At 40.7% G+C, this 72,089-nt stretch overlaps 3 protein-coding genes and 1 pseudogene across 4 annotated transcripts; all 4 read left to right on the forward strand.

The window, feature by feature from the left end:
- The first annotated feature begins 5,924 nt into the window (after positions 1–5,924).
- On the forward strand, positions 5,925–8,388 carry LOC143551340 (putative pentatricopeptide repeat-containing protein At5g08310, mitochondrial; annotated as a pseudogene).
- Positions 8,389–10,682: 2,294 nt separating this feature from the next.
- Positions 10,683–14,452, forward strand: LOC143551341 (6,7-dimethyl-8-ribityllumazine synthase, chloroplastic-like). The gene is made up of 8 exons (XM_077041799.1): positions 10,683–10,842; positions 10,935–11,053; positions 13,323–13,418; positions 13,545–13,640; positions 13,752–13,830; positions 13,901–13,947; positions 14,017–14,076; positions 14,193–14,452. The coding sequence occupies exons 1-8, from the start codon at positions 10,683–10,685 to the stop codon at positions 14,232–14,234; spliced, it is 699 nt and encodes a 232-aa protein (XP_076897914.1). The 3' UTR covers positions 14,235–14,452.
- A 2,875-nt stretch (positions 14,453–17,327) lies between these two features.
- Positions 17,328–29,826, forward strand: LOC143551351 (helicase-like transcription factor CHR28). Its single transcript, XM_077041808.1, has 9 exons — positions 17,328–17,772; positions 17,999–18,234; positions 18,277–18,448; positions 19,220–19,347; positions 19,458–19,669; positions 25,837–25,843; positions 28,420–28,848; positions 29,366–29,566; positions 29,638–29,826. The coding sequence occupies exons 1-9, from the start codon at positions 17,328–17,330 to the stop codon at positions 29,746–29,748; spliced, it is 1,941 nt and encodes a 646-aa protein (XP_076897923.1). The 3' UTR covers positions 29,749–29,826.
- A 5,601-nt stretch (positions 29,827–35,427) lies between these two features.
- Positions 35,428–45,713, forward strand: LOC143551364 (helicase-like transcription factor CHR28). 2 transcript variants are annotated; one of them, XM_077041820.1, is made up of 12 exons: positions 35,428–35,546; positions 40,423–40,644; positions 40,737–40,847; positions 40,925–41,292; positions 41,456–41,527; positions 41,637–41,711; positions 41,795–42,608; positions 42,695–42,825; positions 43,462–43,680; positions 43,800–44,279; positions 45,165–45,374; positions 45,448–45,713. In XM_077041820.1, exons 2-12 carry the CDS (start codon positions 40,479–40,481, stop codon positions 45,556–45,558), a joined length of 2,757 nt encoding a protein of 918 aa, XP_076897935.1. In that variant the 5' UTR covers positions 35,428–35,546; positions 40,423–40,478; the 3' UTR covers positions 45,559–45,713. The 2 variants fall into 2 exon arrangements, with proteins under 2 accessions (XP_076897935.1, XP_076897934.1); XM_077041819.1 differs by lacking the exon at positions 35,428–35,546 and having other exon boundaries at positions 40,248–40,644.
- The last annotated feature ends 26,376 nt before the right edge of the window (positions 45,714–72,089 follow it).

The following is a 72,089-nucleotide window of genomic DNA, read 5'->3' on the forward strand; positions in this document are numbered from 1 at the left end:
TATATGAAATTATGAATTTCAATAATATATATTTATTTAATAATTATCTATATCATACTATATTATAATACATATAAGGAGGACAAAACCGTAATTTTACAAATTTTTAATAGTTTAAGCAATAACAGCATAAAAAACATATGGTATGATCCTTTAAAACATATTGTTGCCTTTTAAACCAACTATCCCACGATTTTTAAACGGCCATAACCTTTTTATACGCTAATATTTTAAAAATTTACATCATAAAAACGAGCATTTTTATTCTTTGTAATGGTATTGCAATAGTTTTTTTTTTTAAATAAATATGTTTCGTGATTACTAGTATTTGTGTTCCCCGTCGGCCGTCGCATTGTACGGGTATCCCTCTAGTTATTATATATTATGTTATAGAAAAATTAATAATTAAAATACATATGTATAGATAAATATAAATATATAAAATTTAGTTAAATATAATAAACGAGCCCAGCCCAATCCAAGCTTGAGCTTTAGAAATAAAGCTCGAAACGAGACGAGCTCAGGGCCTTAGTGGAACTCGGTATCCACTCGTTCACAACCCTTTAGTTCCAATACAGAAAAACCACTAGAGTTGAAAATTAGGGCATCAATTTGAACTAAAAACAGTTTTAGATAGTTGAATCCCCCAAAAGCAATTCACATTTTATGGAGCGATAAATGGAGGGCTGTTCACGAGCCGTGCCGAACCGAGCGAAGGCTTGCTCATTTACAACCGAACGGCTGAAATTCGAACCGAGCAAAAACCAAAACGAGCGAAAATCGAATCGAACATCGAGCGATTTCGAGCATTATTTATTTCCTTTTTCACTTAATAAATTTCAATAAGAAACAAGTTTGAATGTTGTAAATTACATATTTTATAAATAAATTAGTAGTTTTTAGACAAACTGTAATAGATTGTAAATTTTTATTAAAAATAAGTTTGAAGTGAGATATAATGATCATGTAAACAAACTTCTAGTATTCTATAAACTTGAAGCGAACAAATAAAATTATAAAATTGACGGAAAAGGAAATTTTAAAGAATTAAAGGGGTTAAAAAAATTTAAGCTTATATTTATGTGTTTTGTCTATATATTTATATTTGTTCATACATAATTATATATAAAATAAATCAAAAATATTCGAGCCAAACTGAACCGAGCAGACCTTTGCTCGTTGCTTGGCTCGTTTACAAACTGAACCGAGCATATAATAATAATAATATATTTGTTTATTAAACCTCCAGTTGATGGATTGAAGCTGAATGTGTTCCGATTGAGCAGCTATTTTGCGAGCTAGCTGTTCAGCTTCAACGCAGTAGAACAGAAGCACCTGCTTCTTCTGCGGCTTCTCCATTTTGAATGTGTTAGGGTTTTGGTAATTGAAGAAGAAGACTGTTGGTAGTGGTGGATTCTGAAGAAATGAGAGTCACTTCTTTTTAAATATTATTATTATTATTATTAGGGCTTTGTTTTCAAAAGGCATGATTCGAACTAAAATGCCTTGCCACCTCAGCTTAATAATAATATAATAATAATAATAATATCTTTGAAAAAAATTTATAGAAAATGTTTTTAAAAGTTGAATATTGTCGTGTAAAATAAGTTTAAATAAAGAGTTAATTGTAACTGTGGTTTTTGTGGTGAAACTTAAAATTCAGGTTTCAACCACATGGTGATATTTTAGGTAGTTTTAGGGGTTAATGTATTTTCACCTCTAATCAAAACCTCGTTCCACACCCCCCCTGGAACTTACAACCCTAAATTAGTATTTCTGTCGTCGTCTCCCACCTTCCCGATCATAAATGTGGTTTGGATTTTTTATGCAATCCTTAATACCATGTTTTTCACAGGTATCAAAATTCACATTTTCCTCCGTTAATTCTTTTATTCGATTAAATTTAGTTTTAGGGCGATGCTTTGTAATTGAGACGATTATGTTATTGGTTTTATAGCCGCAATTTGGCTGGATGTTAGCTTTGACCACCTGAAACTTGAGTTGGTGGTTTTGATGAAATTCTTACCATACATGATCTACAATTTCCAGTTTCAAGCGGGTGCTCAGAATCAAATTGAGTACGGTTAAGTAGTTGGTGGTTTAGGTGTTTTATATATTATTAACTTAACTAGTAATGACCTAGACTAGTAACCATGTATTTTGTATTATATCAACAACTAATCAGGGGCGTTTTGTATCAACAACTATAGTGGTAATCTTTTTATGCAGGGGCAATGTTGTATTAACTTATGTATAATTAACGTGGGGTGTGATTGTGTCTAAGGCCCCGTTACCAGTAGCCCTACTTTCGTGTTGGATTTACTCATAAACGTAGTTCTAAATATCAGAGTTAATTAAAACATTCGCGGAATATAAAAGCTTTCGTAAAACATTTCATAGCAAAACGCATCTTGTCTTAAAACAACATCTTGTCTTTCAAAATAAACAAAACATTAAACTTAAACGTCTTGAGTCTTCCGATGCCAGCCTCTTATTCAGTGCCACGTGTCTCCTCAAGCGAGCTGCCTCATCCTACTCACATGCGTGCATACTAAAAGTCAGCTACGCTGAGTGAGTTCTAGTTAATCATACATTATACAATACACATAAACTTATATCCTTTCAATCATACTTTCATACTTTCTTTTGTAATAACTTACTTTCATATCTTATGTTATAAAGAGCATTACGCCCTACATTCCTCGAGTATTATTAGGCTCGGTACCCTCCTTCCTCGAGTATTATTAGGGCTCGGTACCCTCCTTCCTCGAGTATTATTAGGGATCGGTACCCTCTTTCCTCGAATATTAGTAGGGTTCGGTTCCCTAGTTCTCGAATATTAGTAGGGTTCGATTCCCTCTTCGTTACCATACAACCATATATCATACCTCGAGTATTATTAGGGCTCGGTACCCTTTTCATAACCATACAACCATACAACCATCATTTCCTTCTTTTATTAACTTTATCACGTTCATACACATAAGCATACATATCATACTTACCTTATATATAGCGTTACAACCTGACAGTACGTGCAATATCCGAAGATCGTTCACGTACCATCAAGCAATCATTCATACATTTCACATTATTCACATAAGGCATACACTTATCTCTTAGGATAAGCGTATTAACAAACATATTGAGTATGCATACAACCTCGAAAACATAACACATAAATGGGGCTAGAAACTCACCTGAATCCTGTTACGCTCTCCGTTAATCGTTATTCCCTTCTTGAGCTGTGCACGGCTAACTGTATAATATTTATATGTATCAATTAACTACTACTACTCATGTTGTATTTCTATCTTTATATAACCCACAACGAACGGGGGTCGGGGGGCAGCGCCCCTGGCAGCGGGGTCCGGGGGGCAGCGCCCCTGGCAGCGGGGTCTAGGGGCGGCAGCCCCTAGCAGGGTCCAAGGGGCAGAGCCCCTGGCTGGGGTCGAGCTGCCAGGTCAGCTTGGAAAAATTTTATTTCCATTAATTGTCTTAACACATTTTCCATTAGCATTTTGAATCATTGAATAATATGTTACTTAAAAGTTCAAGGGCTTATTTGTAATTAAATCATTCTTTTCTAAGTCCAGAGACCATTCTGTCATTATGTTAAACTTCTAATTCGTTATTCAGTCTTTAACGAATTGACTTATCTTAGCGAACTGGTCATTTGTAACGAACTGAACCCTCTAACGAACTAGACCTCTGACGAATCCGTCCTTGTACGAACCAGTCCACATAGCGAATCAGTTCAAGTAACGAATTGGACCTTCTAATTCGTTATCTCCTTTAACGAATGGCTATAACGAAATGGGGGGGGGGTTAATTCGTTATCTTTTCCTTAACGAATCAGGACACGAACTAAGGCTAGTTCGTTATCTTTCCTCAGCGAATCTACTTAACGAATCACCCTTAATTCGCTAAATTTCCGTTAGCGAACTAGGGTTAGGTCAGGGAATGTCAGAACATTCCCTGACATACCCTTAACCTCGTATTACTTTTCCGGCGCCGTCATTGCCGGAAAGCCGCCGGAAAAACGCGAACTCACCGGAAAAACGATTTTTAACTCGTTTTTCACCGTTTTTCGCCCCGTTCGATCCAGATCTGAGCTAGGGTGATCCCTAAGCTCATCATAGGTTCGGTTTATACCCGATTCCATCCGGATCTCGTGACTTAAACGGTTTAACGGTGTCGGCTCGTCGTTTCGTGACTATATCTAACGGGTTTAAGCTAATAAAATATCATACTAGTATTACCTCGGGTCGGTGCTCGGTTTCCTTCTTGGTTTCGGTGTAGATAGGGAAGAATTAGAGAGAAATCTTAAGTGTGTGTTTTGGGTGGTGTATGGAATATGTGTGAATGAGGATTAAATGGATATTAAGGGTTTATATATTTATGGATCATGAGCTTAAGCCCATGGTCTTTCCTTCTTTCTTTCCTAACCCAAGTCCATAACCCATATTCATTTACCCAGCACTGGCCCAACTCGTATTCTATTTATCTAAACCGATAACGACCCACTATAAAATAGACGATATTTATTCTATTAATAAAACCGAAATTAGGATGTTACATTGTGTCTGTATCTATGTATGTGTTGTTTTTGTGTATATGAATTTGTAAAACTGTGTGCATATGTATGGTTTTATGTTGTATGCATAACTAGATGTATGTGTGATTGTATTAAGGAGTCTAACTGTCTAAGTGTTTTGTTTGATTTTATTAGGTGTGTGTATGTATAATTAGATGCATGTATGTATAATTAATTTTACTAACTAGTATGTATAATTAGATGCATATGTTGACTTCGTTTGACTTCACAGAACAACAATAACAAACTAATTAGTTAAGGAATCAAGTGCTTGCAATGTATGTATGTGTATTTATGCATGGGCATAACAGTCTTTTTATATATGTATGTATGGTTGTGTGTGTCCTTATAACTGTATGCATCTGCGTATGCATATCTGTATATATGTATGTGTGTATATGTGTGTATCTGTATGTATGTATGTATGTATCCGTGTCTATATATGTGTTTGTGTGTATTTTTATGTATGTATATGTGTATATACATGTATGTGTGTATATATATGTATGTATGTATTGTATGGATCTGAATGTATGTAAAGTCATAGTTGACCTCAGAAAGTCAAACTCTGTGTAGTGTGTATTGTATGGATTTGAATGTATATACATGTATGTATGCACCTTGTGTTCCGGTTGGTTAATGTTGTGTAAAGTCATAGTTTGACTTAGGAAAGTCAAACTATCTATAATTTTTATTTCATATCAATCTGGTTAATTTATACAAATAATCAGTTTAAATAGTCATATTTATGATTATTTATGTTTAGTAGATTGTAATAAGCAGCTTACAATAAAAGTCAACGGGTCAAAGATAGTCAACCATAAAAGTCAACATTTGGTTGGTTAAAACTGTTAGAGGGAATATATGTTAACAGACCGAGGCTCCATATTGCAAGGGTACTTTTCGCATAAAAACAAATTTTGGGTACACGACGAGGTCTCGATTGCAAAAAATAACCACCACAGGGCCCATATCTGCGAAAATGTCACCACGGGGTTGAAACCTGCGTTTTGGGTTCCACCACATGGACCATAATTGCAATTAACTCTTAAACAAATTACATGAAACAACAATGAGTTCATCATCTAAATTGATAAAACTAATAACTTAATAACATGTGTTAACACTCCTTTTGTGAGGAAGCAAGTCGAATAATTAGGGACTTAGGGTTGTTTAACGACCAAGTTGAGCCATCTTTAATCCAGGCTCGAGAACGAGGTTAAATGAGTCAGCTGTATCATACCCGTTTATTCTTAACAAGCCAAAACATTAAAAAAAAAAAAAAACTACAAACACCAACACTGAATTCAAATTCCTAAACCCAAGCATGACTCTTGGTCGTATGATCTTCAAACCCTTAACTCAAACCCATCAAATTCTCATCAATCTTCACTTTCACTCCAAACCCACTTCACAAACAACTCACACTACTCATCTGACTCATCACACACCCTCCAAACAGTCACCAACCTCATCTCCATCTTCACCCACCAAAACCCATCAAAACTAACTCAATTTGACATCAAACTCACCACAAACTTAGTCGAAACAGCCCTCAAAGGCTTCAAGAACTGGAAACCAGCCTTCAAGTTCTTCAATTGGGCATCAACCCAACCCGGGTATCGCCACAATTGCTATACTTACAATGCCATGGCTTCCATCCTATCAGGTGTTCGACAAAATGCCCCAATGAAAAGTTTGTATCTTGATTTCATTAATTCAAATTGTTATGTTACCCCGGGTGGGTTAGGGTTCTTTATTAGGTGTTTGGGTGGGTTAGGGATGATTAATGAGGCGAATGAGCTTTTCGATCATGTTAAGAGAATGGGGTGTGTGGTGAATGATTATAGTTATAACGCGTTGTTGGAGGCGGTTTCGAAGTCGGGGTCAGTTGAGTTGATGGCGGTGCGGATGAGTGAGATGAGGGATGATGGGTGGAACCCGGATAAGTTTACGTTGACTTCGGTTTTGCAGTGTTATTGTCGGGCGAAGTTGTTTGAAAAGGCGTTGGATGTGTTTGGACAGCTGGAGGGGTGCGGGTGGGTTGACTCGTATGTTTTCACGATATTGATTGTGTCGTTGACGAAAGCGGGTGAGGTGGAGGAAGCGATTCGGTTGATTGATAAGATGGGTGAGTTTAAGATTAGTTTGAATGAGAAGACTTTTTATGTTTTGATTCATGGTTTTGTGAAGGGTGGGAAAGTCGATTATGCGTTTAACTTGTTACAAAAGATGCAAGCTTTAGGTTTTGCTCCTGGGATTTCGCTGTATTCGGTAATAATCGAAGGGTTTTGCAAACAAAAAGAGTTTAAAAAAGGTTTAGAATTGTACTCACAGATGAATGAAATTGGTATACAACCTGATGTTAGTATATTTAAGAGTTTAATATCGTCTTTATCCGATGAGAAAGATCTGATCTTGTTACTTAAAGAGGCAAAAGACCGCGTGAATAACAAATCCATGACTGCATTGTTCAACACTGCTTTGACTAGTCTGGTCAAAGGCGGGTCAACCGATAAAGCGCATCACCTCCTTCGAGCAGTCATCAAAGATGATGTTGATGACGACACTTTCAAGATTCAAAATCTTGTTTCTTTAGACGCCTCGTCTTTTGAAATTGTCATTAGCAGTTTATGCGAAAAAGGTGAGTTAGACATTGCGTTAGACCTCTTCAACGATATGGATCAAATCGGTTGTAAAAAAAGCTTGCTTATTTACAATAATCTGATTAACGCTTTAAGCAATGCAAACAAAGTGGAAAATTGTCACGAGCTTCTTAAAGATATGAAAACGAACGGTTTTTCACCTTTGCAATTCACTTACAATTCTATATTTGGATATTATTGCAAGATTTGTGATGTAAGTGGTGCTATAGACGTGCTTCGTGAAATGCATACTCACGGGCATCAACCGTGGATCAAACATTACACTTTGCTTGTGAAAAACTTATCAATAAACCGAAAAGCGGCCGACGCGTGTAGCTTTTTGACAATAATGAAGGAAATCGGATATTTTCCAGATATGATTGCTTATTCTACAGTTATTGACGGTTGGTTAAAGATTGGAGAAATCGATTATGCGTTAAAAATGTTAAGGATATATCGGCTAACGGGTATTGTCCCGATGTAGTTGCATATAATACTATCATAAACGGTCTTTGCAAAGATAAACGAGTGTCAGAAGCACGTGACATTTATGATGAAATGTTACAAAAATCGTTTGTACCGTCTGTTGTGACGTATAATTTGTTAATCGATGCGTATTGTAAATCCGGTGAGGTTGATCAAGCGGTTTGTTTCTTTTCAATGATGAGTGAGAAGAAACGAAACCCGAATGTTATTACTTATTCTACTTTGATTGATGGATTTTGTAACGTTGGAAAGTTGGATGAAGCTGTGTTGACTTGGAATGAAATGGTCAAAGTTTGTGACCCGAATAAGATAGCTTATATGGGTTTTATTAATGGGCTTTGTAAATGTGGGAAACCGGATTTGGGGTTAGTTTATTTCGAAGAAATGGAAGCGAAGAGTATGAAGGCGGATGGTTATGTTTACGTGATGTTAATAGATGCGTTTGTTTTTGTATCGAATGCACCGAAGGCGGTTTATGTTTTGAGAAAGATGATTAAAGATGAACGGGTTCCGGATTCTGTTGATAAGTATTGTGTAGTGTTAAAGGAAGCTTTGGTTAAACTGTTGGATGATGAGTTGACTTGTTTGGAAGTCAAGAGTCTTATTGAAGATGGTAGTGTTCCGGGTTATGTGTTAGAAACTGGTGGGACGTAGTTGTATTTGTAAGATGATGTTTGGTCGCTCGGATAGTCGGATTGCTAGCTCTGAAGCTACACTGCTACAGTTCTATGATCTCTTTATTCCTCGCGTATAGGTGTTGCATCTAGGTTGGCTCTTCCAGTTGTTTTCGTAACTGTCTGCTCCAGTTGGCGGACACTTGAATGAGCTTGTTCGACAATGTGTGCTCCTCATTTCTGAAGGGTGGCTTCTACTTAAGGTTTGGGGAGCTCGGCAGGGGAACTTGAGGTATGTCGAGTGGTCGAGCCTGTCGGTCAGTTTAATGGAGTTTTGACTCAAAGTTGGTATTTAATTGGGTTGAATGGAATCTTGGATTCCGGTTATGTGTTCTCTGGATGACTGAACACAGGCTTAGTTTATCGGGTCAATGTATCATGAAGTGTAGAACTGTATATAAACAATATCCCATTTTTGGAGCTCATTAGAAGGAATACATAACCTTGTGTTGACTTGGAACAATAACCTAGAGGTCGTGGGTTCGAAGATCCTAAGCGCCAATCGCCTTGCCGCTGAGTGAGGCTGATTTACCTCACGTGATGGGCCTGGGACGGTCTGACGTGGGCTGGTTTGCGTGTCCGGAACAACACGTTTTGGAACAATAACCTTGTGTTGAGTATTAATATATGTTTAATTTTAAAATCTGAACTTGACTTCCGGTTGAAATGTCAAATTGTCAATAATTCCAACTATAGATGCATATTGTGGTACAATGTTTTTTTTTCTTTTTTCTTTTTAAGTTTAGCACATGCTTGTGACTTCATGTTTTAGTTCTGTTGTTACATTTGTGATAGTACATTGGTTGTTTTGCCATTCATGGATTTTAACTCACTTTCCAATAAGTTAAAACTCGAACATATTTTCGACTTTCAATGTATTTTTGAACAGATTAGACCAAAGGGTAACCAGTCCCTAAGTGTTTTTTTTTTTTTTTTTTTTGGTTGTGGTGACTAGTGAGTATGTTGATACTACTTGATAGTGAGGAACATTTGGGCTAGGATTGACTTTTCAGAAAGTGTGATGAAGTATATATGCCTTCAGGATAAGGGCAACATGATTGCCTTTAGTACCAAACCCAATAAATGGGTGCTCAAATAGTCCTCCATATAAATGGACTATATGTTTTAATTTGATTTTGAAAGGTCTGACCCTAATAACAATAGGTTTAATCGGTTTTCGGGTAATGTGTTTGTTCTGGCCAAGTTAATCTGGTAGATGTGGAATTGGGTCAGGTCGGGTTGGATTAATCAGGTGCAGGTAAAATTGACGGGCTAAAGGGGGGACAAGCATTTGCCAGATAGGGTTTATGGTTGAAAGGGTTGGGCGGGAACATTGCCGCAACTGCCTCTATCATGCTAGACGGGATCATTTTGAGATCATTTATGGGTTCACGAACCCGTATTGGATGAGAGGAAAATAACGAAAAAAGGGGGGGGGGGTTAATTTTCTTGGAAAACGTGGGGTTTCAAATGATGGAGCTAAAACATCGCCACAGACGGCATGAGATTAGGTGACTACATCATGTGGGTAGTTTCATGGGTTTGTATTTGAGCAGCCCAACCTGGAGTGTCAAGTGATGTTGTATAGCATAACGAAGAATCAAACTTAATTAAAAATAACTTCATTCGTGAAAAACTAATCATCTTCAGTTTTTACTATAAACGTGAAGTATGTCTAAAAAATCATGAACATATCCTCATAACTTTTGTTAATGCACAAAATAATAAGTGTATCATACATTCTAAATTAAAGAAAAATGTGACACGTAAAGCAGCTCTCAAGCTTTTGTTATCCACGCATCCTTTGACATATTCAAACACCCACCATATGAGTCGTATGAAACCTAAGTCACTCGTATGATGGGTGTATGACAACATGGAAAGAGTAAGTCACACATACAATATCCGTGTTCGTGTTTGTTTATGTTCGTTCATTTAAAATCTAAACGACCAATTTATGAACTTAATGAATATAACTGAACAAAGATAAACAAACATAAATGAATATGAACAAACATAAATGAACACAAACGAACAAGTATAAAACATTAAGTAGACGATTATCCAAAGTTTAAATCAAAAATGAACATAAATAGATGATCATAAACGAACGAATGAAACATTATTCGTTTACTTAGACGAACACAAGTTTTTTTTTTCACGGTCGTAACTTTTCGTCAAACGGTTCACAAACGGGACAAAAGGATCACGGGTCAAAATCAAACGGGTAGTTGACCCTGACAAACTGAACACTAGACTCTCCACCCAAACTCCACAACAATGGCGGCTGCTTCATCAACCGTTCTTCTTTATCGTCTTCACGACACCAATTCATCATTATTATCATCAACTGGACTGCACAATCGTTCATCTTCACTATCTCTTCTTTATCACCGTCAAATCTCATCCACGTCACCACTCATTCAATTTTCCCCAAAAGGTAACATAACATAACATCTAGGGTTTCTAATTCCGCATTCAATTTATTCAATTTGTTTAATTTCCACTTATTACTCTCTGTGTTGCTGTTAGGTTTAGCGAATCCGTTAATTGTAGCGCCTGTGGAGAAGAAGAAACTGTCAGTTCAAACCGAAGCTGTTCGGAAATTTACCGGGTTCTTGACGAAAGCCGAGGGTTTTCGTTTCGCCATTGTTAGTTTCTAATTATCTGCTTTTATGTGTGTTTGGGAATTCAGCTGCATTTCGTGTTTAGAATATGAAAAAAATATATAGGTGTGGTTTGAGTGTTTAATATAGTTATGTGTCTAGCAAATGCTATAGAAATTAGGGGTGCAAACTTGCCGAGATTGAATTGACACGAGCCCAACCCTCAAATAAAGCTCATTTAGTTATTGAGCCCGAGCCTTGTGTATTTTTAATTTTTACCTCTTTTGGACTTCTATGTATTAATTTTACACTGCACCACCAACTGAGCTTAGGCTCGTTTAACGTTTTTTTCTCATAATATATAATAATAGTTAAAAACATATATAAGCTAATTAATCATAATAAACGAGCCAATCCCAAGCTTGAAAAAACAACTCACTAGCCAAGCTCGAGCTTTAGAATAAGAGCTCGAAATGAACCGAGCTCGAGCCTAGTCAAGCTCAGGCTAGGCTCGTTTATACCTCTACTAGAAATCAATGTTACTCAGTGTTATAGAACTCTCTAGACACTAGTCGGGCGGTGGGGTAATGACTAGCGATTAATCGGATTGGCATTTTATATGTAATTTTTCAAAATATATACATACAAAATTTTATATATGATTTAAAACTCCCTAGGTGCTAGTCGGTAGTCCTTTTATTTCCGATTAATCAGCACCTAATTGCGATTGTTACAACACGGATTTACTAATACATGAAAACAAAATTTTGTTCCTTTTGCTCACATTAGTTTGAATTGATGCGGTCTTTTAGCTTCATCATCATCATCATCATCATCATCATCATCATCATCATTGTACTCAGTATATCCCACCAAATAGCAAAACTATGGTAGGGTCTGAGGAGGGTAAGATGTAGATAGCCTTACCTCTACCCTTTAGGTATAGAGAGGCTGCTTCCGGTGAGACCGCCAGCTCGATAGTAGTTTTGCATCAAGCCTTGGACATAAGGCACATAACACTCAACCATCGAGACACCGCCGATTGGTGCATGTACCCTTGTCTTTCGGCTATCAATGCCACCACATGATGCCTAATGAACCTTCCGCCACTTTTAACGTTATTTTCACGAGATTAGTAAAATAACGTCAAAATTAGTGCAATTTCGGCTAATCTTTAGTCTTTCGTCAAAATAACGTCAAGATTAGTATATAACCTTCCGCCACTCTTTCGGCTATCAATGCGGTCTTTTGGCTTGAAGAGTGTAATTCACATTGTTGATTCTAGCTTTCATTTATAACACAGAACTCTAGCTTGTTTTGTATTTTAACAATTCAAGTTTCAATCAATCAATCAATCAATCATGCCCAGTAAAATCCCACCGACAGCAAAGCTATAAGTAGGGTCTGGGGAGGGTGGGATGTAGGCACACCGTACCTCTATCCAAAGGAATAAAGAGGTGGCTTCCAGAGAGACCCTCGGCTCTAAGAACATGCGTATGAAGCAAAAAGGAAAATAAAGCAAAATAAAGGAAATCAAATTTTAACAGTTATATAAAAACTACTACTAATTATAATAATATTAATATTAATATTAATATTATTATATAATATTAATAATAAGATCACAGTTTAACAGCTATATAAAAGCTAATAATAATAATAATAATAATAATAATAATAATAATAATAATATATGCAAGGGAAATACCATTATGGTATGTGGACTAAATAAGTTAAGTCTAAGCCCTAAGGTATTCAATTCTCTCTAAAAATCCTTAACTTTAATTCTACTTCTCCACGAATTCCTATCCTCAACCATGTCCTCGGAGAGGTTTAGGTCTATCAAATCATGCCTAATCCTCTCATCCCAAGTCAATTTCGGTCGTCCTCTACCCCTCCTCCCCTCTATAGTAATGTTTTCTACGGATCTAACAGGATTCGTCGTCTGTCTTCTCTTTACATGTCCAAACCATCTCAATCTCCACTCTCTTATCTTGTCTGCTATGTTCGCCACCCCTAATCTCTCGCGAAACACAACGTTTCTTATTCGGTCTAGCCTTGTGTGCCCACACATCCAACGTAGCATTCTCATTTCTGCTACCTCCATCTTCCGCACTTGTGCTTTTTTGATGGCCCAACAATCTGTTCCATATAGCATTGCAGGTCTAACTGCCACCCTATAGAATTTTCCCTCACTGAATCTTCCGCACTTCCGCACTTGTGCTTTTAACAATTCAAGTTTAATTTTAGTTAACCAAAAAGTTCGGTATTTTATAACATTTATACTTATATGTTGCTACTTATCATGACATAGGTTGTTGCAAGGTTCAATGAAATTGTCACAAGGCCATTGTTGGAGGGTGCTTTGGACACATTCAAGAAATATTCAGTGAGGGAAGAAGACATTGATGTATGCAATACGTCTTGTTTTTCTTTCTTGAATTCTTTACTTTTTGTGGGCTATAACCAAAATGCAATTTGGTTGAACCATTTAAGAGTATATTGTGACTAACAATATTGTGTTAAAACTTATTAGGTCGTGTGGGTTCCTGGAAGTTTTGAGATCGGGTTGGTTGCTCAAAAGCTTGGAAAATCCGGGAAATACAATGCAATCTTATGTATTGGAGCTGTGGTAATATTATTGTTATTCACAAGTTATACATGATATTGCCATAGTAACACTACTAAACTAAATTGACATCAATGTCTGAATGTATATAACTAACTATTTATGTTATTTTAGGTAAGAGGTGATACTACTCACTATGATGCTGTTGCTAATACAGCTGCATCTGGAGTTCTGTCAGCTGGAATTAATTCAGGTTTGATTACATTTTTATTTAAAAGTTTTTGGTTGAACTGATTTCATACTATTCAATAACAACGTTTTAGGTGTTCCTTGCATATTTGGAGTCTTGACATGTGAAGACATGGATCAGGTATATTTATAATCGTCTTTGTGTTTTGTTTTGTTTTTAATTGTCTAAATATATGTATGGATGTATTAGGCCTTGAATCGTGCTGGTGGTAAAGCTGGGAACAAGGGCTCTGAGGCAGCTTTGACCGCTGTAAGTTGACTTTATTTTATCAAGATGTTACTGTGTGTTTGTTCTACTTCATTTACATAAGTCAACTTGTAATTTTGTGCTTATTTTGTTCACTGAAATCTTTATATGTATTGCAGATTGAAATGGCATCATTGTTTGAGCATCATTTGAAGGATTAATTATTGTGACAGTTTACTCATGCAAGAAGAACAAGAGAATCCTGTCATTTAAACTACTTATAGAGTTGACTAATCGTTTTTTCGTTCTTTTTTGTTTGTAATTTGCTTGAAAAGTCACACAATAAAGTCTTGTGGTTTTGTTGAGTACATGACATTTCAGCTTAATAATGGTGAGAATCAAGTGGAAAACCTGTGATGGATATGTTGATTTTTAAGCAATTAGGTATATTTTTGCAAACACAAGTTGAAGTTTTAAGTAATCCTGCATTGGGTTTCTTGATATCTAGATTATGAGACTGAAAAATGACTTACAATTAGCATAGTCAATGCTAAAGAAAACATCACTAACACACTATCTATACACCGTTAACAAGTGACAGGTCATACGGTATGTATGACTTTTTTTGCCAAACCATACGGGTTGTATAACCCGTATGATATGATGAAATTTGGGTCATAATTTTACGGAAACTAATTGATGTGACGGTGTTGTGTTACATGGCTTGTATAAAACCCAACAACTTGTTGCGCTTAAAGATTATGAGATGGTGTTATTTCTACATGCTCTCAAACATGATGTCTTGTGAGATTTGGGTGACGGTTAATGACAACGTTTTTATTATGCATTTCTTACTTTTACTAACATATTTTCAACTCGCAAGTGCCAATAGCCACATTACGCTCATTGTCCTCGTCCCGTGTCTGGGTGTGAAACACTTTTCCGACTGTCACTAGGGGGCTGTTTGGTTACCTCTTATTGGCCATTTAAGAGGCAAAACTAGTGTGATATTACTTTTCCTATAAAAACCAAAAAAAAAACAAAAAAAAAAAAACTTTACGTAACGTTTGATACGCATTAATTATAGATGGAATGAAATAGATCATCCTGAAAGAATGAGAATGAGATGGGGGTGGGGTGGGGGGGGGGGGGGGTTGATCAATAAAATAAAATCAATGATTACATTATTTTTGTTTCACCATATTTTTGTGAGACAACCGTCGCCTTTGCCGCCACCACCAACGCCACCAATTGATCCATCTCAATTGTTATATATTTATCTATATTTTTTATCTCCGGTACCGTAACAAACATAACTAAAACCGATCAAATTCGTGTCAAGTTACCGCTTTAATGTCTGGGACCGACAACACTTGGGGTTTTACCATCGACGGGGTTTACCAAACAAACAAAGGTCAAATATTTTATTGATTATATGTTAACTTTACGAATTTATTTTTCTAGGTTTTAACGTAACTGAATTCACTTAAAAGTCGTAGGGGGTGTTTGAGATTTCTTATTTTACCTCCTTATAACTTTTAATTAAATTAATAAGATATAGTGTAATAACTTTACCTCTCCCAAACATCACCTTAAACTCACCACTGCTTAATGCGATCCACAATTAACTGGTAACTGTGAATGTAAGGGATATGTATGTATAGATTGCAAAATGAAACTCATTTCTGGTTGTTAATTAATTGTTTACTCTTCATGCAATCTCACAATGCGTATGTATTTGTTGCTTTGATGACCTAATTTGCCGTTACATTTCCGAAAGAATTATGTTTTTGTTACTTTATAATAATTAGGTCATTCTTCATAATTTGGTACACAATTTGGGGCTTAGGAGGTGCACTGCTCATCCAAGTTATTATCGACTGACTTGTACATTAGTAGAATTCGCTAGGTGCTAGTCGGGCTAACAAGGATTAATTGGATTGGAATTTTTATATGTAAAAATTATATATAGGGGGGCGGTTATTGTACAATGCCTCCTTGTCGTACAAAGCGTACGAAGGATCCTACCTCTCGATTTCATTTTAAAACTAATGCGGTGGCATAAAATTTGGGCTTTCTTCAATTAAGGGTATTATTATAGTCTCAAGTTACTTCTTATTTGTAATCGTTCCACTAAAATCCGCACTCGTCTCTTGAGTATCTAAGCCCTATTCAAAGTCACTACAAAATCTTAAAAATTTATTGTGGTTGATCATGGAAAATTCATTGTTAAAATCAAAATCAAAATCAAAATTAGTTGCATCTATGTGTGTAAAAGAAAACAAAACAAAACAAGTATTAGAGCATGTTTGGGATAGAGTTTGAAAACAACTTATTGATTGCGCCTTTTAGAAAAACTGCTTTTTAACCTTATCAAAAAGCTCAATAAGGACTTTTGTGATTGGCAGACATTTTTTAAACTTATTGGCTTTTTGAAAAAAACAAAAAGTCAATAAGTTGTTTTCAAACTCAATCCCAAACATGCCCTTAGTCTATCTTAGAGGGTTTAGAATGTAAATACTTACTCTTTTATAGTCTCCTTGTATTCTCTTCTAGGGATGAGATCGGTACCGTACCCGTACTTGTACCCCTATCTGTATCCGAAAGTACACGTACCTAAAATCAGTAAATCTGGGTACCCATACTCGTATCGAATTTTATGGTACGGGTAATATAGGTACGACGCCTGCTTTGGTATCACTTTTTACTTTTTTTTAAAAATCTCCACTAAACTTGGTATCGATACCAGTACGGTACCGACAATCAATTATCTATAATACCAAAACCAAAACCGTAATACCATAACCATAATACTAAAACTAATTAACTAAAAATGAAAAAAATCAACCATAATATAAAATCCATGCATGGTGGCTGTTACGAGTTATTGAATGGAAGAAGAAGAAGAAGAGAAAAGAACTATGGTTTGATTAAAACTGTTAGCACTTAATATTTTGATTATCAATGGTTTTGAAAAGCCCACTTGAAACCTTGAGAATATCCCAAATAAAACACGGTTAGAGTTATTAGTTTTGGAAATCTCAATAAAAACCCCTACATATTTCTAACGGATACTGAGTACCCGTAATACCCACACCTGTACCCAAAAGTACCCGTACCTAAAATCAATAAATCTAGGTACCCATACCTGTACCAAATAGACGGACGGATACAGGTATTCGGGAAAAAAATCTCATCCGTGTTCTCTTATTTAAACATACAATCAATTACAGTACAATATCACTATCAATCGATCACCAAGTTTATCTCATGCATATTATATTCATGCAGATAAGCAAACAACACACAAGAGGATGAAAACTTTTGCCGAAAAGGTAGTAAGGAAAGCACGAAAAGAAAACGTTGTTAAACGTAAACATGTTGTTTCTGACTCTGATATCGACTTCAAAAACTTAAAGAAGAAAGGGAAAGCATCAGTGACTAAAGAATTAAAAAACGAGCAACCTTTTGAAGAGTTCCTGGATATTAAACTACGGATGAGATGTTCGCCTGTTAATTTATGGGAAACAATCCAGTCATTGACCGAAGAACAACAAGCTTGTGTTAGGGAGATGGGATTCGGTTCAATTTTGCAAATGAATATAAAGAGCATTCCAACAGCCTTAGGATATTGGTTGCTTGTGAACTACAATCACCATCTTAATGAATTAAACGTGGGAGATCATGTTATCAAGATAACACCTTCACTAGTTCACGAGATCCTGGGAATACCGATGGGTAACATAAAGGTGCTTCAAGGTACAAATCCAACGACAGATCTATTTAAAGATCAGTTCACAACAGCAAGGATTAGTATTGGAAATGTTGTGGATAAAATCAAGGAAAGCCGGGACACCGGGGCGAAGTTCAAACTATATTTTCTTGTTGTGTTCAATACAATCATGGGACATATGACAAAATCCACAACAGTGAATTGGAGATTCATTTAATGCCATTAAAGACTATTCTCATATATCAAAAATAGATTGGTGTAGCTATGTAATTGATAATTTAAAAAGCACAAAGGAGGGATGGGGTGGTGAAAATGCTCAATACGGCGGACCTATAACGTTCCTTGTGGTACTTTACACACACGAGTACCAGAAAAGGCATGGAGCACTTGGTGATCCAATTCAAACGCCTGCAATCAACTACATAACAACAGATTCTCTTTGGACAATGCAGGCAGATTTGTATGATAATGGTCCTCTAACACAAATGGTACGATTTTTAAATTAAGCATGACAATTCTTTTGTATTAAGCATTGTTGTAATCTAATTAAAAAAATGAAATTGTTTTGTACAGAAAATATAGAAAGAAATGAAAATGAAGAATTGAATGTCGACAATTTAAATGAAAAGCAAGGAGAACCGTCTTTTGAAAACGAGGAAAGAGACAATAATCAAAGTGGTGACAATGAAAATGATGAATCAGGTAAATAACTTATCATGCATGTTTATTTGTATTATTATGCATGTTTGTAATAAACTGTGCCTTATAATTAATTACGCATGGTGTGTACTGTATAGTATCATACGGCAGTTGCACCAACCTGAAATTTGACTAAAATTTGAACGTTTTGGCTCGATTTAACAAGCTTTGACAGCCTACCAATTATTGGGTCCGACAAGCTAAAATGACATTGGTCTCTCACCGATTACTTATTAATCAGCGACTAATACCGATTAGTCTACTTTGCTTTTAGTTAAATGGAAAGGTTGTACTTTCTGCACTTCTATATTTATGAAGATTAAAAAGAATCATGAAATAGTGTACTTGTATCTTTTCACTTCTGCCAATAAAGTTCATGGATATGTTTTAGATAAAAAGAATTTGTTTTAAACCGTCACAGGATAAGATGCTTAAGAGTAGAACCCTCTATGACTGTTTAATTCTAAATGGTCAGTGCTAAAGAAAACACCACTGACATACTATCCATACACCACTAACAAGGCAGTTCGTATTGCATTTTTCTCCGAATAATATGGGCCGCATGACCCTATGTGACCCGTATGATATGGGAAAATTTGTTCCCATGGGTCATATAACTTTACTGAAACTGTGTGATCATGATGTGACAGTGGTGTATTGTGGCAGAAGGCATACAGGTTGTATGATGTAAAAGTTTGGTTTATAGTTTATACAGCCCGTGTGATGTAAAAGTCGAATAGGCTAGTTTAATCAGAGTTTAGTTTTTCTGGACAGATTGGATTGATGATGAGCCTATTGCTAACTTGCTTCCGAAATCAATAAAGTTGACCCATGTTGACTTCTCACCTGAAGAGCGATCTTTCTATCAGAAGCTTGACGTTGAATCACGCTCACAATTCAAGGTGCTTTTGCTAACATATGTGTTCATATTCCTAAAAGTGAATACTGAATTGTACCTATTTAAAACCAAATCAAGAAGAATAAATATTAAGCTAATAATACTCTTTTAAAGACATATGCGGATGCAAGTACTGTGAGTGAAAACTACGAAAACATCCTTTTGATGCTTTTGCGGCTTCGACAAGCTTGTGGCCATCCATTGCTGGTTAAGGGATTTACCAAAGAATCTATTAGTGGATCTTCAAGAATGGCAAAGAACCTTCCTAAATATATGCAATCTTATTTGTTAAAATATTTTGGAAACTCTCAACATATGTTGCTTGTGTAATGCGAGTTTCATTGGCCTTCACTATTATTATTATTATAATTATGAAGAAACACTAGATAACCCCGGCAGATTAAAGGTAATCTGGGGGTTAAGTAGATGTTTCCCACGAGGGTTAGGTCGGGCAAAGATGGTTATTCTTCTCGACCTGCAAAACAGACACCGTAAGCTCGTCACTGAGAAGGGGGGGGGGGGGTTCCTCCTTGTGACCACCCTCCGGCGTGAGAATCAGACTAGATTGCTCTGAATATAAGTGTATATTGAGAGAAATAGCTAGAGAAGATAAGATGATATGAGATCATAATACCGTTCAAAGGTGTTGGAGTATTTATAGCCGAAGGTAGGTTTCCAAGCAGGTACGGCCAGCTGTATATAATATTCCTTTTCCACCAACTACGGGCTATGTTCGTGCCACGATGGGAGTTGGTGGGTAGGCAGCGGCTGATAGTGACATTTTGTACTGGAGCGTGCTCCTTCTGGTACTATTGTCAGTGAGCTGTCATCCTGTGATTGGTTCATGGGTCGCTTTTGTCAGATCTTGTCTATTTGTCCATACCTTGGTAGGTATAGTACAAAAGATCTTCTAGAAGCGTACGGACTGGCTCTTTTGGGCAGGAATATTCCCGCCCTGCTCATTCCTTCTTCAGGTGACATTACTGAAGTATAAGAGTTAATGCCTTATGCGTGTAGCCTTACTGTTAGTGCGGGTAGCCTTCCTTCTTGGCTTGTATCTGCAGCTGCGGGAACAGGCAGGGTACTTTACCAAGGGAGGCTTTCCTGCGGGAACAGCTGGCTTACTGCGTGTAAGGTCTTCATCTCTGAGCATGGTGGGTCCTGCGGATCCAGTTGGTCTTTGCGCAGACGTCCCTCTTCAAGGTGAGTCTTGCGGGGACCAACATGGCTTTGCTGGGACCTACCTCTTCAAGTCCCCCAGTCCATTGTTCTTCTCATGAATTGTTAATAAGTGAGGGGAACTTTTGGACTTTAAGCAAGGGGTTTTGAGAAGGGTTTTTCGTTTTTTAAGGTTTTCCGTGGGGATTGTTCCCGCAGTTTTCCTAATGTCACTTGCAGAAATTCCCGACTTTTCTGCCTGATCTTTGGGTATGATGCGGGTAGGTGTGTAACCTCCTCGCAAGTCGGGAGCGTTGAGTTTCACTTGTGTAGATTCTCCACGAGGTTTTGGTAGTTTTAGACATAGTGATCAATTATGTTAAACAACCAATTCCACCTTGAAGCTTCAAACAATCTAGTTCTCAACGTTCCCGCCATGCGGGGGTGCTATTTCTCTTTCCGCAAGCATGGCCCATAAGATCCTTCTTGGTTTCAATTCCCTGCAGGTGCTAAGTATGTGAAGGGTTTCGCCTTGACACTGTACCTGCACTTGGCTTATGGTTCCTTGCTTTCCAAGGTATTCTTGGCTTCAATTTCCTGCAAGTGCTAAGTATGTGAAGGGTTTCGCCTTGACACTGTACCCGCACTTGTCTTATGGTTTCTTGTTTTCCAAGGTAAGGGGGTATATTCCCTCTTATTTTTGAATCTTTTTGAATCTTTTTGGAATTCGGAGAGTTGGTGAAAGGATGAGGACAGTCCAAACGGTTGAAGGGACGTTGGCGTCTTCTGACGGTTTCAGGACGTGCAGGAAGTTATGACGACGTGACAGCATGTGGTCAATCAGGACGCTTTTTCAGGCGCGTGGGCGCGAGTTTCATGACACGCGCCATTCCGACACCTGTTGCCAGCTTGCTGTATCCACACGTGTCGCCGTGTCATTGCGCCTGCGCTTTCTCTCTCATCCGCATTAAATTCATCGCATTCATTGCGATGAGTATATAAGGGGGGAGAGGGTGTATTTCATCCATCATCTTCACTTCACTATCCTTTTCCTTTTAAGCGATTTCCGGCGAATACTCATCTTTTCCGGCGAGCATTCTACTGAAACCGCTTTCTTAACACTGAAAAATGTCTTCTTCTACTCAAGATCCAGAGGTTAACGTCGAGGAGTCCGACGTTTACCTTGAGAACCCGATGTCTACGTCCGATAAGGACGATAAGAGTACTGCTGGCGAGTGTCAGTGTACTCTTTCTGTCGATGTATACCATTACATCGTCAAGAAGTTCATGCTCGAGCCTTATGAGCCTGAGTTTCCGGAGGCCCATCAGACGGTGTACGATGCCCCTAATGGCAAGATAGGGGTTTACGCCTCGTTCTTCTTATATGGGAATCTAAGGTTCCCATTAATGAAGTTCGTGTACCGTGTTCTGGAGAAACATGGTGTTCACTTGACGGAGGTGCACCCAATGGCAATTGCCAAAGTTCGCCATTTCGAATGGGTGTGCCGTATTTTGGGCATCGAGCCCCGCGTCGACCGTCTGATGACCTTCTACACCTGGAGGTGCATCCAGGGTTGGTATACCCTTGTTACTCGGATCAAGGGGTTGAAGATCTGCGCTACCGAGCGTAGTCTTCGTTCTTGGAAGCGGGAGTTTTTCTACATCTCCTCTCGCGTCATCCCTATCGCGATGACGTTCAAGAATGGGAGGGCACTCCCTAACCTTCACGCCTCCAATTACCAGGAGACGGAATGGTTCGCCAAGATCTCCCAGATCCAGACTCTGGTTTATCGCTTCGCGGAGTCTGGGATGGTGATGCTTGGGATGAGCTGCGTGTGGAAGGATGCCGGGTCTGGGACGCCGCAAATACCCATCGTCCTTGAATACGGTTTGAACTATATTCCTTACGGTATGCTCCGTCTTTTGTGTTGGTTTAGGATTTTCTTCTAACATTATGTTTTTTATTTCAGAGGGGAACGACTTACAGTCACTCTTGCATCCGCGGGAGACTGGTGGTCCCGCACGGTTGGGTACTCGTGATCTCGATGAGAACGAGTTGCCCATTTTGGGGCAGACGGCGGATAGATTCGCAGAGGTCTACCCGCCGGGCCACGAAATTTTAAGCGCCACTCGGCCAGGTAAGGAGTTCTTTAATCCTCGTCCTCTCCATGCTCAAACTTCTGCTGGAATTCCTCTGATTTTGTCATCTTCTGATGAGGGATCCGCAGATGGGTCTTTCTTTGTGAGGAAGAAGAAGGCTGCTGGCGTGAAGGGCAAGGCGAAGGTTGCTTCCGTCGTCGACCTGGGAATCAGTCTGATTCCGAGACTGAAAGTGAGGAGGCGGCGGGGAACCTTGGTGGTGGTGACGAGACCATTGTCTCAGAGGTTGAGACAACGGCTGTCACTTCCGAGCCACCAAGCGCTGCGAAGGTGACTGGCGCGAAGAGGCCAGTTTCATCGGGTCTATCTCCGCCTGTCAGGTCTTTCAGGATCAAGAAAGCCAGTAAGTATATTTTTTGTTCACCTTTTCCACATTTCCTTCCGCCTTTGTTTTTAATATCTTGTTTTTCTTCATGCAGGAGTGGACTTATCCGCTTTCGAGAGCAGTGCGGGAGGAAGCGGTTCGGGACCCACGACGATAGGTTTGGTCAACCTATCTTAGGCGATGACCCAGGCGGCTGCGCCTGTTTTTGGTGCTGGTTCAGTTGCTCATGCTGTTGAAGCAACTGTTCCAGTTATGACGTCATCTCCGCCGGCCGTCAGTGCCATCTTTACTACATCCTTCACCGGACCGGCAGTGACATTTTCCGTGAGCTCATCTGCGGCTGCTACCACGGTTATGAGTTCATCTCAAATGAGTTCATCTCCGATGGTGTCTACCTCAATGGCTTCTGCATTGTCGCATTCGGCGTCAGCGACTACCTCTGTTGGGGCCAGTTCTCCAGGTATGTTTAGAGTTGGAACCTCTAGACTTACCTCTGTTGATGAGGGAGTCCAACCTTTGCCTCCTTCCCATCTCCTTGACCTCTTGGATGGATATCCTTTAGGTTCAAGTGATGGGTTTAGCGGCTATCGGCCTGTTATCGACCCTACAGGTGCGTGGGGTTATTTTGGCCTATTATCCATTCTTATCATTTTTTCCTAACTGTTTTTTTGTTTTTGCAGTTTCGGATTCCAATGAGGTGTATGCTCCAAGGTGGAATATCCGCCGGGGAACAACTCTAAGGACGGCTGCGGACTGCGTCGACTGGGCGCGCCATGCCGCTCCAAGCGGTGCATTGGGGGAGGCAATGGCTAGCTACCAGGAGGGTAGGTTGTCCAATGAGCTTCGAATCCTTCTCGCCCGGATGCAGCCGCGTGTCGAGTTACTTTGTCGTGAAAACGACAAGTTAAAGACTGTGCGTAGCCTGGAGGTGGCTCAGGCGCGATCGCTGCGGGAGGAAAACAAGAGGCTTGCCGCCATCGCTACGGAGAAAGAGAAGGCCTTCAAGGACCTTGAGGCCGAGATCCAAGCCAGGCATGAAGCCCGTTCCAAGGCTACCCAAGCTGTTAACGAACAGCTTAGGTTGGCTAAGGAAACTGCGCGTAATGCCACCGAAAGGGCCACCAAAGCCGAAGCCGTTGCTGAGCCTCTGCGCGTTGAGAATGAAGAGCTTAAAGCCAAACTGGAGAAGCTTCAGCAGGCTCATGAGGCTTTGGCTTTAGAAGATGCCAAGAAGCTACAGGAGCTTTTGGATCAGAGGGCTGTGCTTGATCGCACTGAGCGCAAGCTTAAAGGCGTTGAAGAGGCTGCTGCCAAGGACGTGTTGCTTGCCAACCTCAACAAGAATGAAGCCGAACGCGCCCGCGATCAAGCTCAAGCTACCCTTCAAGAAGCTCTATCTAATAAGGATTGGCTTCTACGAGAAGCGTTGCCGCAGGTACGCATAGCTCCATAATTTATTTGCTTTGCGCTTTTCTTTATACTTAGAAAAGTTTTTTATATATATTTTTTATTGTAGATTGTGCATCGGATATTCGCGAACACATCCTATGATGATGCCATGAGCGCAGCCCTCAACGCTTCTCATGAGGATGGGGAGAAGGCTGGTTTCTTGCTTGGTCTAGGATTTGCAGAGAAAGGCATCCCGCCTTCCAATTTTTCTTTACACGATGTTGATACTGAAGCTGCCTATGACCAAGATGTGAACCAGTATGCTGCCTTCCCGCATCCGGTTGTGGAGAAGGTGAATGAAGTTGCTGCTGCTGATGACGGGCTAGCTGTTCTCAAAGCTTTCCTCGAACCACCGCAGCCGACTGATGGTGCGGGTTTAAGTGGGTTTGGAGGAAGTGGTCCCGAAGCTTGAATCTTGAGATTCCTCCCAGCCGTTAGGATAGATTTGTACATTTTATAGGCGGGTAGATACCTGGCCATTTTGTAATGTTTGAACAGCTTTTATCGTGAATATAAATGATTGTGCGGATAGGACCGTCACTTTCACTTAATGGCTTGCTTTATAAACGTTATATGATTTGCTCATGCATATTTTAGTTTAATTTAGCAATTGCCTTGCCTTATAAACATTATATGATTTGCTCATGCATATTTTAGTTTAATTTAGCAATTTTCTAAGTGTTTTGAATAAGTTAACTTTTCGACGCGTGTCAGATAATAGGTTAATGTTCTGTTTCCTCTATCATGATTGTGCGGGTAGGACCGTCACTTTCACTTAGGATGACCAAACTTTATCTATATCTGACCTGCGTGAAGGTTTTCCTCATCTTTTTCTTAGAAATTTTCTAAGTGTTTTGAATAAGTTAACCTTTCGACGCGTGATTGATAATAGGTTAATGTTCAGTTTCCTCTATCATGATTGTGCGGGTAGGACCGTCACTTTCACTTAGTAGGATGACCAAACTTTATCTATATCTGACCTGCGTGAAGGTTTTCCTCATCTTTTCCTTAGAAATTTTCTACCGTTTTTGTGTTTATGCGGGTTTTGCCGCTTTCCACACGCAACGACTTACTTCCTCCCTCACTTATTGATGCGGTGAATACCGGCATATCAGTGTGGTCAGTTCATAAGTATAAAGGTAAGGCTATCAACATCAATGTGATAAGGAGAATCATTTCCATTAGAAGTGGCTCTAGGCCTTTTCTTTACAAATTTGGAATTGATCTACATGTAACATCTGCGTAATTGAGCTCCATTCCATGTTCATCGAGCCTTTCGAGCCGGTATGCGCCCTTTCCCAGAATTTAATGTATGGCCCTTCCCAAACCGGGGCCAGCTTTCCTGGGCGCTCCTGGTTCGGAATCTCGTTGTTACGCAGTATGTAGTCTCCGACATTGAAGTTGCAGAGTTTCACCCGCGTGCTGTAGTTGTTTACTCAACTGGGGTTCTACACGCGTTAGCCTGCTCAGCACCTATTACGCCACGAGGTGTGTGAGTTTCCCATCTCTGACGAATGTTTCGATGACATCCTTCAAGGATATGCATTCCTCCGTGGTGTGTCCTTTTGTCCCGTGGAAGTCACAGGATTTGCTCTGATCAGCGTTTTGACGCTGTCGGATTATTGGAGCCTTTGGGCATGGGAGCCTCTCGGTGGCAAATATTTCGGTGACGCTTTTGGTAAGTGGCGTCCATCTGGGATTCTGGTTCGACGACTGCATGTTGTCCCTTCCGCCTAAGAGAGGGCGAGAGTTGGATGAGGTGTCAAAGTTTACCCTTGAATGCCAAATACCAAGCTTCCTCTTTTTGTTTTGTCGGGCGGTATGGACGTTATTTTCTCTTGTCCTCTGGGTGTAGAGGTTTGTGTTCTGATCTCTACCCAGTTGCTTCTCCGTTTCGGCAAAGCGTTTAGCTGCCGTCATGATGGCATCCCACGTGGATGGCATGCCGTCTTTACCTGTCAAGGTACGGATGAGCTCTGGGTACTCAGCGCCCTGGATGAAAGCGGCGCGAACAAGATCTTCGCTGATATTGCCCAGACTTAGCTTCTTTGAGTTGAAGCGAGTGATGAAGTCTAGCAAAGATTCGTCTTCTTCCCGGATGCAGTTGAGGATCGTCCATTGCTCTTCAGTATATTTTCTTTGTTGACTGAAGTGCTGGCTGAATTTGTGCTGGAAGTCTGCCCAATCATAGATGTGGTGGACCGGTAGACGATCAAACCACGCCCTGGCTGCCCCGACTAGCGTCATCTGGAACATGTAACACCATGTGGGTTCCGTCCAATTACTGACGGTTGCCCCCGCTATTAATCTGTTCAAGTGATCGTCCGGGTCAGATATGCCATCATAAGTGCCTATGTTGGACATCTGTTTGGCACTCTTTGGGGCGATTGCTTCCGCAATGTCCCTTGCAAATTTGGACGTTCCCGCATTCGCAGCTGTTGGTCTGAAATTTTTGGAGAAGTCACGTGGGTTTCCCCCCGTGTTCTTTGGTTTGAAGGTTTCCTCAAAATTTCTCTTCGAGTGGAAGTCTTCTTTACGCTTCCCTTTCGCCTTATGACGAGGGTTTGCGTCACTGTCAGATTCTTCCCAATCTTCATCATCCACATACTCGCAATCGTTGCTCATGTTGAGCTGTTGTCTAGTGCTTCCGAATTTGTCATTGGCCTGCTTGAGTGAACGTAAACGTTCGTCCAATTCAGCCTGGAATTCTTTCTGACGTGCTTCCGCCCAAGCTTTAACTTGTTCAAGTGTTTGTTGGGGAAGTCTCGTCTGTTGTTTCTCCACCTGGGTATTAATGAATCCCATGGGAGGATTGTTTACTGCACTTGCCCCGGCTTGTGTAACCGGGGTAGTGTTCGTAAAAATCGTGTATTCACCGGTGTTCCCCCCAGTAGCTGGAGTTGTGGTTACCGGAGTTTCTTGGTCACTCGGTGGCCTTGGCATCGGAGTAACCCTAACCATCTTTCCAGAAGTTTGAAAAAACTGAGAGAGAATTAGTTCTAGCTTAATGCACGGATGGCGCCAATGAAGAAACACTAGATGACCCCGGCAGATTAAGGATAATCTGGGGGTTAAGTAGATGTTTCTCACGAGGGTTAGGTCCGGCAAAGATGGTTATTCTTCTCGACCTGCAAAACAGACACCGTAAGCTCGTCACTGAGAAGGGGGGGGGTTCCTCCTTGTGACCACCCTCCGGCGTGAGAATCAGACTAGATTGCTCTGAATATAAGTGTATATTGAGAGAAATAGCTAGAGAAGATAAGATGATATGAGATCATAATACCGTTCCAAGGTGTTGGAGTATTTATAGCCGAAGGTAGGTTTCCAAGCAGGTACGGCCAGCTGTATATAATATTCCTTTTCCACCAACTACGGGCTATGTTCGTGCCACGATGGGAGTTGGTGGGTAGGCAGCGGCTGATAGTGACATTTTGTACTGGAGCGTGCTCCTCCTGGTACTATTGTCAGTGAGCTGTCACCCTGTGATTGGTTCATGGGTCGCTTTTGTCAGATCTTGTCTATTTGTCCATACCTTGGTAGGTATAGTACAAAAGATCTTCTAGAAGCGTACGGACTGGCTCTTTTGGGCGGGAATATTCCCGCCCTGCTCATTCCTTCTTCAGGTGACATTACTGAAGTATAAGAGTTAGTGCCTTATGCGTGTAGCCTTACTGTTAGTGCGGGTAGCCTTCCTTCTTGGCTTGTATCTGCAGCTGCGGGAACAGGCAGGGTACTTTACCAAGGGAGGCTTTCCTGCGGGAACAGCTGGCTTACTGCGTGTAAGGTCTTCATCTCTGAGCATGGTGGGTCCTGCGGATCCAGTTGGTCTTTGCGCAGACGTCCCTCCTCAAGGTGAGTCTTGCGGGTCCAACATGGCTTTGCTGGGACCTACCTCTTCAAATTATTATTATTATTTTTAATTCTTCTATAATTGAGAGAATAAGTCAGTTTATGAGAACACTAAAAACTGATTATGATTTATAGGATATACCGGAAGATGCAGTTGTTACCCTGTGTGGACATGTATTCTGTTATCAGTGTGTATCTGACTTCCTAACAAGCGATGATAACACATGTCCATCACCAAAATGCAAAAGCCCGATTGGGCCCGATGTGGTATTTAACAAAACCACATTAAGAAATTCTATCTCTGATGATAATGGTCTGCAGCAAGATTATACATCTTCCAAGATTAAAGTTGCAGTTGAGATTATTCAAAAAAATTGCAGATCAAAAGGTTCGGGCGTCAAAGAGCTACCAGTAAAAGCGATTGTGTTTTCACATTGGACGAAAATGTTGGATCTTCTTGAAATGGCACTTGATCAGAATCATATTGAATACAGGAGACTTGATGGCTCAATGTCGTTATCGTCAAGGGACCATGCTGTTAACCAGTTCAACAATGATCCCGAGGTTTACTTTCTACTCTTTATACTTACCAAAGTCAAAGTTCTTTTACTGATTGCTAAAAGTTGGCTAACGGGCGGGTTGGATAAATGGTTGGGTCAAAAACACATTTTTTTGTTTAACTAAAAGTTGTACTCGTCATTAAATTTCACACGTTTAAAACTTAAACGGCATGTGCTTCATACGGATAAAATTGACATTTTTGTCTAGCGAGTACTTACTTTTTTCGGTTAACCAATTTATTATAGCTAAAATTCTCATTAAAGTTTCAGAAAATATGATTAGTTAATTGTGATAATATAAGTTAACTTTTTTATGCAATCAGCCCTTTTTTAACAAATTAGTGCCGAATATTATTACAAATATTTTGTTATTTTATAATAATCTGAGTTTCTAATTAAAATGATTTAGGAGGTTTTATCGATTAAAGATTCACTTTGTGCGGCTTTAAACCCGTTTGACATGTTAAGCATTTATTTGGAATTTTGTTTTCATTTTTATCAAGAAACGAACTATGTTGCAGGTAAGGGTAATGCTGATGTCACTGAAGGCTAATAATCTTGATTTAAACAAGCTGGCTGCATCTCATGTAATTCTTTTGGATCTGTGGTGGAATCCAACTACTGAAGATCAAGCCATTAACCGAATCAGTCAAACTCGTCCTGTTACAGTGTCCCGGCTCGCTGTTAAAGACACAGTTGAAGACAAAATTTTTAAACTCCAGGTTTGTACTTCTGGAGTTAAAAACTGTAGTTTCACTATTTTACCATGTCCCTGAAATTTTACTTAATGCAGGATGAAAAGAGGAAAATGGTTGATTCGGCTTTTGGTAAAAATCGAAATGGAACATCAACCGATCGTTTAACCACTGAAGATCTGATATATTTGTTCATGGGTGCACATTAACTTATATTAGTTAGGTGGTAATTTTGGGTAATTTTGTTTAGATAAAATGTAAAGCCCAGTAAATAGTGGTAATTTACTATTGCTGCTGAAATGAATATAATTTTTAAAGTAAATATTTTCATTGATTTCAATATCTATTTAACATACAAGGAAGTATCCTAATTAGAGAGAATACATGAACAATAAATGAGAATTACATGGAATATATGTAGTCTATTATAGGTATTTTATATAGGTGTTTATATACCAAAGTTTGAATGTAGTAGGATGTTAATATCTTAGTTAACTAACCTCTTCATAACACTTGTTTTTTATTTGGTTGGTTGGTTAACACCACACTGGCTACATGATAGTGACGTCAGAGACCTTTTAAACTAACCAACCTCTCGATAACACTTAGACCACTTGTGGTTGGCATCAGGGGCTTTGCCACCTCAAACACGACGCCGGACACATTTTTTTTGGGGGGGGGGGGATGAGGGGGATCCGGAAACCAATTGACGAGGCGACATAGGGGAATAATGGTAGAGCCATGATGGAATGTTTGTGGGGTTTGTGTGATGGGGTGGGTGGGGGGGGGGGGGTTGGTTCAATCCCAATGATCGTGAGACTATTCAACATAAAAAAAGGTAGATCTATTTAGACAATCTACCTTCTTCTCCAATACACACTCTCAAGCCAGAACACGAATGCGGGCATGAAACTGAACCCGTGGGATCCGTCACAAATGTTTTGGGCTAGTATGGTTTCGAACAACGACGGCTAACTCTTTTTATTCTATTGTTTTGTTTAATTTTATAAAAAAATGAAAAAACAAAAAACAAATAATGGTTAAAGCCCCTTAGGGCTTCGAACCACAACGAAGCAACAAGACATAAGGGCTTTATAGCCTCCGATAGAGGTGCACAAAAAACCCGAACCCGATAAAAATATTCGGAACCGGTTTTTTATACCCGGGTTTTTAATACCTGGACCCGTACCCGACCCTACCTGTAGGGTACGGATAGGGTATGCATTTTAGTACCAAAACCCGTACCCGATTTGTATCTAGTAATACCCGAAAACCTGAACCGGTTCCATACCCGAACCGGGTTTTACATAAATACCTAGGACCGGGTTTTTTCAAATACCCGATATTACCCGAAAAATAATCCTAAAAGGTGCAACCCCTTAAAAAATCCAATATATATCCGAAAAATACCCGAAAATTGGGTTTTTTTCAATATCCGTAAATAGGGTATTCAAATACCCAGTTTTAGAATACCCAGTTTTATACCTGACCCGAACCCGATACACAGGGTATGGTTTTAGAGACAATACCCGAACCCTAACCCTAACCCGGGTATTTAAAAAACCCGATTTGTGCAACTCTAGCCTCCGATGCTCACAAGATAGAGTAACATGACATATTGACATGTAAAGGGCTTTAAAGCCAATTCACAACGGTTAAATAGTTAAAACTAATATGATGACGTCAGTTACTAGTGTTTTGGGATATTAATTAACTAGCTTATATCCCGTGTTACACAAGGGTGAAAAAAAATATTATAACACATTAATATTAATAAATCTATGAAAATTTAAAATCAAAATAAAATATAACCAAATAACTAAAATATATGAACACAATTAAAGACAAATAATAAATGCATAAAATTATGTTTTAAAATGTTACAAAATGTTCAAATGAGAGTCAACTTTTAGTGTGAACAAATGAAACAACGTTAAATTGACATCCAGAAGTGATCATAATATTTTCACATAAAAGTTTACAAACTAAACAATTCACATTAATAAAAAGGGACTTAAAAAGAGCGTCTTTCGAAAACCCGTGATTCAATACAACTTTAGCAATTGACTTATTCTAAATATCAGGATTCAACATCATCTGCATTTAATCAAGATAAATATAAATAACAATAACATAATCTTGATGTGATAAAATAAACACCCAAATTCATTATAAAAAGGAAAAATTAGTAATGGAATTGAACCTACCCTATGCATTTACAAAAGTTTTCTCTCATAGCTTATTACCTATGCTTTTATACCTCACTTCAAAACCTGCATATAATCAATTTTATGCGTCAGCTTAGTTACTGAATGGTTTATAGTTAAAAAGTATTGTTTGATAAAAAAAACTTAAATTGCAAAATAAAAAAAATCCATATCTCATGACAATTTATTTGCTCACTTCTCACACAAAGAGGGGAAAGAATCTTGATAGATGGAGTATACCTTAATTCTTAGATTCCTAGAATTAAATCTTTAAGAATAATACAACGAAAAGCTAACAAATTTAATTAACAAAGCAAACATGAAAATCTCAAAAGGAAAAATTAGTAATGGAATTGAACCTACCCAATGCATTTACAAAAGTTTTCCCTCATAGCTTATTACCTATGTTTTTATACCTCACTTCAAAACCCGCATATAATCAATTTTATGCGTCAGCTTAGCTACTGAATGGTTTATAGTTAAAAAGTATTGTTAGATAAAAAAAACTTAAATTGCAAAATAAAAAAAAATCCATATCTCATGACAATTTATTTGCTCACTTCTCACACAAAGAGGGGAAAGAATCTTGATAGATTGGAGTACACCTTAATTCTTAGATTCCTAGAATTAGATCTTTAAGAATAATACAACGAAAAGCTAACAAATTTAATTAACAAAGCAAACATGAAAATCTATGAATCAAAGTTCAGATAAGTAATAAATTTGAGATTATGACCCTTTTAATAATAAACTTTTTAATTTGGAGGGGAAACAGGTTTAAAAATTATCAAAGGAAGAGCAAATTCAAAGTTACATTATTTTTTATATTCAAAATTATATAGCACATATTAAATTTTATTCTTATACAACTTCAACTTATATTTAAAAGAAATAAAATAAATTAAAGGTAGCAGCAAATTGCAAGTTATATTATTTCTTATTCCTAGGCCGTTTCAAGTTATACTAAAAATGACCATTCTAACCCTAACCTCCTATAATACTAAAAAACGACTTATTTTAACCCAAGCCTCCTAAAAACCTGTAGATTATAGAAAGTTTTAAGTTATAACCATCTAAATTTAAACACATCCCGGTTTCAGCCCATTTCAAAATATACTAAGTAACGACATGTTTTAACTCCAACGCTTGGAATAACAAACTTAACAGCTAATGGAAATAGAAGTCATGTGGCCTAAACAAAAACAACAATTTTGACCAACACATAAGTCAAACAAAATGAATTGTGAATCTTTATAATGCATATCACTAACCTAAATATACCTTAGTTCTCACGAGTAGACTTGCTGGCCTCTAGCTGTTAGTCTCTTAGTTGCCATTACAGCGTCTTCTATCTTCCTTTGAGGAAACTATAAGATTTTCAAAAATTAATAATTAATATATTAATAAAGAGAAATTGTAATTTTGAACGAGCATGAATAATAGTAAAACGAATACACAAGATACTAAGAAATTTCACCATTTTTTATGTTAATTAAGAGCTACCAAATTGTGTCTTTCATATTTATTCATCCTCCCTTCCTACCTTAGCTGCAAATAAAGTAAAGCAAAATTATTTGATTTTCACCATTTGAATATATACAATAAATGCAAGTTTTTCTTAGTGAATTATCGTTTAGCTGAAAAGGGAAATCAAATATCAAATAATAGTTAATAATGTTCTTCAACCGGCTTAAAAAAAATAACTTTAAACGACCCGAACCAAATTGATACATTTTTAAACGACCATTTTAACCCAAATCCACTTTCACAAAGCATTGCATAAAAAGATGTTCTCAGGTTTATGATCACAATGGATAATAGCAACATCTTTCATAAGAGCTAAACGTATATGAGGCACAAATAATAATGCTAAAGGAAAGATACTAACTTATAACAATTTTAAAATTTTACCTGTATTGTGAATAGCTTCACAAAGCTCAATAATAATCCACATAATCGATTTAGCCTTAAAAGCTTATACAAGATGTAAAATCACAAACAAAGCCAAACTCATTACACCCTAAAAAAGGAAACTCAAGTTATTATTATTATTATTATTATTATTATTATTATTATTATTATTATTATTATTATTATTATTATTATTATTATTATTATTATATTTGGCCACAATAAACAAAAATAACTATGCATTTTTCATATGTTTATACGCTGTTGTTTTTGCTATAAGTTGATACTATAATAATGAACGAACCTGTTGTTTTGTTCTAATTTGTGAAGTAACATAGAGCTAATTAGACCAATTGCAACATCAAAGAGGTCCTTTACAAAAGCAAAGTGTAATTAGTATGTTTAGATTGATTATTGCAAATATACAAAATTGCAAACGTAAAGATTAAAATAAGCACCTTTTCAGGATTAGCCATCTCGACGCGAAACTTTTCCGACTTACGAGCCATAGAGAGTAAATTCTTCTCCATCACTTGATCGTGCTCATAGTTCTCTGCATGAACCTTTTTCTCATGTTCAGTTGCAGCCCTTACAGAACAAAAATATCATGTCACTACACATTCATATGTAAAGTAATTGTTTTCAGGATGTTATATGTTTTGAAGAAAAATGAAAACAGATGGTGGTTCTACAAACAAAAAATACTTAACATCATCAAAAATCATAGTTCCATATCAACATACAAAGCGAATAAACATCAACAACTCAACATTTATTACTATTTAAATAAATAGTATACATGTATGCGAAAAAGCAATCATAATTCCACATTATAGAAACTTCAATTTTTAAAAGAAATGATAACACTATTACTCCAAAAAACTACTAATTTAAATCTTTGCACCCGGAAGAATGAATTGTTCCATAAATTAATTCGGAAGGCAAACAACTTGTTTAAAACCTTAAGCTGATCACATTATTAATTGAATATAGCTACTACAGAAAAAACACCAAACCTTTTGAAGTTACATCAAAATATACAAAGGCAATATTCATTTCATAGGTGATAAAACCAAACCATAGATAAAATAGAATGATAACAAATCATGTAAACTAATGTACGTCAACATGAAACTAAAATTGAAAGATTACTTTTAAAACCTAACCTCTATCACTTATGGGAGCTGTACAACCAGACCAGGCGAAGAAACCTCATAACCAAAAAAAAAAAAAAAATAAAAACTCAGATATGCTTGAAACCAAATGAAATATGCACATGAAAATTAGGGGGAAAAAGTTAAATAATAATGAGAGACGTGGCCTTCTATATTTTGAACACAATAGCAAATTAAAGGTGAAGCTGACACGTGTTCACATGAATGTGGGTGACAGGTGTCAGGCTGCGTTGAAGGCTGAATCGGGCAAAGTTGTTAAACACGAGAAAGCTTGTTTAGATAATCAACATGTCTTTCTACCATTTGCCTTTGATACATTTGGTTTTCTGGCTCCAGAGGCTGTGAAATTTTTGAGTAGGGTTCAGCGCGTCGTACACGGAACCTCTTCAGCTTCTAGGTCTCAAAGCTTCGTTTTTAGCAGGATTGGCTTTGCTGTTCAAAAGGGGGTTGCGGCGCAGCTTGTTGCCCGTTTGCCTGCCACTTTATTGTAATCGTTTTATAGTAAATTATATAAAACTTCGATTATTTATATAAAAAAAAAAAATAGAGATACGACGAGAGAAAAAGGGGGAAAACCTTCACACTTAATAAAACCCCCAAAACACACACACACTCACAAACTCTGCAATCGAATGAATGAATCCATGGTGTTAGGGTTTTGACAGAAGAACAACAATCACACTATTCACTGCTGTTGCGATCAACAATTACAAGGTGCCTCTAATTGTGAATGCATATTATATTATATTATATTATATTATATGATTGCAAACATTATACTCATTTCCTTTTAATCCTTTACTCTTCATCGTCGTTTCTACTATAATCTCACAATGTGTACGTATCTGTTGCTTTCATGTAATTACGTTACGTATTTAACCTAATTTGATAATTAACCGTTACATTTTTGAAAAACTGTGTTATTGTTACCTGTGTATGTAAATTACAAGGCATTCGTTAACGATACGGATCGATCATGCTGTTCGGCTTTTGGTTTCAGTTTTATTTCAGAATGAGTTCGTTAGCAGCCTAATTCAGGGGCTGATTACTTAATTAGGTTATTTTTTGTGATTTATATTCAGGCTGGTGATATTAGTTATTGAGTTGTAGTGTCTCCAATGGAACCGATAGATATTATTGCTTGTTCAACAGATAAAGTGATTTTTTGTTAATTGTTAATTGTTAATTGATAGTTCAACAGATACTTTTGATTTTGATAAACAAATTTTGATTTCTCGTTAATTGTTAACGCTTTGTCGTTTTAAGTAGAATCTGACAATGCGCATCTGTTGCTTTAATGAAATCGTTAGTGCTGCTCAATTCAGGGGCTAATTAGGTCATTTTTTGCTATATTTTTATAATTCATATTCAGGCTGGTTCAGAATTTGGGGTGTGTAAAGAAGATGGTTGTAGTGAAAGTAATGTTTATTACTTGAAGGTGTGAGAAATACATAAACAACTACATCTATTTATACACAAATAAACCCTAGCTATCAACCCATAAAAGGCCCATGGGCTTTAGCCAACTATATTGGCTAAAACCCTAATTATAACTAAATACAACTAACACTCCTTCTCAAGTTGGAGCATAGATGTTAATCATGCCCAACTTGTTACAAATAAAATCTATCTGAGCTTTCCGGAGCGGTTTAGTTAGAATGTCTGCTAGCTGAAAATTTGTCTTCACATGAATTGGTTGAATGGAAGGAGGATCAGTTTGTGTGCCTACTACTCGATCTCTGATAAGGTGGCAGTCGACCTCAATATGTTTTGTCCTCTCATGAAATACTTGATTATTGGCTATGTGAATGGCTGACTGACTATCACAGTATAACCTCATCAAGTCATTAGAAACAACCCCGAGCTCTCTGAGAAGACGACGAACCCTGTCATCTTTGATGTTACATCTGCCATGGCTCTATACTCCGATTCGGCACTCGACCGGGAAACCGTGTGTTGCTTCTTACTCTTCCATGATATAAGATTTCCTCCAACAAACACACAATATCCGGTGGTAGATCGTCGAGAAATTGGACAACCTGCCCAATCTGCATCTGAGAACCCTGATATCCGACCATCTCCTTCTTCCGTGAAGGCACCTACACGACAATGACCCTGATCGGAGTATAATATACCCAAGCCAGGTGAGGTCTTAAGATATCTTAAGACACGAAGGGCAGCATCCCAGTGACCGGTGTATGGTGTAGCCATAAATTGGCTCAGAACACTGACAGTAAAGGAGATATCCGGTCGTGTGACGGTTAAATAATTAAGTTTACCAACCAACCGTCTGTATCGCTCAGGATCTTTCATTGGATCTCCTTCCTTTGGGAGGAGTTTCTTTGTAGGAAGCATTGGGGTATCAACAGGTTTACAACCCAGTAAGCCACATTCAGTTAACATATCAAGAACATACTTTCGTTGGGAGAGAAGTATTCCTTGTGGAGAGCGGGATACTTCTATGCCAAGGAAATACCTCAATCGACCTAAGTCGCTGACCTAAAACTGAGACCGAAGAAACTGCTTGAGTTCGATAATCCCGACCTCGTCATCACCTGTGATTATAATGTCATCCACATAAACAACTACGATAATCCTCTTTCCTTTCTAGTGTCTAAAGAAGACAGAGTGATCGTAGGCACTCCGAGTCATCCCAAACTGTCCCATAACACTAGAGAATCGACCAAACCATGCCCTGGGAGACTGTTTAAGACCATATAGAGAACGACATAGTCTGCAAACTTTCGAGGCCTCCTCCTCAACAACGAACCCTGGGGGCTGCTCCATTTATACCTCCTCCTCAAGAACACCATTAAGAAAGGCGTTCTTGACATCAAGCTGGAGGAGCGGCCAATGATTAATGGCAGCAAGAGCGATACAAATACGGACAGATGGCATTTTAGCAACCGGAGAGAAGGTTTCATCGTAATCAATGCCATATGCCTGAGAATACCCTTTTGCAACCAACCGAGCCTTTAAGCGGTGTAAGGAGCCATCCGAGTGTAGTTTAACCGTAAACACCCAACGACAACCAACAATACGCTTCCCTTTAGGAAGTGTTTCAAGATCCCATGTATGATTGGACTTTAGAGCCCCAATTTCATCTTCCATAGCCTGTCTCCATCCTGGGTGAGCGAGAGTGTTCGTCACATTTTTGGGAATCGGGTAGGAATCAAGGGTAGTGGTGTACGCATGAGATTCAGGAGATAGGTGGGTGTAGGCAACATAGTCCTGAATTGGGTAACGAGTACATTTCCGGGGTTCCTTGCGAAAGGAAATAGGTATATCGGGAAGTGGGGCACCGGGAGGATCATAAACGGGTGTATCAGAGGTTGTTGGATCTGGTAAGGATGTATTAGTGAGAGGTGTGGATTGCTCAGATGTAGACGGAGTATCGGAGGGTATTTCGGGGTCGTGGCCAGGGTCTGAATCAAGAGTCGCTGATGTTTGACCCCTACCCCGCCTAGCATATGTGAAAAGCAGTGGCGGAGATTCTGTCGGTGGGTCAAAATCAGTAGAGATTGGATCGGTAGAAGGAATTGACACAGGAATGGTGGGGATGAAGGGAGATGTGGGTATATCGAGGTCGGGAAACGGGTCAGAAACAGGAGTGGAACACTCGGGAAAGTAAGGAGACTCGTGAAAAGTGACATCGGCACTGGTAAAGTATCGGTGAAGTGATGGGCTATAGCATCGATACCCTTTTTGAACCCGTGAGTAACCAAGAAAGACACAACGAATGGCTCGGGGATCAAGTTTGATGGTTTTTGGACTATGGTCATGAACATAGGCGACGCAACCAAATACTTTAGGTGCGAGAGGAAATGGATTATCGTTGGGAAATAGTACAGAAAACGGTGTTTAACCATGAAGAACGGTTGAGGGCATGCGGTTAATCAGATATGTGGCAGTGAGAACGGCATCTCCCCAAAAACGATGAGGAACACGTGATTGGATCATGATTGTGCGAGCAACATCCAATATGTGACGATTTTTGCGTTCGGACACACCATTTTGTTGAGATGTATAAGCACACGATGATTCATGAATAATGCCGTTGGTTTTTAAGTATGAAGAAAAGTCGGTGGAAAAATATTCTTTAGCATTATCAGATCGAAAAGTTTTAATGGTGGTGTTAAATTGGTTTTGAACATAAGCATTAAATTCTCGAAATATGGAAAATACCTCACTACGAGATTTCAACAAATAAACCCAAGTAGTGCGAGAATAGTCATCAATAAAGGTAATAAAATATTCAAAACCCAACGTAGATTTGATAGGGCAAGGACCCCATACATCAGAATGCAACAGTTCAAAACAAGAACTGACTCGATTGGGCACCCTAGGGGGATAGGGACGCCTGGTATGTTTACCAAGTTGACACGACTCACAATGAAAATTAAAAGACGAAAGTGGTAAATCTGGTCGCATTTGCCTCAGAACCGCTGTAGAGGGATGACCTAACCGACAGTGAGCCTCCCTGACAGCGGAATCACATAAGTTTGCTACAGGATGCGAAAACGGGGATATACGATAGAGACCTCCTGATTCAAAACCAGTACCAATTACCCGGTTTGTTCCTAGTTCATGAAAAACGCAGTGAGTTGGGTAAAAGGTCACAGAACAGTTGTTTTGTTTGGTAATCTGACTCACTGAACAAAGACTGGTAGGAAATTTAGGAACAAATAGTGAACAGTGCTTTCCGCGTGAACAGTGATTTCCGGCGATGAACAGTACTCCGGGTGAACAGTGATTCTGGCGTGAACAGTTTTCCGATGAACAGTGATTCCGCGTGAACAGTGATTCCAGCGTGAACAGTGCTCGTCAGTGAACAGTACTTTCACGGTCGAAGAAAAAAAAAAGATTTCGTGACAGGACAGAACAACAAGGCAGGAGCTTGTTTCAGATCTGAAGGCTGCTGGTGACGGCTGGTCAGACTTGGGTTCGGGTCAGATCGCGGCTAGGGTTTGGATCGAGAGCCGTAGCTTTGATACCATGTAAAGAAGATGGTTGTAATGAAAGTAATGTTTATTACTTGAAGGTGTGAGAAATACATAAACAACTACATCTATTTATACACAAATAAACCCTAGCTATCAACCCATAAAAGGCCCATGGGCTTTAGCCAACTATATGGGCTAAAACCCTAATTATAACTAAATACAACTAACAGGGTGTAAGAAGTGGTGATGTTAGTTATTGAGTTGTAGTGTCTCCAATGGAACCGATAGATATTGCTAGTTCAACAGATAGTTTCAATTTTTATTTCTTTTAATTGTTAATGTTTTGTCGTTTTTAGTAGAATCTGACGTTGCGTATCTGTTGCTTTGATGAAATTGCGTCATGTCTTTGACCTAATTTGAGAATTTTTGATTACATTTCTGAAAATTGTTTTCTTTGTTGTTGTTGTTGTGTATGCGAACTACAAGGTGTTCGTTAAGAATAAGTGTTCGATCATGTTAATCTGCTTTTGGTTACGTTAGTGCTACTTTGTAATTTCAGTTTATTTGTATGAGTTTTTAGCACTTAGCAGGCTAATTCAGGGGATAATTAGCTCATATTTTGGGTTATTTTTCTGATTTATATTCAGGTTGGTTCAGAATTTTAAGAAGTGGTGATCTTGGTTATTAAGTTGTAGTGTCTGCGATGGAACCGATAGATATTGCTAGTTCAACAGATAGTGAATCGAGTGATTGGGATCTAGATGTATATAAAGCATACAATGAGTCAGCTGTAAAGGATACTGCTACTTCAGCTCCCAGTTCTAGTGTTCATAATACCCTTGCGTCTTCATCCAGGACGAATAATGCAGGTAAATAAAGCCTCTATTCATTTGTCTTGTTATGCTGCAAAGTAAACTACTTTATTGTTGGATAACTTAATATGCCTTTATCTAAATTCTAGGTCAACATGGATCAATAAGGAAGCCGGCTACAAATGGGCATTCGTCTCATGCTAATTATGATTTGGATCGACAGCTTCAGATTCAACTCAGTTCAAGTAATAATGATGGAAGTAAGTAAACTGAATGATCTTCAACGAGTAATTATAATTTGGGTTTGATTGGATATATTACTATGTTTTTGGTACAGATTTTGATGATCAGTTACTTCCATCAGAGATTAAAAGAATACTTCCAGCATCTCTTCAAGCATTTTCATCTAGTTATAAGCCGAATGTTCGTGCAAAGAGTGTAGGCACCAATAAAATTCGTGAAACTTATGGACAACCTAACGAAAATGCAAGGGAAAATAATGTGAAAACTCATATGGGAGAAAGTTCCAGTAGGGCTAATAATGATTCGATGAATGAAAACTACCATGGAGGTAGGATTCTACCACCCTCAATGTGGTCCCCCAATGCACAATATGGTGGTCTATCCGATCCTTACCGCCCTTCGGCGGTTGTTGATGAACAAGCGGTTGTTGATGAGAGACACGTATATCGAGAAGCTTTACAGGTATTGATTTCTTCTTGTATTGATATGCATTACAAACGAAGAAAGAAGTTATTGTTGTTTCTTCTTATTATTTTAGTATAGAAAAAGGTTTGTTTCCAACAATATGTTCATTATATTGTTGCATATGCTTAATGCTGAAAAAGGTATGGTTGTTATATTTCAGCACGTTAACCAACCCTTAAACGAAGCAGATTTACCTGATGGTCTTCTGTCGGTCTCTCTTTTAAGGCATCAGGTTTTCTACTCACCTGATTACAATTTTTTTTTTCTTTACATTAGTGTGTGTGTGTGTGTGTGTATATGAATTTATTTTTGGTTGCGTTTATTTATTATGTTTTTTTTAGAAAATTGCATTGTCGTGGATGATTCAGAAGGAAAGTAGTCCGACTTGTGCTGGTGGAATTTTAGCTGATGACCAGGTTACATATATACAATATATGATTTATATTTTAAAATTTTAAAATGCCACCTGGATTTACTTTTGTTGTATCTTTCTCCACAGGGTCTTGGTAAGACAATTTCCATGATGGCCCTTATACAGCATCACAGAGTTTCATCAAAACCGAAGTTAGATAATGTAAAGCCCACAGTAGTTGTAGATGCAGAAAAAAATGATGAAGTGTTAATAACTGAAGCCAGTAGCTCAAAAAAGCGGGTTAATAAACAAAAACCAGTAGCAGGATCACTGGTTGTGTGCCCTGCAAGTGTGTTAAGACAGTGGGCCCGTGAGCTCGATGAAAAAGTTGCAGAAGACGGTAAGCTTGAAGTATTAATCTATCATGGTGGCAGCAGGACTAAAAATCCTGCTGAGCTGGCAAGTTATGATGTAGTCCTTACAACATATGCCATTGTGGGAAAAGAAGTCCCAAGTAAAGATTTTGATGAAGATGAAGAAGATCAAAGAAATGGATTGAACTTTGCATTTGCTAGCAAGAAAAGAAAGGGTATATCTGGAATGAAAAAGAAGGGTAAAAAAGGATTTGGTGGTTTTGCCACTGATTCTAGTGGTACACTTGCTAAAGTTAGTTGGCTCAGAGTGATATTAGATGAAGCTCAAACGATTAAAAATAGCAGAACACAGATATCTAGAGCGTGCTGTGGTCTTAAAGCTAAAAAAAGATGGTGCTTATCCGGAACACCTATGCAGAACAATATTGATGAGCTGTTCAGTTATTTCAGGTTTCTAAAATGTGACCCGTATGCAAATTATAAATCTTTTTGTAATCATATAAAGTTCCCGATCTCAAATTTCTCAAGTCATGGTTATCTGAAACTTCAAGCTGTGTTGAAGGCAATACTGCTTCGTCGCACAAAAAGTACATTTTTAATTACTGTAAACAGTTTTTGCGAACAAAATAAATTGACAATAACAGTGTTACTCAGTTTTAGTTTTTCTGTGCAGGCGATTTGATTGATGGTAAGCCTATTATTAACTTACCTCCAAAAACAATTAATTTGACAGCGATTGACTTCTCACCTGAAGAAAGGGCTTTCTATCAAAAGCTTGAAGCCGAATCACGTTCACGATTTAAGGTTATATTGCTTCTGTCTTTTCGTTTTCAAATCTCTGATTTTTTAAAATATATGTGCTTATATTTAGGCTTGTGAGGTGTCAGTTCGTTTAACTTTGATAGAACACGAACAGTCAAACAAACAAACGGGGTTTTCTTGTTTGTGTTTGTTTGTTAATAGTATAAACAAACAGTTCACGAGCGTAAACAAACAAACATAATTGAACACTGATGAACGAGCATAACTGAGCGAACAACTAAAAGTAAGCGTGAACTTCAATATATTGGGCCTAAAAATTTAATAAAACCAGACTAAATTGTAAGAGTTTAGTATTACAATTACATAAAACTAAACTAAATTGTAACAGGCTTAAATATTTCAAATGAATATATAAACAAACTTAAATAAACATAAATGAATGTAAACGAATGAAAATAAACATGCATAATTGTTCGACGTAAGCGAATGCTCATGAACATAAATGAACGAATGAGACATTTGTTCATGTTCATTTGTTTAACTTAATAAATGAACTTACGTTTGGTTCGTATACAGAGACCTAATTATTATGTTATCATCTGAATATTTGTGATTGGAATCAGGAATTAAGAACCAAATGAAGAGAAATAAATATTTAATTTCTAATACTCCTTGCAGGCATATGCAGCTGCAGGTACTTTGAGTCAAAATTATGCAAATATTCTTTTAATGCTTTTGAGGCTACGACAAGCGTGTGACCATCCGTTGCTAGTTAAGGGATTTACTTCAGAATCTGTCAGTAGACATTCTACAACAATGGCAAAGAGACTACCTAAAGATATGCAAGTCAATTTGTTAAATATTTTGGAAACTCTCAACATATGTTGCTTGTGTAGCGTGAGTTTCATCGCCCTTCATTATTGTTATTGTTGTTATTGTTGTTGTTATTATTATTATTATTATTATTATTATTTATAATTCTACTATAACTGATTAGTGGCTTGATGGTTTTACAGGATCCACCAGAAGATGCAGTTGTTACCATGTGTGAACATGTATTCTGTTATCAGTGTGTATCCGAATACATAACTGGGGATGACAATACATGTCCATCACCAAAATGCAAAAGCTCAATCGGGCCCGATGTGGTATTTAGCAAATCCACATTAAGAAATTCCATCTCTGATGATAATGGTGCCAGATCATCAAGAATCGATGAGAAATCTAATGTTCTTCAACAAGATTATAGTTCATCCAAGATTAAAACTGCAATTGAGATTATTAAGAAAAATTGCAGAACAAAAAGTTCATACTTATCTTCTAGTTCGGGTGTTGAAGGACCGATAAAAGCGATTGTCTTTTCTCAGTGGACGAGAATGTTAGATCTTATGGAAATGTCACTTAATCAGCATCGTATTGAATATAGGAGACTTGATGGCTCGATGTCTTTAGCTTCAAGGGACCGTGCGGTTAAACAATTCAACACTGATCCCGAGGTTGACTTTCTAGTCTTTGTAGCTGTTAAACTCAAAGTTAGTTGCTAGAGGTGGCAAATGGGCGGGTCGGATAATATGTTAGGGCCAAAACACTTTTTCCTTTAATCTTATTTGTGTTTCTAATTTTTTTAATGGGTTACTTGAAAATGTAAACAAACGAAACATCTAGTGAACACTTCGTGAACCGTTTGGCGGGAAGTTTGTATGCGTTAGTTTATCAAATAAACAAATGAACATTAACGAAAAAAGTGTTTATTAGTTAAACGAACGAACATGAACACATGTCTAGTTCTTGAATGTTTGTTTAGATGGATTCTTTTCAGCTTGTTTATGTTCGCTCGTTTACATTTGTTAAGTTTGTTAGTTTACATTCGTTAATATATTTATTTAAGTTTTTTTGGTCCATTACAACTTAATAGTTATAATAACTTTTAGGCCCAACACACTGTTCTTCATGCTACCTATAACTAGTTTTAGCTAGTTATGTTCGTTTATACAGTTAACGAATGAACATAAATAAACACGCACATGTTTGGTTTCTTAACGAACGGACACGAACTACAAAAGTGTTCCATCGCTGTTTGGTTAAAGTTAAATGAACGAATGCTCATGTTCCTTTGGTTTGTCTACAAGGACACCGTCCACTAGACAAAAGGCACAATTTTAGGAATGTGCAACACTGCAACTAATGCGTTTTATATAGTTAAATGTCAATTTACCCTTATGAATTGCTTGCAGATTAACAATGCAGTTTAATGAAGGGTAGAATAGGAAACTTGACTAATAAATGTCGAATAATCGAACTTTTATAGGGCTAAAAGCCCATCAAAGCTTTAAATTTTTTTATTAACAGTAATCACTTAAGATATGAAAAACATGTTGCAGGTAACCGTTATGCTGATGTCACTAAAAGCCGGAAATCTTGGTCTAAACATGGTGGCTGCATCTCATGTTATTCTTTTGGATCTATGGTGGAATCCAACTACTGAAGATCAAGCCATTGACCGAGCCCATAGAATCGGTCAAACTCGCCCCGTTACAGTGTCCAGGCTCACTATTAAAGACACAGTTGAAGACAGAATTCTTGCTCTCCAGGTTTGTATTTCTGCGGTAAAACTGTAATTTCAATTTCACTATTTTACCGTGTCACTAAATTCGGTGAATGCAGGATGAAAAGAGGAAACTGGTTGCTTCGGCTTTTGGTGAAGATCATGGGGGGTCTTTGGCTGCTCATTTAAGGCCTGAAGATCTTAGATATTTGTTTACGGGGGCTCGCTAAAACTTTAATTGGTTAGGTGGTAATTTTGGGCATTTTTGTTTTGATAAAATATAAAGCCCAGTAAATAGTGGTAATTAATTACTACTACACTGCTGTTTGTAGGATGATGTTATGACCCTTTAAAATGCATCTTTGAAGACGTTGCTTTAACTCTATATTTTGGTTTCTGTTTTATCTTTTTAATCGTTGTTGATTGGAAATTGGATACTGTTGTTAGAACCGTTTTGTAGTGCGTGCTTTTTAGTTGACGATATTGTGTTAGTTGCGAAGAGTAAGCGTAACCTGAATGTGAGGTTAGAAAAGTGAGAAACAGCTTAGAGAACAAAGGTTTAAAGATTAGTCGCTTGAAGAGACTGATTACTTATATTGTGACTTCAGTGGTGCAAAGTGTAAACATCGATGGGAACATTGAGATTAACATCGAAGGCCAAGTGGTTCTGCAGTTAACCAAGTTCAAGTATTTAGAACCGTTTGTACATTTCAGTAATGCAATGGGGACAAATAGTGGTGTAGCCTGCTGTCTCTTAGTTGGCTGGTGTTTGTGGAAAACTACACGTGTATTATGTGACATGAGGTAGTTATACGAAACAGTTTGCTAGGCCATTAAGAAGGCACAATTGCATAATCCAAAGGTAGCAGAGATCGGAAAGTTGAGGTGGATATATAGGTAGACAGGTCGGAGCGTATAACGATGTGAGTTTTATGGGGAAAGATTGTGTGCGACCAACATATTAGATAAGACACGGGATGCATTGAGATGGTTTGGGCATGTAAAGAGAAGGACGGGGACACTAGTTAGAGGACTAGATAATAATGACTTGCATATTTATGAGGACATGGTACAAGATAGTAGGATACTACTTTGTACATGTCTAAAATTAATGTTAAAAGACTTTTAAGGAGAGTATATATCTTTCTTAGTTGTGTTTTAGAGGCGTTAACTTTTCATATACTTTTGGTGACATTTCCATGTTACCCATTTTTTTTTGTGTCTAATATGTATATATTATGTTTTTTCACTCATTTTCTACTATTGGTGGCTTACAAATACTATTTTTAGTACGTTTGGTCTCAAGTTGTTTAGTGCATGTAGCAAACCCCTAATGTTATGCAAGATACAAAGCATGGTTTGTTTATTATTTATTTATTTATTTAATTCGGTATTAGTTTTAGTGTAACATATTTCTTTGCATACTCCATGATATGTTTTAAATTCGGTTTTGTTTGAACTTAATAAAGGTGTGATTCGTTTGCGATCTAGATTTTAATTCGTTTTACACATCAAATCTTTCTCTGGCATTATCACTTAAGTTAGACTCACTACGTATTTAAACGTATTTGTATCATCATCATTGGCAAGAAAAAAAAACATTTGAGTTAAAATGATTTCACTTTCTGCGTTATATTGATGTGAAAACTTAATGCATTAATTTGGTATAAAAAAAGTTAGATTTGGGAAATTTATGGGAATATCCCATGTATATTCACGTATGATTCGAATTTAACTGCAAAACATACGTTTTATTAATAATGACTACTGAAAAAGTGATGTGTTATAGTAGATGTGTTTACGACGAGTATTTAAGAAGGCATTTCATGTAATAAAGTGAGATACGTGTGTTAAAGTTGATGCATGACTCTTCTGTCACGTAACACTTGATTATAATATTGTTTTCTTTTTTCGACATTCCTATAAGTGGTTTTCAAATTTGGTTCATCCTCTAAAAGTCTGCATTTCATTCCTTGTTTATTTCTTTATTCATTTATATAATTTTTTTATTCATTTTATTATTTTTCTCTTTCTTCTACTCATAAAATTCGAGAGAATAAGACGAGAAAGAATGGCAAGCCTCTAAATATGGAATTGAAAGTCACCCTCTAAACTTTATCTCCATCATACATGAAGAAACGTGGATCTACTCAGTGGTAGCAGATCTACTTTCCTCGGGTGTGATTATACTATTTCACCGATGGTTCCTCTGGATCAGTGTTCTTCCACCTACAAAATGAACAGCGCCGTTACTTACCCCTCAGAAAGGGACAGAGGGGTCCTCTTTGGGGTAACCCTCCGGCGTGAGAATAAGTATGTGTAGGAGAAGATAATAATGTGAGAGTAAGGGAATTGGGAGAGTATTGCTTAATAGCTGAATACTGTATGTTACTCTGTCTTATTATTCTGATTCTCTCTGTGTATGAGAAAGTAACTGACTAGGGCTGCCTGTCAGTGAATGTAATTGAATATGCTTCAATGTGAATCAATGTCTCCCTGTAACTGTGTACGTTATGATGTATTTATAGTGCTAGGGTTTCCACTGATTGAGCTGAGACCAAATTAGGGTTTTGTTGGCCTCCTCCAATCGATTTGCGCCACGTGTCCCTGGAGACACCTGGTGCTCTTTCATTGGTTATGATCACGTGGTAACCCATGAGTCATGCTGAGCTGTCCAACTTTCATTTAGCAGCTGTCAACATCAGCATATCCTTATTCCTTAAAAAGATGCCTTCTGGAAGGTTGTCTGACGTGCACAATCAAGGTTGCCCTAATCCTGATTTGGATAAGGACGAGGTTGATTATGTGCACGTGTGATATGTGCCCATCCTGAGGATGCGCGAGGTTTTCTCTTTATTCTCACGCGCAGATATTTCATGCGCAGATGCGATACGCACAAGCATGTAATACGCGTCACGCGCGGATGCCCCACGCGCAGCTGCGCCATGCGCAACTGTGATATGGGTGGGCATGTATGATGCGCGAGCATGTGATATGCGCCGCGCGCGGATGCGCCACGCACGATGTGATATGCATAAGCATATATGATGCGTGAGCATGTGATACGCGCGAGCATATGTGATGTATGAGCACATGTGATGCGTGAGCATATGTGATGCTTGAGCATATGTGATATGTGCAAGCATGTGATGCTTGAGCATAAGTTTTGGCTTTGTGCCTTGATAATATCTTTGATTTCTAATGTCTTGTATATATCTTGTGGGTTGACCCGCCCCGCCCGATGCTGAGGCGGGTACATACCTCTTCAAGCCCCCCCAGTCTAATGTGTGTCTTATCTCGCGCGAGCGCGGTAAGATAGATATTAGACTTACTGATTTGGTCTTTTAAAAGGGGTTTTGTCGTTTTCTTGGTTGTTTCCATCATTGCGCGAAGTTCTATCCATTTGGTTGAAACGAATCGTCCATGTACGTGACGGTTGCTGACGTGGGTCAGTGATGGAGACGTGTCAGACATTTCGTGTGCTCGAGGTGCTACAGTTGCCTTTCGTGTCCCCTCACAAGCTGTCAGGGACACGTGTCGCGCTCGTGTTGGCCAAGACCTGCGAGTGGGGGCGCGTGAACTCTGGCACCCGCCGTATTTTTCTTTTCGTGTCCTCTCACACAGTTGTCAGGGACACGTGTCGCGCTCGCGTTGGCTATTACCTGCGAGTGGGGGCGCGTGAAGTCCGTTCAGCACCCAAATTTCTCTCTCCTCGGCCTATAAAAGCCAGCCCTTGGAGTTCTTTATCCTTCATCTTCTTGTTTTCTCTTCTGATTTTTTCTTTCTTTGTCTTCTGAAATATCAGTTGTTCAGAAGTTTCCGTTGTTAGATTTGACAGTTGTATGTCTGATAGCTCGGACTCGTCGAACCTGTCGATCACCTCAATCGTCTCCCGAAAACGCCGCGTTAAATCCGTAGTGATGTCGACGTTGAAGAAGAAAGGCAAGGAGAAGAAGGTTGCTGAGGGCTCATCGGAGGAGGTAAGGAGGACCAAGGTGGTGAGGAGGTGGAATGAAATCCCCTGCAAATTGAGGCAGGCTGATCTTGACAGCCTTATCGCCTCTCAGGGCTTTCCCACCCTGTTTGGCTGCATGTTGCCTGAGGCCGGGCAATCGGCGGCGGACCCGCCTGCCGGTTATATATCCTTATATAGCCATTTTTTCACCCACTGCAACCTTCGTCTCCCGATTACAAGGTTTGTGGGTGCACTGCTGCAGTTCTATGGGATTCATATATCCCAAGTCCATCCTTTTGGACTCGTGCGCATGACTCACTTTGAGTTCATGTGCAAATCCCAGCGCGAGGAGCCTACCCCTCGGCGCTTTCAGTATTTTTATAAGGCCAAGATCCAAGACAATTGGTTCTCTTTTATTCCTCGCAGTCAGAAGGTGAAGTGCTCCACTGTTTCATTCAAGAGCCTTCATGACTGGTCTGAGAGGTTCTTCTACATTAGGGCCGGTGTAATCCCCATCCGCATGACGATGCGCGCAATCGATTCTGCGCCCGCGGATGCGGATGTTATTAAGAACCCAACCGGCGCCTGGGTTAAGAAACTGACCGATGAACCATCCCCCGCGAAGAAAATTTGCGAGGAGGCGCTGGTGGGGGTCGGCATGAGTAAGCTATGGGCCGACAGCGCGCTTGAGCCCGTTATCCAAGTCGACGGGTTGTGTAAGTTTATTTAATTGCTTTATTTCTTTTTCTGCACGAACATAATTCTTTTTCTGATATCAGTTGACTTGTTTTTGCGCAGTCACCAAGGATTATATCCACGCCGCTTATGATGATCAAGTGGAGGGTGGCTTCGTCGCGCTTGGCGCTGGGGAGGTTGGTTTCCCAGATCGCTTCGATGACATGTTCATCCCAGTGGATCTGGAATTTGACTTTGATGGCGACGCGCCTGGTAAGCCTTCACACTTATGTTTATTCCTTGAGAATACCAAATTTTGCTAACACTTGTGTTACATGTATTGTAGATGCGCTGGAGAACTACGAGCTGGAGCTCGCGGAGGAGGAGGAGGAGGAGGAAGAGGAGGCGCCCCTACTAAAGCGCAAAGCTAAGGGGAAATCAGGCGCAGGGGGCAGTAAGAGACAAAAGAAAGATGACACCCCTGTCGCTCATCCCCATGCTCAAACGAAGGGACCTAAGGAAACCCAGGTGTTTACCACCATGGGTTCTTTAGCTTCCCTGCCTGTGAAAGTGGGCAGACCTCCTGTCCACTTGAGGTATGGTGGCGTCACCTCCTCCGTTTGCGCGGCTGAAGAGAGAAGCAGTGCCGCGCCTGCGACAGTTGCTTATCTTCATCTGATTGAATTATTATTAAACCTTTGCTCCTTTGAATGTTTGCAGGACCGGCGACGGTTGCAGATCAGCCGCAGGCGCCACAAGGTGCTGAGGCTGCGCCGGGGTCTGCTTCGAAGTCCCCCGTTCTGCCCTCTGAGAAGGGTAGAATGAACTTTATGGTGATGTTCGCCGCGCGAACAGAATTGCGCCAAGGTATGTTTTGCACATTTGTCTTCTGAATTTTTTCATTTGGATTTAGTGATAAACCAATTTTCCTTGTTGATTTGTTCATAGGAGTTGTAGCTGGCGTACAAGTTGCCGGTGACACTCCTGGCGCCGTTGGCGGCGCCGCTGGTTCTGGTCCTGCTCCTGCTAGTGCTGATTCTCCCCTTATTGGGGTTACAAAGGAGCAGGAAGCCGTATTGCGCGCCGAACTGGCGGCGTCGAGACCTCCCTCGCCTCCTCCTACGCGCAGCCCTCTCCGTGAGGCTGGTTTGGAGCCCCCCAGGTCGCAGGAGAAGAGGCCTATTCAAGAAGATGAGGAGGATGAGGGGGCTCAAGCTGAGGACTCCTTGGGAGACCGCGCCAGCCCTGCGATGCCACAAGTCTTCGCAGCGCATACTTCTGGTGGGGCTGGCGCTGACTTTTCTGCTTCATCCCCGCAGGTATGTTTTAATTTGTTGCTCCGCTGCGCGTACCTCCATATAAGTATGTTTATGACTTAGAACGTTTCTTGTGTTTTGCAGGAAGGTGACCACGTTACCGCCCGAGATGGAATATTAATGAAGACAGCTCCTTCCAATCCATGGGCGTATGTGAGGACTTCTGGGCTCATGTCGTGCCTCCTACTGAAAGGAGGTATCAGGAGGAGCGCACCCGCGCTGACTTGCTTAATGATCACATTTTCGCTGGGTCAGCTTTCTTTGCTGCCTCCCAAGAGGTTCATCGTGATTATATTAAAGTACGCGATGCTCTTGTGGAAGCCCAGCGAGAGGCTAAGGTGGCCGCCTGGAACCTTTCTGATGCTCGCGCACGAGCTGAGAAACTCCAGGCGGAGCTCAGCGAAAACCGAGCAAGTGCCAACACCGCCTTTACTAAGCGCGGGCATGAGCTCGAAGCTGCTAGGGAGAAGCAGCAGGTGGCAGAGGCCGAAGTTGCCAAGTACGCGCGGAGAGTGCGTGTCTTGGAACAGCAGGCGGAGGCGCGTGACCAAGCTATCGTCCAGAGTATCACTGAGAAATCATCACTGGAGAGCGAGGTTGCGCGCCTGAAGAAGTATTTGGCGGCCGCGCAGGCCGATAGAGATGAGGCCCTGGCGACGGCAGCGTCTAGCCAGGAAGCACTTGATGCTGCGCAGGCGGAAAAAGAAGAAATTTTGGCGGCAGCAGCGTCTGATAGAGAGGAGCTAAAAAAGACCAAGGAAAATGTGGAGTTATTAAACTCCCAGGTTCCTGCCCTCGAGACGTCTGTTGCTGGCCTCGCGCAGGATCGGCAATGGCTGGTGTCACAGGGCATAACTCGTTGTGCTTTGGCGATGAAATATTCTGCCGAGTTTCAGGCCCTTGTGATGGACTGCAATGCTTCCGCGCGCTTGGTGGGTCGAGCTGAAGGGTTTACGGATGGGTACGAATATGGTATGTTGAAGAAGAACCCATCCGAATACCCTTACAAGAGCGACGCGGCCTGCGCGGACATGGCCGCGGTGGGGGAGAAGTATATGAGTACTCCCATCCCCATCCTTGTGCAGGTACCTTGACCTTAATGAGTTTTACTTGATTAATTTTCCAAGTGTTTTGTACTCAGTACTTTTCTATTGATTTGCAGATTGCTGCGCTTGCTGACCAGTCCGACCTCGGCGCGCTAAAGAAGTTGCTCGATGAATGCGAGGGGGCTGGTGGCGATGATGGTGGCGCGGGGGATGTTGCCCCTGCCAGCGCTTCTGGCGCGGCGAATGAATCTGCTCCTGACACCGTCGTGATAGAAGACTCCAATGAGGAGGAAGAACTTGACTATGGTCAGTTAGGAGATGAAGAGGAGCAGGCTGCGCCAGATGCCGAGGGCGATGATGAGGATGATGAAGAGGCTAGTGTCAACGTGGAGACTTGAGAAGCCCTTCATGTTTTTATTTTTATTTGTAATTTGTAACTCATCATACTTGTAAATTTCAACGCTATGGAATAAAATTTGTTTTCCCTTTTTCACATCTTGCGCATTTCCATTCATCTCTTCATGTTTGCTTGTATAGATATAAGATATGCTTGCACGTTAAAATAAGAACAAGGTTGTAAGGAAATTATTCACTTAACCATAGTCCTATTTTGTAAATGGTTTCGCAGTATCTTGTTTATGCTGACATGCGCGATGACTTTTCGCTACTCCTTTTTTGCGCGTCGTTGTCGCGCGGTTTTTATATGGAAGTATGAGTTTTAGCCATTACATGTCAGCATGTGTTACTCAGATATCCACTATGATTCCGCGCGCGACCTCGACCTGAGACCTTAACAACTATGATAGGGCATGTACTTTGCCTTAGTTGTGTTTAAGGATTTTTATGATCAGGCTGCGCGGGATGTAAGATGGATGTTCGTGAGTGTTTTGAGCTAAGGCTCTTTGTTTTGGGCTAAGGCCCTGACGTTTTAGAGTTGAGACTCGTTAACGCGTTTGAGCTAAGGCTCGCGCATGTATGTTTTACTTCGTTTTATTTTGTTTTGAAGTCAATATAGTGTTGTCATATTGCTCCAAATTAATAAAGGAAGTGTGAAACATGTATGCAAAGGTAATAGAACAAATATTGAAAGATAGCGCGAATCATCATTCATGATGGCTTAAAAGCCTTGATTACATGTTTGAATTTTTACATGAAGCACTTTCTAAGCTGTGCTGCGTTCCACGCGCGCGGTATCTTTTTTCCATTCAGATCTTTTAAAGTGTACGCGCCTTTCCCCAATTCTTCTGAGATTTGATAAGGTCCTTCCCAATTGGGGGACATTTTTCCTGGGGGTATTGCGCGGCTAGCTTCATTGTTTCGAAGGACAAAATCATTTTTCTTGAAGTGGCACTCTTTAACGCGCTGATTATAATATTTTTCCAGCTTTTTCTTGTATCTGGCTTCATTGATGATAGCCGCTTCTCTGCGCCCTTCAAGCAAGTTATCAGTCTTGCTCATCATGAGTACCCTATGGGATGGGCATCCAATTTCTGCTGGGATCATAGCCTCTGTCCCATAGGTTAGGCTGAACGGGGATTCGCCATTGCTAGTTTTGCTTAATGTCCTGTGCGCCCACAGGACATTAGGTAACTCTTCGACCCAAGAATGGGATTCTCCCTCCAACCTTTTCTTCAGCCCATTTAACAAACTTTGATTCGCGCGCTCCACTTGGCCATTCCCCTGAGGGTGGTAGACCGAAGTGAAGATTTGGTTGATGTGCAATTCTTTGAGCCAGCTGGATATCTTCCTGTCAGTGAATTGTTTGCCATTGTCGCTCACAATTTCCATAGGAAGGCCAAAACGGCAAATGATGTGGCTCCAGATAAATTGCTTCATCGCCTCAGCTGTGATTTTTGCTAGTGGCTTGGCCTCAACCCATTTTGTGAAATAGTCTATCGCCACTACCAAAAATTTCACTCGCCCTTGCGCTTGCGGCAGGGGCCCCACAATATCAATGGCCCATTTGTGGAAAGGCCATGCAGAGGTCACCGGAATCAAGTTGTTCTTTGGCCGCATGGTGTTTGGCGCGTAGCTCTGACATGCCTTGCATTTTTGTATTTCTTTTAGCGCGTCCAAGTACATGCCTGGCCAATAGTAGCCCGAGCTCATTGCCTTGGCAACCACCATGCGCGGGCCAGCGTGTATGCCGCAGATTCCTTCGTGAATCTCCCTAATCACATAGCTTGCTTCTTCAGCATCCAGGCATTTCATGAGCGGTCCAAGATAAGAGCGTCGATATAATGTACCATCAAGTAGTTCATAGTTCTGCGCCTTGTGTCTTATCTTTCTCGCCTGTGCGCGATCGTCCGGTAACGTCCCCTCCTTCAGGAATTCCATTATTGGAGTTATCCAAGATGAAGGGGTTGTATGAATTACAAGGACCGATTGCGTTTGCACTGACGGGTTGCTCATCACTTCCACCCTGACATCTTTGCCAAAGTGATCAAAATTAGTTGATGCCATCTTACTCAACGCGTCAGCGGACTTGTTTTCGCTGCGCGAGATGTGTATGATTTTGAAGAAGTCAAACTGCTCAACGAGCTTTTTTGCCTGCTCTAGATATAGAGGCATGGTGTTCTCCTAGGCATCATAAAGGCCATTGACCTGTGCAGCTACCAAGTAAGAATCAACATGGGCCTCTAGCCTTTTAACTCCAAACTTGCGCGCAATGCGCAGACCAGCCAGCAGGGCTTCATACTCGGCCTCATTGTTGGTACTCTTGAAGTCCAACCTAATAGCATAAGTATATTCATGATTCTCAGGGTCCATCAGTTTGAGGCCTGCGCCGGACCCTTCGTTGTTGGAGGCTCCATCAGTGAATAGCCTCCAAACATCTTCTTCATCATTTGCTCGCGGAGGATCTACCTCGCGCTGAGCTTCTTCAATCTTTCCCTCTGGGATTTCCGTGATGAAATCCGCCAGAACTTGACCCTTTATTGCTGGACGGGGCTTATAGGTGATCGTGTGTTCACCTAACTCCAGCGCCCACTTTGTCAGCCTTCCGGAGAGCGCGGGGCGTCGCAGGACTTGTTGGATGTTGTAACCAGTCAGAACTTCAATAGGATGACCATTGAAGTATCTATGAAGTTTGCGCGACGCGTGTGTTAGTGACAAAACTAACCTTTCCATGATGGAATAGCGCGTCTCAGGGTCTGTCAGCACCCGACTCACATAGTATATTGGCGTTTGGATCCCCTTGCGATCCACCAATAATACTGCGCCTATGGCGCGGTCTCCAGCTGACAAGTACAATGTAAGTGTTTCGCCAGGAAGTGGAGCTGTGAGCGCGGGCAGCTTTATGAGACATTCTTTTATCTCACTGAAAGCTTGCTCAGCCTCAGGCGTCCACTTGAATTGGCTCTTCTTCAAGCAATTCCTCAAAGTGTTAACGAATGGAGTAGATTTGCTGGCATGGTTTGCTAGGAACCTGTTGATTGACACCAATCTACCATTCAGCTTCTGAACCTCTTTCTGGTGGATGGTGAAGGCATGTCAAGGATGGCTTCCACCTTTTCAGGGTTCACCTTGAAACCATCCTTAGTGACCATTACACCAAGAAATTTCCCCTCTTCCGCGCCGAAAGTACATTTGCTCGGGTTGAGCTTCATGTTAACTTCCGTTAGGCGCTGAAGAGTTTCCTCGATGTCTTTGAGCATTTGTCTCTCCTCCCTGCTCTTGATCACCAAATCATCAACGTAGACTTCCAGATTTCTTCCAATTTGTTCATTGAAAACCGAATCCATAAGTCTCTGATAGGTGGCTCCCGCTCCCGCATTCTTTAAACCAAAGGGCATTTTTGTGTAACAGAAAACACCCTTGTCGGTTCTGAAGGCAGTCTTGTCTTCGTCTTGTGGTGCCATTTGAATCTGGTGATAGCCTTTGTAGGCATCCAGGAAACATTTGAGCTTGAATGGCGCCACGGAGTCCACCTTTGCGTCGATGTTTGGGAGGGGGTAACAGTCTTTCGGACATGCTTTGTTGAGGTCCTTGAAGTCAATACACATCCTCCATGACCCGTTGCTTTTCTTTACCATCACAGGATTGGCTACCCACGTCTGGTATCGGATCGGGCGGATGATGTTTGCGCGCAACAGGTCCTCGACTTGCTCATTCATGGCCTTCGCCTTTTCATCCCCCATGATTTTCTTTTTCTGAGCAATTGGCTCCACCGACTTGAACGTGTTAAGAGAATGTTGCGCCAAGTCTCGCGGGACCCCAGTCATATCGGAGTGTTGCCACGCGAAGACCGACGTGTATTTTGTGAGCAACCTTTTCATTCTCAATCTCGTTTCGTCTGAAATGGTAGCGCCAATTGTGACCGTTTGCTCTGGGAATTTTGGGTTTAAAATCCACTTCTCTGGCGCATTGTCTGTAACACCCCGACCAAAGGCGGATTATACATCGGGGCGCCACATATTGTTTCATTACTCGTGACACTATTGGTGTCAATATTTATTAATACACATTTTATCGCGCACGCGCAGCGGGGAAAATAAAGAACATAAATCAAACATAAATCAATATATTATAAATTATAACATTCAAACATCATTAACTTGTCCTGATACATTTTAATTCTAGGTCCAAAAGTAAAAACGTCCTACGTGTCCACAAGCTCCAAAACAGCTACTGCAAACCTGAACATGTGTTAAAATAAACGTCAAACACTTGCGTGTTGGTGAGAAATCAAGTTTAATACAATACATAGATAACAATAAATCTGCGCGCAACATGTGTATGTCTGGTTTTCAACAAGGGTGTAATCTGATCGGGACCAACTCTAAGAGACAAGACTGCCAGTGCTCACAATTGAGCTCACAAACAAGACTAACTGTGCATGTGTAAACAAAAGAGAAAATCATAAACGAATGTTCTCCCGTGTTCATCTAATGGTACCATGAAAACTGCGGAATAGACCGTCCATACGGTTAATGATCCACACATACAAATAAACAGCCAAGTCTACGTCCTCAATACATGGGATACTGCGCGACTAAAGTTCATAAACAGTTTAAGACTCAAGTTTTGTATGAACACATGAACATCCCAAAGCATTTAAAATAAAAAGGGATTAGATACGAGATAACTCACTTGATAAACGATGCGGTGTAAGATAAAGCAAGAACCAACTTTAAACAAGCACAAGTTAACCTATAAATAAGATTGTTGTTTTAATGATCTGTTTTAAGTCTTGATTATAAGTTAGCATAATTAATAAGTAAATTATAATATATATTACCGGAAAAGTAGGAAGAACAAGGAGGAAGACGGAGGCAGAGAGGAAGACGGCAGAGAGAGCAAGGAGCAAGAGAACAGGAGAGATTAAGTGTTTGTGTGTGATGTGTTATGAAAATATTATTATTATTTATAGGAAAACCCTAGGAGACACAAACCCTAGAAAAAGGGGAAAAGATCTCAAAAAGTAAAAGAAAAGATATCAACGGTAAAAAGTTCTGAAAAGTAAAGATATCAAAAGATATGGCAGCTGCAGGGGGCAAGATAAAGCTGACAGGGAACAGTAAAAAGCATGGGCGGATCAGATAAAGGTACTGGTCAAGCATGGCAAAAGCAGATCTCAAAAGATAATGTCAGTCACTTTTTCTACCAACCAATGGAGTTGGTACGCATGCTGCGCCGAAAGTAACTATTCAGACATTAGATAGGTTAGGTCAACAGCACAGAAGATAAGACAACACAAAGCATACAGGCTGGAATAAACAGAAGATACAAGGGTTAAGCGCGGGAAGGCTGAGTGCGCGAGCGCGAAGGCTGGCACAACAATCCTTAGCGTGCTGCGGGAAGAATCACAATTCCTTAGCGCGCTGCGTGAAGAACAAGAATTCTAAACGCATCGCGGGAAGAACATACATTCTTAGCGCATTGCGGGAAGAACATACATTCTTAGCGCGCTGCGAGAAGAGTTCTCTTCACGCATCGCAGGAACAAGATGTCTTCACGCAGGCTTCCATGTAAGGAGTCTGGCGCGTGGAGCTGCAGACATCCTTAGGCGGGAAGAACCAAAGGACAAGCAAAGAGGAGGGAGACAAGGCTTAAGGGCGGGACGGCGACAAGAGGGAAAAGAAGGCGGAATGAGAGAAGGAAGAGGGAGGGGACGGCGGAAAGAAAGAGAGAGAAAGAGGCGGGAAGGAAAATATATATTATTATTAAAAGTAAAATATAAGTATAAATATTAAATAATAAAAGAGAGATCGGGTCAGAGAAACGGGTACCTGGATCGGGTCGGATCGGGCAGATGTCACAGTCTCCCCTACTTTAAGAAATTTCGTCCCGAAATTTATCTCGAAGTAGGTTGCGCAGAGAACAGGTGCGGGTACTTGATCTTCATTTGATCTTCCCTTTCCCATGTAAACTCGGCTCCGCGCTTGGACTCCCAACGAACTTTCACGATAGGGATACGACTGCGCTTGGTTTGCTTAACCTCGCGATCCATAATCTCAACAGGCTTCTCAATGAAATGCATGGATTCATCAACTTGAACTTCATCAAGTGGAATGTGAAGGTTCTCGTCAGCTAAACACTTCTTGAGATTGGATACATGGAACGTTGGATGCACATTACTGAGCGCGGGCGGCAGGTCAAGTCTATAGGCAACTTTTCCCACACGCGCGAGAATCTTGAATGGACCAACATAACGAGGAGCAAGCTTACCCTTCTTCCCAAAGCGGACAACACCTTTCCAAGGCGACACTTTGAGGAGAACAAGATCACCAACTTGAAATTCGAGAGGCTTTCGCCTACGATCTGCGTAACTCTTCTGTCGGCTTCTGGCAGTCAGCAAATGATCACGGATCTTGGCGATTTTATCGGTTGTCTCTTGAACAAGTTCGGGTCCTGTGATTTGAGCTTCTCCCACTTCGCTCCAACAAATCGGGGAGCGGCACTTACGACCGTAAAGTGCTTCAAATGGGGCCATACCAATACTGGAATGATGGCTGTTATTATAAGAGAACTCGATCAAAGGCAGGTGTGAATCCCAATTACCTCCAAAATCAAGAACACAAGATCGGAGCATATCCTCAAGAGTTTGAATAGTTCGCTCAGACTGTCCGTCAGTCTGAGGATGATATGCAGTACTCATGTCCAAGCGAGTTCCTAGCGCAGATTGGAGAGATTTCCAAAAGCGAGATATAAAACGGCCATCGCGATCGGATATGATGCTCAAAGGAGTACCATGGTGGCAGACGATTTCCTTGACATAAAGCTGCGCGAGATGCTCAACACGGTAGTTTTCACGAATGGGCAGAAAGTGAGCAGATTTAGTCAATCGATCCACTATTACCCAAATGCTATCATGTTTGCTTGCTGTCAAAGGTAACTTGGTAATAAAGTCCATCGCTACACATTCCCATTTCCACGTAGGAATTTCTGGTTGTTCGAGCAAACCAGACGGGCGTTGGTGTTCAGCTTTTACTTTAGAACAAGTCAGGCATTTAGCTACGAACACAGCAATATCCTTTTTCATACCGGGCCACCAATAAGTTATGCGCAAATCCTTGTACATCTTATCAGCGCCAGGATGAATAGAATACCGAGATTTGTGCGCTTCACCCAGGATATCAGCGCGAAGATTCTCATCAAAGGGAATCCAGATGCGATTAAGATAACAGAGAATTCCACTCAGATTAGGGACAAAGTGTGCTTCCGCGCCACACGCTAACTCGGCGCGAAGGTTACCATTACTGATGGATGCGCGCTGCGCGTCACGAATACGCGATTCAAGGTTGCTTTGAATCGGCGCGAAGTGAAGCTGGGTGCGCGGCAAGATGCAGTTAAGTTGGCAGGGTTTTCGGCTGAGCGCATCGGCTACCACATTAGCCTTACCAGGATGATACCGGATCTCACAATCGTAATCGCTGATGAGTTCGTTCCATCGGCGTTGCCTCATGTTAAGTTCCTTTTGATCAAAGATATGCTGAAGGCTTTTATGGTCAGTGTAAAGGATACACTTAGTACCATAAAGGTAGTGTCTCCAGATCTTTAAGGCAAAAACAACTGCACCAAGCTCGAGGTCGTGAGTTGTATAATTCTTTTCATGAACCTTGAGTTGCCTTGATGCGTAAGCGATAACCTTGCCTCGTTGCATAAGAACACAACCGAGACCTTGGTTGGATGCATCGCAATACACGACAAAATCATCATTACCCTCAGGTAGTGCAAGAACAGGAGCTTCACACAACAAACGCTTGAGCGTTAGAAAGGCTTCTTCTTGCTTCGAGCCCCAAATATACGGTTTACCTTTGTGCGTCAGAGCTGTTAAAGGCAAAGCGATCTTTGAGAAGTTCGAAATGAAACGCCGGTAATAACCAGCTAAGCCCAGAAAGGAACGGATCTCAGAAGGAGAGGATGGCGTAATCCAGTTCTTGATTGCTTCAATCTTGGATGGGTCGACATGAATACCCATCTTGTTTACAACATGACCAAGAAACTGTACTTCATCAGACCAAAATTCACACTTGGAAAGCTTAGCATAGAGTTGCTCGGCTCTAAGCTTTTGCAATACCAACCGAAGATGTTGCTCATGCTCGGACTTGGTCTTAGAATACACCAGAACATCATCGATAAACACGATCACGAATTTATCCAAGAAAGGCCTACACACCCGATTCATAAGATCCATGAAAACGGCGGGTGCGTTGGTTAGACCGAAGGACATGACCAAGAATTCAAAATGGCCATAACGAGTTCGAAAAGCAGTCTTCGGAACATCTTCATCGCGGATGCGCAACTGGTGATAGCCAGAGCGGAGATCAATCTTCGAGAAACAAGAGGCACCTTGGAGTTGATCGAAGAGGTCGTCAATACGCGGTAAGGGATACCGGTTCTTAATGGTGAGTTTGTTCAACTCGCGGTAATCTATACACATGCGAAACGATCCATCTTTCTTTTTAACGAACAACACCGGAGCACCCCAGGGCGAAGAGCTAGGGCGAATGAATCCTTTAGCAGTCAACTCTTGAAGTTGGCTTGCCAATTCTTGCATCTCAGCGGGTGCAAGACGATAAGGAGATTTAGCCACGGGGGAAGCACCAGGGACAAGATCAATACGAAACTCGACTTCACGAGCGGGAGGGATACCAGGAAGATCATCAGGAAAAACTTCAGGGAAATCACGCACAACAGGGATATCGCGAAGCTTCTTTTCTTCAGCAGGTTTAACCACATGGGCTAGAAATGCAACACACTTCTTCCGCATGAGTCTTTGGGCTTCGGCGCAAGACATAAGTTTAAGACCGCGGGAGGGTTTTTCGCCGTAAATATGAAGATCACCATTTTCTCGAGGTATGCGAATCAATTTCTTGGCGCAAATAACTTCGGCGCGATTATTCGAAAGCCAGTCCATACCAATAATAACATCAAAGCTTCCAAGAGGCATAGGGATGAGGTCAATCAGAAAATCATTTTCGTTAAGGTTAAGCGTGCAATCTTTAATCACAGAGTTAATTAATATAGTTTCACCGTTAGCCAATTCAACTGAAAAATCCTCTTTTAAATCGCTGCGCGGTCGCGCAAGCTTCTGCTCGAAGGCGCGAGAGATAAAACTTCGATCGGCGCCAGTATCAAAAAGTATAGAAGCATAAAATCCGTTAAGCAAAAATGTACCATTAACTACATCATTATTCGCTTGCGCTTGGTGCGCGGTTATGTTAAAAGCTCGTCCACGCGTCACTTGGTTTGAAATCTGGTTTACCGGATTCGCTTGTGTAATCTGAACTTGTAGTCTCGGGCACGCGTTCCGGAAATGACTGGGATCACCGCAGTTATAGCACGACCTGGGTCGTGGGTTTTGGTAGGTTGGTTGTGGGTTCTGCGGGTAGACTGGTGGTGTTGGCGCAATTGGATTGGCGAGAGGGACTCTACAGTTTTCTACAAGGTGACCAGTGCGGCCACATCGGGTACAAAGTCGACACGGGGTCTGGGTTGGGTGGTGAAATCTACAGGTTGGGCAAAAGGGATGGTTTCCTGTGTAAGGTTTCTTAGGAGGCGGGGCAGGGAGTGCGGGATTGGTTATGGCATAGTTGTGGCCTATAGGAGGTGTTGGGTAGGCTGACAGAGGTTGAGGGGCGTATGCTAGAGGCTGGTAAGCGGGTTGCTGGACTATGGGCGGGTTGGTAAGCGCGTAAGCTTGTCTGCGCCTACGTTTCTGGTTATGGTTTGAGGGTTCAGGTTTGGTTTCTGCGGGTTCAGGGGCAGTTTTGGTGGGTTTGGTCTTCTCAGATCCCCGCAGGAACAGGGTTCCTGCTCTGACATGGTTGTCGCTGAGCACAGCGGCCAACTCGATGGCGTCAGAGAGGGTAACTGGGTTTCTGGCCCATACAGAATCTTGAATTTCCATGGGGAGACCCCCAAGGAATTTCTCTATGGCTCGGCGGGAAGGGGTAACAAGGTGAGGGACCAGCAGGCTTAGTTCATGGAAGCGCGTCGCGTACTCGCGCGCTTCACCGCTGTACTGCTTCAAGTTCCAAAATTCTTCCTCCAGGCGCTTAACTTCGTTGGGAGGGCAGAATTCTCGCGTAAGAATTTCCTTGAATTCCTCCCATGTCATGCTAGAAGCAGCCTCTGCGCCACGCGCATGGGCTACTCCATTCCACCATGTAAGCGCTCTGGATTCCAGGACACTGGAAGCATATAGGGTTCGTCTGTCTGAGGGGCATTGGGTGTGAAGGAAAGTGTTTTCTATCTTCTCGAGCCACTGGAGCATCACGGTGGCTCCTTCAAGACCTGTGAACTTTGGAGGGTTACCCGCGTTAAAGGACTTAATGTTATAACTCGAGGTGTTGGTATTGTTTTGGCTCAAAGCTTGGGCTATTGCGGCGGCCATTTCCTGGGAACGTTGCTGTCTACGCATGCGCGAGGCTTCTCTTCTCTGAAATCGGCGAGATAGCGGAGGCATTCTATAAAAATTTTAATTTTAGTTAATATCTTAGTTTTATCGCAAAGTATAACTTTATAGAGCTTGGTTTCGCAGAGTTAGATACTATCAAAAGTTAAAGTAGATTAAATGACCCTAAATGCAGACTTAATAAAGGTAACAAATTCGAATCAAGAATCGACAATTCATGTATCACCATGACTTTCCGAATTCCCAATTTAAAATATACGAGCAAACGAGTATTGGAGATTGACGATTCATGTATCACCATGACTTTTCAATCTTCAATATAAAACATACAAGAAAATGAGTATTGGAGGTTGACAATTCATGTATCACCATGACTTTTCAAGTCTCCAACCTCAGAACATAATCGTAAATGGAAATTGAAAATCAACTATTCATGTATCACCATGACTTTTCGGATTTTCAAACCCAACAAACGAATATGTAAGAAAAATCAATAAAAATCGAAATTCGACAAAAATCGAAATATCGCGAAATAAAACATAAAATCATATACCGCGCAAGCGCGAGCATATTCATAAATAACGAGTAATTAACAATAAGCGCGCAAACATGAGATTTCTCTCATGCGCGAGAAGGGACTCTTAGGTATTCTAGGCCGTTACGTCTAACCACCTATCCTAAAGTCAACGAGCTCTGATACCAATCTGTAACACCCCGACCAAAGGCGGATTATACATCGGGGCGCCACATATTGTTTCATTACTCGTGACACTATTGGTGTCAATATTTATTAATACACATTTTATCGCGCACGCGCAGCGGGGAAAATAAAGAACATAAATCAAACATAAATCAATATATTATAAATTATAACATTCAAACATCATTAACTTGTCCTGATACATTTTAATTCTAGGTCCAAAAGTAAAAACGTCCTACGTGTCCACAAGCTCCAAAACAGCTACTGCAAACCTGAACATGTGTTAAAATAAACGTCAAACACTTGCGTGTTGGTGAGAAATCAAGTTTAATACAATACATAGATAACAATAAATCTGCGCGCAACATGTGTATGTCTGGTTTTCAACAAGGGTGTAATCTGATCGGGACCAACTCTAAGAGACAAGACTGCCAGTGCTCACAATTGAGCTCACAAACAAGACTAACTGTGCATGTGTAAACAAAAGAGAAAATCATAAACGAATGTTCTCCCGTGTTCATCTAATGGTACCATGAAAACTGCGGAATAGACCGTCCATACGGTTAATGATCCACACATACAAATAAACAGCCAAGTCTACGTCCTCAACACATGGGATACTGCGCGACTAAAGTTCATAAACAGTTTAAGACTCAAGTTTTGTATGAACACATGAACATCCCAAAGCATTTAAAATAAAAAGGGATTAGATACGAGATAACTCACTTGATAAACGATGCGGTGTAAGATAAAGCAAGAACCAACTTTAAACAAGCACAAGTTAACCTATAAATAAGATTGTTGTTTTAATGATCTGTTTTAAGTCTTGATTATAAGTTAGCATAATTAATAAGTAAATTATAATATATATTACCGGAAAAGTAGGAAGAACAAGGAGGAAGACGGAGGCAGAGAGGAAGACGGCAGAGAGAGCAAGGAGCAAGAGAACAGGAGAGATTAAGTGTTTGTGTGTGATGTGTTATGAAAATATTATTATTATTTATAGGAAAACCCTAGGAGACACAAACCCTAGAAAAAGGGGAAAAGATCTCAAAAAGTAAAAGAAAAGATATCAACGGTAAAAAGTTCTGAAAAGTAAAGATATCAAAAGATATGGCAGCTGCAGGGGGCAAGATAAAGCTGACAGGGAACAGTAAAAAGCATGGGCGGATCAGATAAAGGTACTGGTCAAGCATGGCAAAAGCAGATCTCAAAAGATAATGTCAGTCACTTTTTCTACCAACCAATGGAGTTGGTACGCATGCTGCGCCGAAAGTAACTATTCAGACATTAGATAGGTTAGGTCAACAGCACAGAAGATAAGACAACACAAAGCATACAGGCTGGAATAAACAGAAGATACAAGGGTTAAGCGCGGGAAGGCTGAGTGCGCGAGCGCGAAGGCTGGCACAACAATCCTTAGCGTGCTGCGGGAAGAATCACAATTCCTTAGCGCGCTGCGTGAAGAACAAGAATTCTAAACGCATCGCGGGAAGAACATACATTCTTAGCGCATTGCGGGAAGAACATACATTCTTAGCGCGCTGCGAGAAGAGTTCTCTTCACGCATCGCAGGAACAAGATGTCTTCACGCAGGCTTCCATGTAAGGAGTCTGGCGCGTGGAGCTGCAGACATCCTTAGGCGGGAAGAACCAAAGGACAAGCAAAGAGGAGGGAGACAAGGCTTAAGGGCGGGACGGCGACAAGAGGGAAAAGAAGGCGGAATGAGAGAAGGAAGAGGGAGGGGACGGCGGAAAGAAAGAGAGAGAAAGAGGCGGGAAGGAAAATATATATTATTATTAAAAGTAAAATATAAGTATAAATATTAAATAATAAAAGAGAGATCGGGTCAGAGAAACGGGTACCTGGATCGGGTCGGATCGGGCAGATGTCACATTGTCCGCCATTGGAAGTTTCATTCTCCCTTCCCGCGGCGTACTTGTCACTGCGCACAAATGATCGCGGTAAACAAATGTTACGCCTGTAGGTGTAGGGAACCCCAATGCGCCGTGCGCTGGCGACGGTACAGCATTAAACTGGGCAATCGTTCCCCTACCCAGGATCATATTGTGGCATGACGTGGTGGGCAAGACCAAGAAGTTGACAACTTCGGCTCGCTTGTGCTCATCATCCCCCATAGTTAGTTCAAACTGAATCTGACCAAGGGGATGGATGATTTCATTTGAAACACCACAGATTGGTGCGTTCACAATTTCGAGCCGCGCTTGGTCTGCCGGGTCTAACTTTCTGAAACACTGCTCATACATAATGTCAGATTCACTTCTAGTGTCCACCAGGACTTTTGACACTTCGTAATGAGCAATGTGTGTGGTGATGACGAGAGGACTGCTTATTGAAAGGCCTCCCCTGATTCTTGGGAAGATAACTTGCTGCTCGCGCCAATCTCCGTTGATTTGCGCACTTCTCTTTTTTGATGTCTGCCCTTGTCGTCCCCCCTCAGCCACACAGATTCTTTTGTATTTCTTGCTGGCAGAGGCTCCTTCCGGTTGCTCATCTTCTATTCTTTGGTTTTTCACCAAGTGAGCCAGCCTGCCTGACTTTACATCCTTCTCGATCGCATCCTTTAAATGATGGCATGCGTCGGTGTTGTGGCCCGGGGACTTGTGAAATTCACAATATTTGCCACTGTTTTGCGGTCCCTTGTAGTGTAGTTGCTTGGGGGGCTTGAATTGAACATTCTCAGTACTTAACACCTGTGAAGGTGTTTTAGTGAGTGGAGTCCATATTCTTGGCAGAGGTCTGCTAGGATCTCTGCCGCCCTCCCTCTTGTCACCATCCCCGCGATTACGAACATCTTTTTGGGGCTGGGGTGAGCTTGGTTGCGCTTGCTTTTCTGCTGAAGAAAAACTTGTTGGCTGCAACCTGGACCATACAGAGTTCTGTTTGGCCCTCTTCTCTTTGCTGCGCGGTGATTCAGCCTGATGCGCTCTTTCTCTTGCCCTATCTTGGGCAATCTGTTTTTCATTTCTCGCGAAAACTCGCGATGCCTCCATTAACTTGGCCCACGTGGTGGGCATGCCATCTTTGCTTACGAGAGCTCGTCGTAATTGATCACTGCGCGCGCCTTGTATAAAGGCCACGCGCAGGAGCTGCTCAGTTATACCCCCGATTGCCAGGGACTCCTGATTGAAACGAGTGATGTAATCTTCAATCGTTTCATCATTCCTGCGTACGCAGTGCATGATGTCATCAGGATCGCGCGTGTGCCTGCGCTGCTGTACGAAGTGGGCTTGGAACTTTTCTAATAGTTCCTCGAACCCATCAATTTGCCCAGTCGGCAAGCTCTCGAACCATACCCGCGCTGCGCCTGTGAGGCAGCGAGCAAACATATGATACCATGTTGGCATCGTCCAGCTCTCTAGGTTTCCCGTGTTATAGAAACCTTGCAAAAAGTCATCTGGATCTGTTGTGCCATCATATTTGCCCAGACCACTTGACATTTTGGTCTTGTGCTGGATGGGAGCCTGCGCGATGCGCGCAGTAAACTTTGAGTGTTTTACCATGATGGCTGGTCTGTAGGGTGTGGTTACGTCCACTTGCCCTCTGACCGGTGGGCTGTACGGCATGTGCAGATCCAGATCTGCTCTGTCTCCAGGCGCCATGTGTAACACCCCGACCAAAGGCGGATTATACATCGGGGCGCCACATATTGTTTCATTACTCGTGACACTATTGGTGTCAATATTTATTAATACACATTTTATCGCGCACGCGCAGCGGGGAAAATAAAGAACATAAATCAAACATAAATCAATATATTATAAATTATAACATTCAAACATCATTAACTTGTCCTGATACATTTTAATTCTAGGTCCAAAAGTAAAAACGTCCTACGTGTCCACAAGCTCCAAAACAGCTACTGCAAACCTGAACATGTGTTAAAATAAACGTCAAACACTTGCGTGTTGGTGAGAAATCAAGTTTAATACAATACATAGATAACAATAAATCTGCGCGCAACATGTGTATGTCTGGTTTTCAACAAGGGTGTAATCTGATCGGGACCAACTCTAAGAGACAAGACTGCCAGTGCTCACAATTGAGCTCACAAACAAGACTAACTGTGCATGTGTAAACAAAAGAGAAAATCATAAACGAATGTTCTCCCGTGTTCATCTAATGGTACCATGAAAACTGCGGAATAGACCGTCCATACGGTTAATGATCCACACATACAAATAAACAGCCAAGTCTACGTCCTCAACACATGGGATACTGCGCGACTAAAGTTCATAAACAGTTTAAGACTCAAGTTTTGTATGAACACATGAACATCCCAAAGCATTTAAAATAAAAAGGGATTAGATACGAGATAACTCACTTGATAAACGATGCGGTGTAAGATAAAGCAAGAACCAACTTTAAACAAGCACAAGTTAACCTATAAATAAGATTGTTGTTTTAATGATCTGTTTTAAGTCTTGATTATAAGTTAGCATAATTAATAAGTAAATTATAATATATATTACCGGAAAAGTAGGAAGAACAAGGAGGAAGACGGAGGCAGAGAGGAAGACGGCAGAGAGAGCAAGGAGCAAGAGAACAGGAGAGATTAAGTGTTTGTGTGTGATGTGTTATGAAAATATTATTATTATTTATAGGAAAACCCTAGGAGACACAAACCCTAGAAAAAGGGGAAAAGATCTCAAAAAGTAAAAGAAAAGATATCAACGGTAAAAAGTTCTGAAAAGTAAAGATATCAAAAGATATGGCAGCTGCAGGGGGCAAGATAAAGCTGACAGGGAACAGTAAAAAGCATGGGCGGATCAGATAAAGGTACTGGTCAAGCATGGCAAAAGCAGATCTCAAAAGATAATGTCAGTCACTTTTTCTACCAACCAATGGAGTTGGTACGCATGCTGCGCCGAAAGTAACTATTCAGACATTAGATAGGTTAGGTCAACAGCACAGAAGATAAGACAACACAAAGCATACAGGCTGGAATAAACAGAAGATACAAGGGTTAAGCGCGGGAAGGCTGAGTGCGCGAGCGCGAAGGCTGGCACAACAATCCTTAGCGTGCTGCGGGAAGAATCACAATTCCTTAGCGCGCTGCGTGAAGAACAAGAATTCTAAACGCATCGCGGGAAGAACATACATTCTTAGCGCATTGCGGGAAGAACATACATTCTTAGCGCGCTGCGAGAAGAGTTCTCTTCACGCATCGCAGGAACAAGATGTCTTCACGCAGGCTTCCATGTAAGGAGTCTGGCGCGTGGAGCTGCAGACATCCTTAGGCGGGAAGAACCAAAGGACAAGCAAAGAGGAGGGAGACAAGGCTTAAGGGCGGGACGGCGACAAGAGGGAAAAGAAGGCGGAATGAGAGAAGGAAGAGGGAGGGGACGGCGGAAAGAAAGAGAGAGAAAGAGGCGGGAAGGAAAATATATATTATTATTAAAAGTAAAATATAAGTATAAATATTAAATAATAAAAGAGAGATCGGGTCAGAGAAACGGGTACCTGGATCGGGTCGGATCGGGCAGATGTCACAGTCTCCCCTACTTTAAGAAATTTCGTCCCGAAATTTATCTCGAAGTAGGTTGCGCAGAGAACAGGTGCGGGTACTTGATCTTCATTTGATCTTCCCTTTCCCATGTAAACTCGGCTCCGCGCTTGGACTCCCAACGAACTTTCACGATAGGGATACGACTGCGCTTGGTTTGCTTAACCTCGCGATCCATAATCTCAACAGGCTTCTCAATGAAATGCATGGATTCATCAACTTGAACTTCATCAAGTGGAATGTGAAGGTTCTCGTCAGCTAAACACTTCTTGAGATTGGATACATGGAACGTTGGATGCACATTACTGAGCGCGGGCGGCAGGTCAAGTCTATAGGCAACTTTTCCCACACGCGCGAGAATCTTGAATGGACCAACATAACGAGGAGCAAGCTTACCCTTCTTCCCAAAGCGGACAACACCTTTCCAAGGCGACACTTTGAGGAGAACAAGATCACCAACTTGAAATTCGAGAGGCTTTCGCCTACGATCTGCGTAACTCTTCTGTCGGCTTCTGGCAGTCAGCAAATGATCACGGATCTTGGCGATTTTATCGGTTGTCTCTTGAACAAGTTCGGGTCCTGTGATTTGAGCTTCTCCCACTTCGCTCCAACAAATCGGGGAGCGGCACTTACGACCGTAAAGTGCTTCAAATGGGGCCATACCAATACTGGAATGATGGCTGTTATTATAAGAGAACTCGATCAAAGGCAGGTGTGAATCCCAATTACCTCCAAAATCAAGAACACAAGATCGGAGCATATCCTCAAGAGTTTGAATAGTTCGCTCAGACTGTCCGTCAGTCTGAGGATGATATGCAGTACTCATGTCCAAGCGAGTTCCTAGCGCAGATTGGAGAGATTTCCAAAAGCGAGATATAAAACGGCCATCGCGATCGGATATGATGCTCAAAGGAGTACCATGGTGGCAGACGATTTCCTTGACATAAAGCTGCGCGAGATGCTCAACACGGTAGTTTTCACGAATGGGCAGAAAGTGAGCAGATTTAGTCAATCGATCCACTATTACCCAAATGCTATCATGTTTGCTTGCTGTCAAAGGTAACTTGGTAATAAAGTCCATCGCTACACATTCCCATTTCCACGTAGGAATTTCTGGTTGTTCGAGCAAACCAGACGGGCGTTGGTGTTCAGCTTTTACTTTAGAACAAGTCAGGCATTTAGCTACGAACACAGCAATATCCTTTTTCATACCGGGCCACCAATAAGTTATGCGCAAATCCTTGTACATCTTATCAGCGCCAGGATGAATAGAATACCGAGATTTGTGCGCTTCACCCAGGATATCAGCGCGAAGATTCTCATCAAAGGGAATCCAGATGCGATTAAGATAACAGAGAATTCCACTCAGATTAGGGACAAAGTGTGCTTCCGCGCCACACGCTAACTCGGCGCGAAGGTTACCATTACTGATGGATGCGCGCTGCGCGTCACGAATACGCGATTCAAGGTTGCTTTGAATCGGCGCGAAGTGAAGCTGGGTGCGCGGCAAGATGCAGTTAAGTTGGCAGGGTTTTCGGCTGAGCGCATCGGCTACCACATTAGCCTTACCAGGATGATACCGGATCTCACAATCGTAATCGCTGATGAGTTCGTTCCATCGGCGTTGCCTCATGTTAAGTTCCTTTTGATCAAAGATATGCTGAAGGCTTTTATGGTCAGTGTAAAGGATACACTTAGTACCATAAAGGTAGTGTCTCCAGATCTTTAAGGCAAAAACAACTGCACCAAGCTCGAGGTCGTGAGTTGTATAATTCTTTTCATGAACCTTGAGTTGCCTTGATGCGTAAGCGATAACCTTGCCTCGTTGCATAAGAACACAACCGAGACCTTGGTTGGATGCATCGCAATACACGACAAAATCATCATTACCCTCAGGTAGTGCAAGAACAGGAGCTTCACACAACAAACGCTTGAGCGTTAGAAAGGCTTCTTCTTGCTTCGAGCCCCAAATATACGGTTTACCTTTGTGCGTCAGAGCTGTTAAAGGCAAAGCGATCTTTGAGAAGTTCGAAATGAAACGCCGGTAATAACCAGCTAAGCCCAGAAAGGAACGGATCTCAGAAGGAGAGGATGGCGTAATCCAGTTCTTGATTGCTTCAATCTTGGATGGGTCGACATGAATACCCATCTTGTTTACAACATGACCAAGAAACTGTACTTCATCAGACCAAAATTCACACTTGGAAAGCTTAGCATAGAGTTGCTCGGCTCTAAGCTTTTGCAATACCAACCGAAGATGTTGCTCATGCTCGGACTTGGTCTTAGAATACACCAGAACATCATCGATAAACACGATCACGAATTTATCCAAGAAAGGCCTACACACCCGATTCATAAGATCCATGAAAACGGCGGGTGCGTTGGTTAGACCGAAGGACATGACCAAGAATTCAAAATGGCCATAACGAGTTCGAAAAGCAGTCTTCGGAACATCTTCATCGCGGATGCGCAACTGGTGATAGCCAGAGCGGAGATCAATCTTCGAGAAACAAGAGGCACCTTGGAGTTGATCGAAGAGGTCGTCAATACGCGGTAAGGGATACCGGTTCTTAATGGTGAGTTTGTTCAACTCGCGGTAATCTATACACATGCGAAACGATCCATCTTTCTTTTTAACGAACAACACCGGAGCACCCCAGGGCGAAGAGCTAGGGCGAATG

The sequence above is a fragment of the Bidens hawaiensis genome, unplaced genomic scaffold, assembly GCF_021521415.1.
Source record: "Bidens hawaiensis isolate Kalapana, Puna unplaced genomic scaffold, B.hawaiensis_p1.1 tig00016367_1, whole genome shotgun sequence".
Classification (NCBI taxonomy): domain Eukaryota; kingdom Viridiplantae; phylum Streptophyta; class Magnoliopsida; order Asterales; family Asteraceae; genus Bidens; species Bidens hawaiensis.

Excerpts from the sequence above, each read along its gene's own strand:
- LOC143551341 (XM_077041799.1), top strand. The coding sequence starts at position 10,683 with ATGGCGGCTGCTTCATCAACCGTTCTTCTTTATCGTCTTCACGACACC. Across the intron at positions 11,054-13,322 it reads AGGGTTTTCGTTTCGCCATT|GTTGTTGCAAGGTTCAATGA; the intron begins GTTAGTTTCTAA and ends ATCATGACATAG. Across the intron at positions 14,077-14,192 it reads CTGAGGCAGCTTTGACCGCT|ATTGAAATGGCATCATTGTT; the intron begins GTAAGTTGACTT and ends TATGTATTGCAG.
- LOC143551364 (XM_077041820.1), top strand. The coding sequence starts at position 40,479 with ATGGAACCGATAGATATTGCTAGTTCAACAGATAGTGAATCGAGTGAT. Across the intron at positions 41,293-41,455 it reads TATATCGAGAAGCTTTACAG|CACGTTAACCAACCCTTAAA; the intron begins GTATTGATTTCT and ends GTTATATTTCAG. Across the intron at positions 45,375-45,447 it reads ACAGAATTCTTGCTCTCCAG|GATGAAAAGAGGAAACTGGT; the intron begins GTTTGTATTTCT and ends CGGTGAATGCAG.
- LOC143551351 (XM_077041808.1), top strand. The coding sequence starts at position 17,328 with ATGAAAACTTTTGCCGAAAAGGTAGTAAGGAAAGCACGAAAAGAAAAC. Across the intron at positions 18,449-19,219 it reads CAATGAAAATGATGAATCAG|ATTGGATTGATGATGAGCCT; the intron begins GTAAATAACTTA and ends TTTTCTGGACAG. Across the intron at positions 29,567-29,637 it reads ACAAAATTTTTAAACTCCAG|GATGAAAAGAGGAAAATGGT; the intron begins GTTTGTACTTCT and ends TACTTAATGCAG.